Source organism: Eptesicus fuscus, chromosome 7 (assembly GCF_027574615.1).
Source record: "Eptesicus fuscus isolate TK198812 chromosome 7, DD_ASM_mEF_20220401, whole genome shotgun sequence".
In the NCBI taxonomy this organism is placed as follows: Eukaryota; Metazoa; Chordata; class Mammalia; order Chiroptera; family Vespertilionidae; genus Eptesicus; species Eptesicus fuscus.
Window position 1 is genome coordinate 107688104 of NC_072479.1, and position 63730 is coordinate 107751833.

At 58.6% G+C, this 63730-nt stretch overlaps 4 protein-coding genes and 1 long non-coding RNA gene across 5 annotated transcripts; 4 read left to right on the top strand and 1 right to left on the bottom strand.

The window, feature by feature from the left end:
- The first annotated feature begins 1305 nt into the window (after positions 1–1305).
- On the top strand, positions 1306–14568 carry LOC114227746 (uncharacterized). Its single transcript, XR_008556687.1, has 4 exons — positions 1306–1441; positions 4395–4474; positions 8074–8219; positions 14206–14568. It is a non-coding gene; the product is annotated as an uncharacterized LOC114227746 (long non-coding RNA).
- On the top strand, positions 8236–13204 carry LOC129149876 (zinc finger BED domain-containing protein 4-like). The gene has a single exon (XM_054719657.1). It carries the CDS (start codon positions 8403–8405, stop codon positions 11931–11933), a length of 3531 nt encoding a protein of 1176 aa, XP_054575632.1. The 5' UTR covers positions 8236–8402; the 3' UTR covers positions 11934–13204.
- A 5559-nt stretch (positions 14569–20127) lies between the features above and the next one.
- Positions 20128–29991, top strand: LOC103298696 (zinc finger BED domain-containing protein 4). Its single transcript, XM_054719658.1, has 2 exons — positions 20128–20298; positions 24331–29991. The coding sequence occupies exon 2, from the start codon at positions 24660–24662 to the stop codon at positions 28188–28190; it is 3531 nt and encodes a 1176-aa protein (XP_054575633.1). The 5' UTR covers positions 20128–20298; positions 24331–24659; the 3' UTR covers positions 28191–29991.
- A 4789-nt stretch (positions 29992–34780) lies between these two features.
- On the bottom strand, positions 34781–42201 carry ALG12 (ALG12 alpha-1,6-mannosyltransferase). The gene is made up of 9 exons (XM_008155420.3): positions 41585–42201; positions 41382–41514; positions 40390–40563; positions 38870–39064; positions 38388–38491; positions 37550–37773; positions 36198–36367; positions 36038–36113; positions 34781–35946 (listed from the first exon to the last, which is right to left on the bottom strand). Exons 1-9 carry the CDS (start codon positions 41750–41752, stop codon positions 35715–35717), a joined length of 1476 nt encoding a protein of 491 aa, XP_008153642.1. The 5' UTR covers positions 41753–42201; the 3' UTR covers positions 34781–35714.
- Positions 42202–42414: 213 nt separating this feature from the next.
- On the top strand, positions 42415–49210 carry CRELD2 (cysteine rich with EGF like domains 2). The gene is made up of 10 exons (XM_054718585.1): positions 42415–42657; positions 42899–42981; positions 43485–43595; positions 43859–43950; positions 44568–44744; positions 45410–45505; positions 46500–46583; positions 47328–47423; positions 48167–48316; positions 48931–49210. Exons 1-10 carry the CDS (start codon positions 42532–42534, stop codon positions 48978–48980), a joined length of 1065 nt encoding a protein of 354 aa, XP_054574560.1. The 5' UTR covers positions 42415–42531; the 3' UTR covers positions 48981–49210.
- The last annotated feature ends 14520 nt before the right edge of the window (positions 49211–63730 follow it).

Consider the following 63730-nt stretch of genomic DNA (forward strand, 5'->3'; position numbering starts at 1 on the left):
GGGCAGGAATTATTTCTGAGGAAATAAACAGAAGGATCTGCAAAGGCCTAAGAATAGTCACGCTTCTCTGAGAACTGCCTATGATGGGTGGAGAGCTGGACCCAGCGGCGCCTCTCCCAGAGCTGTGTCCACCTGTGCTGTGCAGAGCAGGGCCGCCCACAGAGCCAGACTGGGCAGCCATGACTGGCCCGGAAAACAGGCAGGTAGGTGTTTTAAGGGAAAACGGCAGATTAGAACAGATTACACGCACTAACATCTTTTCTGTAATCCACCGGCTTGTCTATGAAACCTGGGAAAGGTTCTATGGAAACATCTAACGTGTCCCGGTGATCCTCACCGCTGAGGCACGCCGACTTGGCGAGTGAACGAACGACTTGTAACCTGAACCCCATTTCCTACAACGTAAGCTGCAGTCCAAACAGGGAGGCCAAAACCGGGTCTCTGACCCAAGGTCCGTCCGCAGAACGTCTCTGGCCGCACAGACGTGTGCACTAGGGATGGCACATCCCGCATCCAGACTTCTGACCCGCACTGACGGCTGGAGTCCCGGCGGCCAGCACCTGCCGCCCCGCCGCTGGGCTCTCCCCGAGGGCTGCTCGGGAGCCAGCCCGCCGCCCCGAGGCCTCGCTGGCGCCGGCCACCGCCGCGCGGGGGTCTCTGCATCCCAGTCCCAGGGACCGAGGCCGCGCGTGGGAGCACCTTGTCGCCTTCGATGGAAAGGCTCAAGTGCACCCAGCACGTGGCTGCCAGGCCCTCGGGGCTCCGGTGCCAGAAGCAGGAACTGGGCGCCCTTCCCAGGTGAGCGGCCTCCGGGCGCTGCGTCACCCGGCGGAGGGCACGCGGGGCAGGTCTCCCGCGGGTGGGCGTCGCGTCCTCGAGGCTCAGGCGCTCCAAGGCCCGCCGGCTGGGTGCGGGCCGGCATCCGGGAACACGCCAAAGGGCCGCGGCGGGCGCACCTGCGCGCACCTGCCGAGCCTAGAGCGCACCTGCCCCGCCAGGGCTCGGTCCTCACAGTTGCAGGGACATTGCAGACTGCGCCTGCGCGGTCGGTCTTGCCGGAGGGACGGGGCCGGAGCGCAGACCTGCCCCCGCGTAGCCCGGCCGGACGCCAGCAGGGGCGGGGCTGGAGCGCGGGATCTGCGCCTGCGCAGTCCGCCCTGGGCCCTCCTGTCAGCGGCACCAGGAGCTTGTCGCCGGGCAGGTCCCCCGTGCGCACTGCGCCTGCGCGTTACGGCCCCGCCCCCGGCCCCGCCCCGCGCCGCGCGGGGCCCTGGGAGGGGAGCAGCGTCCGGCGGCGTCGCGGGCGCGCGGGTGGCGGGCAGCGGCGGCGGCGGGAGGGCCGCGGGGGCAGACAAAGCCGCGGCTAATGAATGGGAGCGCGTCCGCCTGCGCGTCCGTGGTCCGCAGACCGCGGGACCCGCCGCCGAGCCCTGCGCCCGCGGTGAGTGCGCGGACGGAGCCGGCTCCGCCTCAGCCGCGAGCTCGCGCCCGGCACGGCCGTCGTGGCGCCGTCGGGGCCGGGCCGGGGGTCGGGGCGGGGGTCGTGGCCGGGGTTGCGGGGCGGGGGTCGTGGCCGGAGTTGGGGGCCAGGCCGGCGCCGCGCCGAAGCGATTCTGTGTGCGCCGGGCAGGGACCGGGCTGGGGCCGGGGGACGCGGCCTCTCGGGGCCTGGACCCCGCCCGGGCCGCCGACTGGGCCGCGGTCCTGCAGCCCCGCCCGCCCCCGGCCGGCCCCGGCTGACAGCGGGCGGGCGGGCGGGCGCGGAGACCCGGCCGCCGACGGCCGCCCCGAGGCGCGGGTCCCGGGCAGCGGGCTGTGTGGACGGAACCCCTGAGGTGGTCAAAGTTGGGGGCGCGGAGAGGCGCCTTGGCATGTGGGTGCCGGTGACGGGTGACCCCGCGCGGGTCTGCGCGGACGGAGTGTCGTTTCTGCAGGTCCGGCCGGGGCCGGGGCCACAGGGGACGGAAGTCACCCGAGAAGAGGGGCGCGCGGGTGGTGGGTGTCCCCGGCCGGGCGGCTGGGGCGTCGCCTCCCGCGGGAGACAGGTGCGATCCGTGTCTTCCAAGGCACCTTGCCCTCTGTCACCACTGCCAGTTGCCTGGCAAATTGAGTTTTGGGGACTTTTCTGCAGATAATATTTCACTTTCACTGGCATTTCCAGGAAGAGCAACCAGGGGCCTTGATTGAATATGTCTTAGGACTGTGGTGGGCAAACCGCGGCTCGCGAGCCACATGCGGCTCTTTGGCCCCTTGAGTGTGGCTCTTCCACAAAATACCACGGCCTGGGCGAGTCTATGTTGAAGAAGTGGCGTTAGAAGAAGTTTTTAAGTTTAAAAAATTTGGCTCTCAAAAGAAATTTCAATCGTTGTACTGCTGATATTTGGCTCTGTTGACTCATGAGTTTGCCGACCACTGTAGGGACCACTGTAGGAAGCAGATGAGAGGAGTTCATTGCGGGGACATGCGTTTGAAGCTTTCCAGTGTCCTGTGTGTTTCTAGGTACGACCATTCACATTAGTTAATAAAAACAGGAATCAGCGCTGGCTGGTGTGGCTCAGGCACCAAAGGGTCGCAGGTTTGATTCCCCGGTTGATCCCCAGCTCTGATCAGGGGTCAGGGAGATCTCGGGGCGCAGGCGGGAGGCAACCAATCCAGGAGCCTCTCACATGGATGTTCCTCTCCCTCTCTCTCTCTCTCTCTCTCTCTCTCTCTCTCTCTCTCTCTCCACTTCATTCCCCCTCTCTCCCTCCCTTCCAGTCTCTCTAAAAAAATCAATGGAAAAAAGTATCCTCTGGTGAGGATTAAACAACAGAATTATGCATCTATGTAAACCAAATCGCTAAGCATTTCAAATGCTTTTCCTGTTGCTGCTGTGTGACCAGGCCTGAATCAACTCAGTCATTTGTGGGCCCCCTTTCCTCCTCCTCTGTGACCACACCACCTCCATTGCCAAGCCCCACGGCTCCCCTGTGCTGTCTTCGCCTTCTGGGTGACACGGGCATCTCTGGAAACAAGCGCTCACTTCACCGAGCCTTCCGGAGAAGCTGCTCTTTAGTGCCTTCTCCTGCTCGTAAAAAAGGGAAGTTATTTGTTTTGAAGTTGGCTGATCAGGTCCAGTGCATAGTTTTCAATAATCCACTTTAGACCTTAATGAGGCCAGTTTGCTAAATAAAGCAAGGACATCCTTGTGACTTTTACTATAGAAATACTAATTTTTGATGTTTTCTCAGTAACAGTGATAAAAGTAGGGCTTGGTAGGACTTTCTTTTTAGTGTCATGAATGAGCCAGATTTCAATTACACATTAATTTTGGTTACGAAACAAAGTTGTCTTGAGAGAGGAATCTGCTTAGGAGTTTGGCTGCAGACTCGGAGGGTTCCCACTGGGATGTCCACGAGGAATGTGCCAACTGTAATCCTTAGGTTCTGTCTGCTTGTCATGATGGACATTTTCTCGGGAAAAGCTCTAGGACGAGTGAGAGACAGTCTATGTAGCTTCAAATAGTTTCAAAGGACACAGTTCATCTCCGTTGGAAGAAAGCTCAGACTTGTAGCCCTCTTGACACTTGTTCCAGTTAAATCCTGATGTTGGCTGTGAACACTGCTCTGTTCTTTAATGCACATGAGGAGGTTCGAAAGCAACTCAAGCTGTGCAAAGAATATTCTTAACACCTTGGAGAAAGATTTTTTAGTAAATTATTAGGGTTGACTGAACGCTATGCAAAGCAGTTGCTCTGCAGTATTTGCTTCGTGAAGGAAGTATGTTGGCCCTCTATGTGGGGATTCACATCTGCTGACCGGTGGAGAAAACACTAGGAAAAAGTCACGTTCCTGCCGATGTGTACTCTGTACTTGGGCCTGTGATGCCGCTGTTGTGCCTGTACCGAACATGCACAGTCCTTTTTACATGCACAGACCTTTTCCTTGTCACCGCCCCCTAAACAATGCAGTGTAGCTACTGTTCACATCGTATTAGGTGTAGTGAGGAACCTAGAGATGCTTACAGGTGGATTCTTGAACAACAGGGCTTTCGACTGTGAAGGTTCACTTATATGTGGATTTTTTCCCCAGTAAATACTATAAATGGACTTTCTCATAATTTTTCTTAACATTTTCTCTATTGTAAGAAAACAATGTGTAAGTACATGGATAAACTCCGTGTTAGTGGACTATTTCTGTTACTGGTAAGGCTTCCAGTCAACAGTAGGATACTAACAGTTAACTTGGCGGAGTCAAAAGTCATGTGATTTTTGACTGCTGGGGTGGGGAGGGGGGTCAACGGTACTATGCCCTTACTGTAAGGGACATGAGCATGCTTGGATTTTGGTACCCGAGGTGGGTCCTGGCACCCATCCCCCGTGGGCACCAAGGGGTGACTGTGTGTATCTGTTTCAGGTCCCTGCCCCTCGGAGCTGTCGGAGAGGGACCGCCCAGATGGGGAAGTGAGCTGTGGGCGGTGAAGAGCAGTGATCATGGTCAGTGTGGTCCTTCTCTCTACTTCGTACTCGCTGGGCTGCAGCCCTTCAGTCTGATCTCCTCTGGGTGAGGGTTGCCTGGTCGGGGGCCAGAGTGGATGAGTGACAGGGGCCCCAAGGTGGGTAGGCGCTCGTTCACTCTCTTTGCCTGCACTGGGTTTCCTTATGAGTTTCTCTGCCGGAAACATGTAGTTTCAGAGTCAGCAACTGTCAATATTCTAATTGCTCTTGGATTTTTAAGGCCCTTCTTACATTTCAGGAGTTGGCTTGAGCCATTGGAATCTATTGTTCCTATTTGTTTTGCGTTCTTTCTGAATCTGGCTGCCCCCTGAATATGCCCGAAAGGCGGCACGTTTCCACATGGTGATGCTGAGTGCTCCCCACGGCCCTCAGCGGCCGTCCTCTGCGCTGATGCCAACTTTCTAATGCTGTTCTGTTTCGTCCGTTCCTCATTCGTTATGTCCTTAAAAGACAGGACATGTGGTGAATTCTCTCCCTTTATGACCACTTTTCAGGGGAAGCAATTGGCTGGAATATTCAGCTCCATGTTTTTATTCTTCCTTTTTCTTCTTTGAATATTAGTGCAAGCTAAGGGATATTTATTTATTCATTATATTATAATCTATTAAAGTCTGTTTTTCATTTTGATTATAACTGTGATGAGTTGAGATCACCTTCCCACTCAGCACCCTCTGGGAGCACTTCCTTCTGGACCTTGCCCTTCCTTTCCCACACCTGCGGAGCCATTTCTCCCAGGAGCGTTGGCTCCTTTCAGTGCAGAAAGGTGCTCAGAGACCAAGCTCTGGTGTCAGATGTGTTCACCATGTTCATCTGTTGTTACTGCTGTGAGCTCCTCTCTGGTGGACAGAGCTAGGAAACATATTTTAAACATGAGTTCATACTGATATTTTTAGTACACATTTAAAATCAGTTTTACTTAAATTCTTTGATTTTTTGTTTGTTTGTTTTAATCCTCACCCGAGGATATTTTTTCCATTGCTTCTTAGAGAGACTGAAAGGGAGGGAAGAATGAAGGGAGAGAGAGAGAAATATCGTTGTGAGAGAGACACATTGATTTGTTGCTTTCCCACCCGCCCCCACTGGGACCAGAGATCAAACCTGCAACCGAGGTACATGACCTTGACGGGGAATTGAACCCAAGACCCTTTGGTACAAGGGTTGACGTTCTAACCACTGACCAACACCAGCAAGAACAATTTCTTGAATTTGTAAAATTTGTACCATTTTTCTATCCTGAAAATCTTGATTCTTCATGCCATTGACATAATTACTTGTTTTATGCTAAAATGTACATAAAATAAAATGGCTAATTTACAATACTATGTTACTACTACTAATGAAACTACTTAGGAAAGTTTTAAGTGTTTTTGTTTTTAAGTTTTTTTTTGTCCTTAATATACACAGTTGACCGTGAGTAATATAGGGGTTGGGAGCAATGACCCCATGCAGTTGAAAATCCACGGATAACATTGGATTCCCCCAAAACTTAGTTGGCCCTTGGTATCCATAGGAAGTCTGTTCCAGATCACACACACACTGTGATGCTCTCAGGTTCCCTGTGTAAAATGGTGTTGATCAACACATACAGTGGCCCTTTGTATTCATGGATTCCCAACTACAGATCAGAAATAGTACTACAGGTATTTATTGAAAAAATCCACTTCTAAGTGGACCCGTGCAGTTCAAATCTGTGTTTAGAGTCACCTGTGTCCTCCTGAGGATGAATAAAGTACCGTGTTTAAAAGCTCTTCATGGCCCTAACCGGTTTGGCTCAGTGGATACAGCATCAGCCTGTGGACTGAAGGGTCCCAGGTTTGATTCCGGTCAAGGGCATGTACCTTGGTTGCGGGCACATCCCCAGTAGGGGGTGTGCAGGAGGCAGCTGATTGATGTTTCTCTCTCATCAATGTTTCTGACTCTCTATCCTTCTCCCTTCCTCTCTGTAAAAAATCAATAAAATAGATTTTTTTAAAAAGCCCTTCATGAATATTCTTTTGTTGTTGTTGTTCATCTTCACCAGAGGATAGTTTTTACATTGCTTTTCAGAGAGAGTGGGAGTGCGTGTGTGTGTGGAGGAACAAACATTGAAGTGAGAGAGATAAATCAATTGGTTGCCTCTCGAACTCGCCTTGACCAGGGGGCAAGGAGCAAATCTGAAATCCAGGTACATGCTCTTGACCTGGAATCAAACCTACTAACCTTTGGTACATGGGCCAATGCTCTAACCACTGAACCACTGGCCAGGGTGATGAATACTCTTTTTTGTCTGTGGTTTCTCTCTCTGCCTTCCCCTCTCTCTCAAATCAATAGCATATCCTCAGGATAAAATAAAAAATATTTTGCTGGCTCCCCAGAATTCTGCAATGTGTCCTGTCTGTCACATCTCCCTCCCTCCTTCCTGACAAAAGTAACTGCTGACCTCACTTTTATGGCAGTTACCCTTTTTTCTTCAGAGTCTCATGGGTGAATTGTGCACCTCCACATAGTAAAGTGTTGCCTGGTTATATGACACTTAAGCCTCTTATCATCTCTTTCACCTCTATGGACATAATTTGTGGAGGAGGCCCTGTGGTTGGACCCATGTTCCTCAGTCTAGATTTTGCTGATCGTGGACCTCGGGTGAGTGTGATGTGTTACTGTGTCCTTGGTTCCCTGCAAATCTGTAGTTGCTCTAGAAGCTTAACCATATTCAGGCGTGATCGCTGGTGAGTCTCCTTCACGGGGGTGTGATGTGGTTCCATGTGGAGGCTCTGAGGGAGGCATCTCTTGGATGTTGGCAGGCAGTGAAGCACATGCCTGTGTGCACTCCGCCATGAGGAGGTGTGAAACGAGATGCTGTGGCTCAGTCCCTGAGGGCTGCCTGGTTTAGGAGCTGGATTCCAGGAAGAGAAGCCTCTCCTTCCCTGCTGTCTGGTTATCTGATGTCAGTGCTCATGTCTCAAACTGAGGATCAGTGCTTAATCCGGTCTCTATCAATTTTCAAAATAATGAATCATTTTTCTATCATCCTCCAAAGGTGACCAGTTGACTTTATTTTGGTATTATAAACTCATAGATTTAAACATATTGGATGAGATTTAAGCAGGGACCTCCTTGTCTGTATGATATTCAGTGTTTAGTCTGTGAATTGGTCGTTTCAGAGATTAGCTGCAGGCTTCTTAGCTCCTAATTGATGTATCCTTTCTGAGAGCAAAAGGGAATGAAATTGATTTCAGGGAGTTCAGCTTTGCTGATTATAGGAGCAGCAGGTGCCTCTAATACATGGTTGGCGGATAAAGGCATCAATTCTAGCCCAACCAACCTCTGTATGGCATGGAGGGTTTTTTCTGTGTTGCCCCAATCCTTTATTAATAGATTGTTTGATTTTAAATTCCTGCCGTTTCATTTTTCCTTTATTTTCTAGTTATAGAGCATTTTGAAAAATAGGCTTTTAAAAATTAAAAGACCGAGCTTTTCTATTTTAATTTACCATTATAGAATTTTTTTACTATGCAAATTGAGGCTGATAGGTCCCTGGCACTACAAGGTTTGAAATGTGTAAATCAGTTCAGTGCTTGACCTGATTTCATCTTTTGTAGGTAATGCAGGACCATCAAGATGGCGGCGATCCTGTTTCCAAGGCAACAAGCAGGTCTGCACAGCATGAATTTGCACCTGCACCAAGAAGTACTTTATACAACTCCTGGAAAGCGTGGTCTGCGCCCTGAGATGATGTGCTCCTGAGGTACATCTTCTGTTTTCCGGTAAAATGTATGATTAGCCATATTCATGAACATCCCGAAAGATATAATTATTTTGAAAACACTGAAGATAATGTACGTCTGGGGGCAAACTGAGAACTTGGATCATTTTCTTACCAACCTGAGATAGCAACAGGATGACACAGCCAGAATAGTTATGGTGAGTCATGGAGAATAACCAGGAAACCCATCCCCCCAAAGGGGATGGTGACTTTGTTTCTGATAAAATAAATTTTAAAATAGAAGAGGAAGGTGATGGAATTCCGAATCACAGTTTGGAAAGAGTGGACTTGAAGATTGAACAAGAGGACAGGAAAGCAGCTGGCAGTGGTGATGAACAGGCAGAGATCAGAGAAGCAAGCTACAGCTGTAAGCCCCCGGGGAAGTGTTTCCCTACCGACCACGACCACGAGGACGACTACGGGGCCCTGTTCTCACAGTACAGCAGCACGCTGTACGATGTTGCCATGGAAGCTATGACGCAGAGCCTCCTGTCTAGCCGCAGCATGAGCTCCAGGAAGAAGTCTCCGGCCTGGAAACATTTCTTCATCTCTCCTCGGGACAGCACAAAGGCAGTGTGTGTTTACTGCATGAAAGAGTTCAGCCGCGGCAAAAACGAGAAGGACCTGAGCACGAGCTGTCTCATGCGGCACGTGAGGAGGGCGCACCCCACAGCACTCATCCAGGAGGAAGGCAGTGTGTCTACCCTGGCCTCCCTCTCCTCCCCTGCACTGGTGTTCCCTCCTCAGCCCACACCCCTTGGAGACCAGGGCACCGTACTGTCACCCATCAAACTTGTCCAGAAAATAGCCTCCAAGATCCCGTCTTCTGAGCAAGTGGCAGAGGAATCTGGATCTGTCCTATCTTCTGAAGAGGTCTCCTCTGATGTGTCCACCTCTGAGAAGTACAGGCAGGAAGAAGCCCTGGTGGAGCCCCCCCAACCCCTCCCCACTGCCCATTGTGATGACTCTGCAGAGAGTGGGCCAGAAAAGAGCCTTCCACTTCCAAAGAGCACCTCTGGATCGCGAAGGTGGTCTGCGGTCTGGAAGCACTTCTACCTGTCCCCTCTGGACAGCTCCAAGGCCGTGTGCATTCACTGCATGAGTGAGTTCAGCAGAGGGAAAAACGGGAAGGACCTGGGTACCAGCTGCCTCATCCGGCACATGTGGCGGGCACACCGCGCCATCGTGCTGCAGGAGAAGAGCAGGGGAGCATCCATGCCCCCTCCCTACTCCACGCCCCCAACACTGCTGCCTGCCCTCCTGCCTCCTGAGAGAGATCCAAGCTTGGTGTCCTCATCGCCAGGCAATGAGGTACAAGAGTTCCCCTTGGCGTCCTCCTCCCCTGACCAGCTGACTGAGCACCTGCAAGCACGCCTGAAGCCTGGGGATTCGCCGATGGAAGATGCATCAGTGCTGTCATCCTCTGATGATGTGGGCGAGGCCTCGTTGGTGTCCTCCCCTGAGAAGCAGCAGGGTGATGGGTCGAGCCCTCACATGGTCGAGTCTGGTGCTGTATTCCAACAGAATCAAAAGGTGATGAAGAGACTGAAGTCGGAGGTCTGGCATCACTTTTCCCTCGCCCCCATGGACAGTCTGAAGGCGGTGTGCAGACACTGCGGCTGTGTCATCAGTCGAGGAAAGAAGGGTGACGTGGGCACCAGCTGTCTGATGAGACATCTCTACAGGCGCCACCCAGAAGTTGTTGGGAACCAAAAGGGCTTCCTGGGGGCTAGTTTGGCAAATCCTCCATACAACACCTTGGCATCCACAGAAACGTCCTCCAAATTAACTGACCTTCCCACGGTGGTTACCAAAAGCAGTCCAGTTCTGTTTCCCGTTCACAGCAAAAAGACCTCCAAGCTGTGGAATCACTTTTCTGTCTGCTCTGCAGACCCCACTAAAGTCGTGTGCTTGCACTGTGGCCGGACGATAAGCAGGGGCAAGAAGCCGACTAACCTGGGCACCAGCTGTCTTCTGAGGCATCTGCAAAGGTTCCACGGCAGCGTGCTGAAGACCGATGTGCCCAAGACCATGCTGCCGTCTTCTCCAGGCGTCAGCGTGCCCCTGAGTGCAGGATTGTCAGGAGCTTCCTCCTTTGACGACACTGATGAGAAGTTGTATGATTCTCATCCAGTTGCCAAAAAGATAACAAGTCTCATAGCTGAAATGATTGCACTTGACCTTCAGCCATATTCTTTTGTTGATAATGTTGGCTTTAACCGGCTGCTCGAATACTTGAAACCTCAGTACTCTTTGCCCTCCCCTTCCTACTTTTCCAGGACAGCTATCCCCGGAATGTATGATAATGTGAAACAGATCATCATGTCACACCTTAAGGAGGCGGAGAGTGGTGTGGTCCACTTCACGTCTGGAATATGGATGAGTAACCAGACCCGGGAGTACCTGACACTCACTGCTCACTGGGTCACCTTTGAGTCGTCGGTCCGACCTCACTGTGAGGACCACCACTGCTCAGCACTGTTAGACGTGTCACAGATTGACTGCGACTATAGCGGCAACAGCATTCAGAAGCAGCTGGAATGTTGGTGGGAGGCCTGGGTGACATCCACTGGCCTTCAGGTTGGCATTACAGTGACTGACAATCCCAGCATAGGAAAGACGCTGAATGAAGGGGAGCACTCCAGCGTGCAGTGCTTCAGTCACACGGTGAACCTCATTGTCAACGAGGCCATTAAAAGCCAGAGAATGGTGCAGAATTTACTCAGCATTGCTCGGAAGATATGTGAGCGGGTGCTGCGCTCACATGCAGCAAAAGAGAAACTGGCAGAGCTGCAGAAGGAGTATGAATTGCCGCCCCACCATCTTATTCAGGACGTCCCGTCCAAATGGAACACGTCGTTCCATATGCTCGAGCGGCTCATTGAGCAGAAGAGAGCCATTAACGAGATGTCCATCGAGTGTAACTTCAGAGAACTGATCAGTTGCGACCAGTGGGAGGTCATGAAGTCTGTGTGTCATGCGCTGAAGCCCTTTGACGCTGCGAGTCGGGAGATGAGCAGCCACATGTCTACCCTCAGCCAGGTCATCCCCATGATCCACATTCTGAACAGAAAAGTCGAGATGCTGTTTGAGGAGACCATGGGCATCGACACCATGCTGAAGTCTCTGAAGGAAGCCATGGTGAGCCGACTGTCCGCCACCCTCCACGATCCCAGGTACATCTTTGCCACACTGTTGGACCCTCGTTACAAAGCCTCCCTGTTCTCCGAGGAGGAGGCGGAGCAGTACAAGCAGGATTTAATCAGGGAACTAGAAATGCAGAATTCTACCTCAGAGGACATACCTGTCTCCAATGGGTGTGCTCCAGGCTCCCCATCGAGAGACTGCAGTGGGGACGAGAGCCTGTGGTCACTCATGGCCAAGATAAAAAAGAAAGGCCCGAGAGAGAAGATGAAGGTGCCTGAGGCCATGGTGCTGTCTTACCTGGAGGAGGAGGTGCTTGAACACAGCTGTGACCCGCTCACCTACTGGAACCTGAAGAAGTCTGCCTGGCCGGGACTCTCAGCCCTGGCCGTCAGGTTTCTGGGTTGTCCCCCGAGCATTGTCCCTTCAGAAAGGCTGTTCAGCACACCCACTGAGAACGGTAGCTTTGGCCAGTCCAGGCTCATGATGGAACATTTTGAAAAACTTATCTTTTTGAAAGTGAATCTTCCATTAATATATTTTCAGTATTGAAATCACAATGGAGCCACCAGGCTAAAGATGTTGTTGCTCTTTAGGCACCAGCTGTTTGTCACAGGCTGTTGGTTGGCACCAGTCGGTGCCAAGGAGGACATCAGACCAGGCACTCTCAGGTCCACACTGAGTTTCTCTTGCAGTCTCACCGTAATGTCTATATGTGCCTTACTCCTAGTCCTTCAAGCCAGGTACCGCAGTGTGTTTTTTTCAAAGCCACTAGAAATAGCCTGTCTTGTCAATTATGAAATATGGTGTTTAGGTTTTAATCCATAACTGTAATGGTTTTTAAAAGCTGGGGGTTAGTTAGTTGTTTTACTAGAAAGACAGAAGATGTAAACAGTTTTATTCCACAGGCTTTTTATTCAGTTACATAAGAACAACAAATCAGGTACTGTATTTTAGTTAAAAATTGCATTAATTGCAACAAAGCAGCCTTTGTGGCTGTCAGATAAAATGTGGAAATAGATGGAGTAGAAGCCATCCTGACTGAGTGGTTTTTACTTGCATCTCTAACATAATGTGAGGAGTGCAGAGAATATTGTGGAAGATACTGTTCACTACAACAGAGATGTGGCATTTGAAGACAAAACTAAACTTAAATGTATCATGGAATGTCAGTTACATAGTGGTTGTAAGAACTTCCCCATGTTCTGTTTTTGTGTTGAGGTTTCACCTGGTCAGTTACATCAGAGACATCCTGACTCTATAACGTGCTCCTTGCTGCCTGTTGTCCAACACGTTTACAGCCGTTCTGGTGATTGAACCTCCAAGCCTCTTAGTGTGTCTACTTTGAAACTATAGACTTCAAAATAGTGTTTCTATTTTGAAATGTGTGTAGTGCCCCCCAAATTGATCAAATCACGTGTAAAATTCTTTTTAGAGGAGGTGATTTATTAACAGGGAAGAAGACTGTTATAGTACAGTTGTAAGAGTAGCCTTCGGTGTTTTTTGACAATACGGAAGACTCAGTCATCACGGGTATTTTAGAATCCCAGGGACATCAGAATGAAATGCCAGTTGTCAGATTCTTTTAACAATATGTCCTCAGAGTTTTTGCTTCAACATGTAGAAAAGGATTCCTTTTCTTATTTCATACCAATTAAATATGCTGGGTGAAACAAGTCACTCATTGCCTGTGCCCTTTTAGAAAAGTTGTTTCCTCAAAATACTGTACCTGTTATTAATCTCACTTTGCATTGACTATGTTTTGGTATATTTATAAATGGGGAACTCAGTTTCTGAAATTAAACTTTTTATTTGCAATTTTCTACTGTTGGAGTAAGCTGGCTTTTTTCTTCTTAGGATGATAAAGTAGTCATATCCTTTGGGTGCCAATGTACATGAAAACCTCATTCATGCAGCCCTTGAATTTTTACCTTAGTTCTAGATAGGACACAGGAGAGTGATGAAGTGGTCCTTACAACAGCTTTTCTGAGATGATGCTGACTTGTGTTCAGAATGACTGCTGTGCCATGCATAGTTCCCAAACAGAAGAGCCCGTGGGCAGCCTCGTACTTGCCTTGGCCACGTAGCCTATCCCGAGATGCTGTGCGCAAATTCCCGAGTCCAGCCTCTGTTCCAGAAGCCCCGGGAGCACCAATTGGGGCCACATTAGTGAATCATGCTCATGTGGTTTTCCCATGACTTACATGAGAATCCCTATAAATGTGTGCTCGAGGCGATATTATGTGTAAAGACGTCACCAGTTTGAGATCCAGGCTGTCATCAGTCTTTCCTGTGCTGGGTCTAACCAGATCCAGGAAGTGAGTCCAAAAGGCCAGAGTAGATTTCCTGGAGATTCAGTGTTGGGCTCCTGGCTTTCCTGAAGGAAGAGTCCCTCAGCTTTTTATCTGGGGCTGGTAGTAGCTCTGCCTCACAAGGTGGAGGTCATGGGTGGTTCCTGGTGAACTTGATATGGGAAACGTTTCCTTGAAGGGTCTGTACATCTGGTGCCAGACTGATGGTCTCCGTCGTTCAGGTCTGTAAACTGCTCCTCTGCCTCCAGTTCACCAGTCACAAGCTAGGGCTCCCCGACCCTCAGGAGCCTATGGACCATATGATGCTGTGTACATGCTGAGCACCATTTGTTTCGGTTGCCAAGCTCATGTCAGGGATAAGCATTGATGTACTTGCCTTTTGTACTCATGCTCCAATGGTTCAACTTGGGTTTCCACTATAGGGGGGGGTTCATCATGTATGGACAGCTTCTTAATGGTTGTCACAGAGACGGGCCCACAGAGCCGGATGTTTACTGTTGGGTCCATTACAGGACAAGCTTGCTCACTCAGAGGGCAGAGAACACAGTCCAAGGGATGGACCTCGAGTGATGGGCTGGCAGCGGTTCTTCGCGCTTGTTCACGTTGACTATAGAACAGGTCCTGTGAGCAGTCAAACCCTGTGTTCCTGGGCTGCTGGCCAGGCTGCAGGAGACAGGCCCAGTGCTAACGGCTGGTGTTGCTCACAGCTGGTCCTGATACCGATGTTCCCTATAGAGGAACGCAACTGGAAACGCGGCTGCTCTTGGCCATCCCGCTGTAGCTCCTTCAGACCCGAGTGCCAACCTGTTCTCTTCCCTGCTGCAGCTGATAGCTGGGCAGGAGGCCCTTCTCTGGTCACTCCTAATAAAAAGCTCTTAGTGTAAGTCTTGGGAACTGTCTCGTTTCAGTGAATGAATGCTGTTGTATGTTAATAAAATGTTGGACTTAGTTAAGATGTCCTCCCACTTCTGACTGAGGCAGCAGCTGGCATCAGACCAGGAACTGTTCTGAGAAGAATCTTTTCGAAGATACCAAGGAGCACCTCAAGGACTTGAGGAAGCACAATTCTAGTAAGGAGATACTTGCATGAAGGCAAGTCTTCTGTTCACAACGGTCCTTCTAGGAGCACCTGCTGGTGTGCAGAGGTGGCAGGTAGAGCTGTCCGTGGTGACACTGGGCTGGGGAGACCCACGGTGACATCCACCAGGACTGCAAGGGCCAAGGTCTTGAAGAAGAGGGAGCTTCCGAAGGGGCCGTGTCCTTGCAGCCTCCCCAGAGACAGGTGTGGGCCCTGTGAGGTCCTCATGTGCAGGGAGAGAGGCTGAGAAGTGGGCACCCTGTGCAGAGACAACTGGACTGCAGTGCCTGTCAGCAGGAGGACCCCAGGTTTCCAGGGGAGACCCCTGAAGGCAACACGGGATAGACCAGTCACCACAAAGCCTGAAACAGCTGCATGACCTTGACCTTGAGCACATCACAGTGGCCTGCCCTATTCCCTATTTCTTCCCTAAGGAATAGACCCGGAGCTTCTGTTACTTTACCTACATACAGTTTGACTCTTAGTAAGAAATTATCCAAACTAGAAATAGGATCAAGGACTGTGAAAGTCAAAGAATGGACAACAGAAACTGACACACAGTTGGTCCAAATGTCCAAATTCCAGTTTTCAGACACTGACACTAACTGAATAATACACTGAAGAAATTTGATAAGGTGGAGAACGTCACCTGAGAACTTTAATCCAGAAACACCTTCTAAAACTGAAAAATAAGATGACAAAGTAAGAATTTAAAAGATGCACCTAATACCAGTCAAGTGGGGAGACTGCTGGATGGGAAGCCGGGCAGGAGAAACCTCTGACTGAAGTGCACAGAAAGGACGTGGCACGGGACAGTGGGAGGTGGCAGGTTCTGGGCGTCCTGGAGGGAAAAACATCACAGGCAGTACCTGGAGGAGACAGTGGGTGCGCGAGGCTTTCCCAAACTGACAGCGGACAAATCCATGAGTATCAGAACGTCAGGGTAAATTAAAAATGACACACACACACACACACACACACACGACACACAAAAACCTACACTAGGCACATCACAATAAAGTACTGAAAACCAAAGACAGGAAATCTGAAAAACAGAGTAAAAGAGACACTTCAGAGGAACAACTCAACTGGCAGCGTACTTTTTTTTTTTTTTTTTTTTTTTTTACAGAAACAATGAAAGTTAGCCCTGGCCAGTGTGGCTCAGAGGTAGAGTGTTGGCCCACACACCAAAGGGTCATGGGTTCGATTTCTGACCAAGAACACATATGTGGGTTGTAGGTTCTTTTCCTGGCCCCAGTTAGGGGGTGTGCAGGAGGCAACCAATTGATGTGTCTCACATCATCAATGTTTCTCTCCCTGAATCGCCCTTCACTCTCTCTTAAAAAAAAAAAAAAAGGAAAAAATATCCTAGGGTGAGGATTAACCAAAAGAAGTAGAAAATAATGAAACTTAGAACAATGGAATGGCATCTGTAATGCCAACCCAGACTCACATGCCCAGCACAGATACTTCAAAAATGAAGGTGAAATGAAGTGTCAGACAAAACAAAACAAAGGATATGTCACCAGCAGACCTTCCCTGCAGTATCTCCTGAAGGGTATGTTGCCGGCAGAAGAGGAACGAACCATTCCAGATGGACATGTGACGTTGCCAGAGGAATGAGGGACATTTCTAGGAAGGGTAAGAAATGGGGAGTCAGAATGAGTATTGGCTGTTTAAAACAGTGGTATCATTTAGGGTTTAGAGTAAAGGCAGACAAGATACACAGACAACAGCATGACAGGTGTGCCGGACAGGACGGGACGCAAAAGCCGACTGGGCCCTGTGCTGTAACGTTTGGGAGCTCTGTTGAATATTAAAGGCTCATAGCTTCCAGGGAAGACTTGGAGGGTGAATGGCAGTTAGTTTTGGTCAATTGGAGCTCTTAGCAGAGTAGCAGCTACCCACCCACCATACCCAGCCAGGCAGCTGTGTATGTGTTCCTGGAGTCGCTTGCACACGGCATGTGAGGAGCCAGGGGTGGGCAAAAGTGACCGTGCCCTCCAAATGCCAGGGATCTGTGCAAACTACTGCTTCTGATTATGGAGGTGCAGACAAGGAGATGGGCAGCCATGTCCTGCCCCTCCCCCTCCAGTGAAGTGCTTTCCAGGGGATTTAGGATGTTACACTATTACCCACACTTCAACCCCCCCACCTCTTATCTCTTTTCTCCTTTCAGGAGCCAGGTATTCAAAACTAACCGCATATATGGGGGAAAAGAGAAAATGATGAGTATGCCCAAGGAAAGACACAGAAAAGACACAAGAAGATATTAAGTTTATGCTTCAGTCGGATTCTCCACACAGAGATGGCCTATAATAACAATATAAAAATACTAACAAAAAGCAAACTCTGGGAAAGGGGGAGAATCTGATTTTCAGAGTTATCACATTATTAAATTCAAATGTCCATTTTCAACAAATATTCCCAATGCATACAAAGAAACAGGAAAATATGGCCCATTCACAGAAAAAATAAATCAACAGGAACTGTTCTCGAAAAAAGACCTGATGGCAGATCTGTTAGACAAAGACTTTAAAACAACTATCTTAAAGATGCTTAAAGAACAAAAGGAAGATATATTTTAAAAAAAAACTTTAAAAATGATGTATAAATGAAATGAAAATGTCAATAAAAACCTAAAAAGAAACAAAAAGAAATTTGGACCTGAAAAGAATAACTGAAATGGAAAATCCACTAGAGGGATTAAAAGGCAGAATCAAGTAGAAAGAAGAAATAATCAGAAACTTGAAGATAGGACAATTGAAATTACTGCATCTAAGAAACAGAAAGAAAAAAGATGAAAGGAAAGTAAATAGAGCGTAAGGGACCTGTTGGCACAAGAAGAAGCAAACCAACATATGCATTGTGGGAGTGCCAGAGAAGAAGGGAGAAAGCAAGGGGCAGAGAGAATATATGAGCAGATAATCAAAACTTCCCAAACTTGATGAAATACATTAATAAAAATATCCTAGCCCTAGCCGGTTTGGCTCAGTGGATAGAGCATCAGCCTGGGGACTGAAGGGAGGCAGGTTCGATTCCTGTCAGGGGGTGTGCAGGAGGCAGTCAATGATTCTCTCTCATCACTGATGTTTCTCTCTCTCTCCCTCTCCCTTCCTCTCTGCAATAAATATATATATATATTTTAAAAAGTGCTCAATCCCTAGCCCTGGTCAGGGGAAAAAATATCCTCGGGTGAGGATTAACAACAACAAAAAAACAACAACACATCCAGGTTCGATTCCTGTCAAGGGCAGTACCTTGACTGCAGGCTCAATCCCTAGCCCTGGTCATGGCAAGACATCCATCCTGCAGGAGCATGAGGTTCCCACAGCAAATAGCAGAGGCAGGTCTCCTCGTGTTCCCAGCAGGAGGAAGGGGAAAGGGCCTTTAAAAGGCACCAGAGCCCTAGCCGGTGTGGCTCAGTGGATAGAGCGTCGGCCTGCGGACTGAAAAGTCCCAGGTTTGATTCCGGTCAAGGGCATGTACCTTGGTTGTGGGCACATCCCCAGTAGGAGTTGTGCAGGAGGCAGCTGATCGATGTTTCTCTCTCGATGTGTCTACCTCTCTATCCCTCTCCCTTCCTCTCTGTAAAAAAAAAATCCATAAAATATATATATATATTTTTTTAAAAAAGGCACCAGAGCACTGTGATCTTCACAAGGCCTGCCTGGGGAGAAGCCACACCAGGGCACAACTGACCAGGGAGGGAAACAGCAGCTCCAGCTCCCTCCAGCCAGGGAGAGAAGAAAACGGAGAAACTGCTGAGAAGGTCCCAGCACGGAGGCACAGACTCCCTCAAGGCCGAGCATAATCCCAGGGCCCCACAACACGCCCGTCCCCACCTCGTCACACCTCACAAGACCTGTCTACAGCCGCTCCTTCCATCTGGTGCATCTGGTCTGGCTTTCAAGAAACAAGCAAGGCACAGCACAGGGCAACACACAGAGTGAAGAGACAGGAGCGACGCGGCACCACCAGAGGCTGGTGAGGAGGCAGCAGCAGGAACGCTCCCGCCCTGCTGGTGGGAACGCAGGTGGTGTGGCCGCTCTGGGACACTGTCTGCCCATTTCTTACAAAACTAACCACATTCTCTCACCTTACAGTCGGCAATCGTGCTCCTCGGGATCCATCCAAAGGAACTGGACACTTCCGTGCACACAAAAACCTGCACACAGCCACGTGGAAAAGAGAAAATTGGCCCCACTCCTTACACTGTACAAAAACAAAACCCAAAACAAGGCAGAGGTCTACACGTGAAGAAGAAACTGCAGAAGCACCGAGAGAAAATGAGGCTGAACTCCTGGAGGGGTACCTCCCAGCTATGCTGCGGGGAGGGACTCACAAACACGAAAACCTCAAGATGAGAACACCTGCAATCAAAAGACAAATGGGGAATCACGTCAACATACACTGTAATAATGGCGGACACCTACTAACTGGAGAATTTTTACAACTGCAAGAACAAAACTCTGCCGTCGGGCTATGGTAGTAAGCCAATTATCGAGGGTGTGAGGTGCTAAGCTCTTGCCTGCCTGGCTCAGTCATGGAGGGAAGGCTCCCGAGGTTGGAGGGAGGGGAATGAGTGGGCTAAGGGGGTGCAGAGGAGGGGGCTGTCCAGGCTGTGGGTGGGAGGGCGGGATGAGAGCCATGGAGGGCTCTGGGCAAAAGGGGCGCATGATCTCACTTTACAAAACTAGGCCAGTAATCGTTGAGTCAACGACCGCACCTTATCGCCTTCGATGGAAAGGCTCAAGTGCACCCAGCACGTGGCTGCCAGGCCCTCGGGGCTCCGGTGCCAGAAGCAGGAACTGGGCGCCGTTCCCAGGTGAGCGGCCTCCGGGCGCTGCGTCACCCGGCGGAGGAAACGCGGGGCAGGTCTCCCGCGGGTGGGCGTCGCGTCCTCGAGGCTCAGGCGCTCCAAGGCCCGCCGGCTGGGTGCGGGCCGGCATCCGGGAACACGCCAAAGGGCCGCGGCGGGCGCACCTGCCGGTCGAGCCTAGAGCGCACCTGCCCCGCCAGGGCTCGGGACCCAGCAGCTGAGGACTCGAACCGAGGGAGTGCGCCCGAGGGGGACCCGCGTCTCAAACTGCACTTGTCACCTCTCCCGACTCTCCCGCGGTGGGCGCCGAAGCCTGGGCACTGCGCTTGCGCGGTCGGTGCGGCCCACCCGGCGGAGCTGCGCGGGGCGGGGCGGCGCGCGAGTTTGGCGCCTGCGCAGTCCGCCCTGGGCGCTCTCGGCAGCCGCAGCCGGAGCCTCTAGTCTGCGAGTCCCGGGGATTCAGCCGACTGGTGCGCACTGCGCCTGCGCGTCCCAGTCCCGCCCCGGCCCCGCCCCTCGCCGCGCGGGGCTCTGGGAGGGGAGCGCCGTCTCGTGGCGTCGAGGGCAGCCTGGCGGTCAGCGGCGGCGGCGGCGGCGGGAGGGCCGCGGGGCTGACAAAGCCGCGGCTAGTGAATGGGAGCGCGTCCGTCCGCGCGTCCGTGGTCCGAAGACCGCGGGACCCGCCGCCCGAGCCCTCCGCCCGCGGTGAGTGCGCGGACGGAGCCGGCTCCGCCTCAGCCGCGAGTTCGCGCCCAGCGCGGCCGTCGGGGCCGAGGGTCGGGGCCGGGCCGAGGCCGGGGTCGTGGCCGGAGTTGGGGGACAGGCCGGGCCGCGCCCCGCGGTTTTGTCAGCGCCGGGCAGAGGCCGGGCTGGGGCCGGCGGACGCGGCCTCTCGGGGCCTGGACCCCGCCCGGGCCGCCGACTGGGCCGCCGTCCTGCGGCCCCTCCCGCCCCCGGCCGGCCCCGGCCCCGGCTGACAGCGGGCGGGCGCGGAGACCACCGCCGGACGACGCCCCCGGGGCGCGGGTCCCGGGCGGCGGGCTGTGTGGACGGAACCGCTGAGGCGGTCAAAGGAGACGCCGGCATCTCTGAGCCCCGGAAGCGGCTCTTCAGTGCGTCCTCGCGCCCGTGAAAAGGGGAGTTGTTTGTTCTGAAGTGACTGTGATCAGGTGAAGTGCATAGTTTTAAAAATCCACGTTAGCCCGGCGCGGGGCTCAGGGGTAGAGCGTCAGCCTGTGAACCAGGAGGTCGGGGTGAGAGTCTGGTCAGGGCACATTCGCAGGTGCGGCTGGATCCCCAGGAGGGGGCGTGCAGGAGGCAGCCGATCTCTCATCACTGATGTTTCTATCTCCCTCTCCCTTCCTCTCGGAAATCAATAAAAAACATTTAAAAAATAAAATAAAGGACATTAAAAAATTTCCACTTTAGACTTTAATGAGGCCAGTTTGCTAAATAAAGTAAGGACATCCTTGTGACTTACTATAGAAACACTAATTTTTGATGTTTTCTCAGTAACTGATAAAAGTAGGGCACTAGGAAGGACTTAGTAGGACTTCCTTTTTAGTGCCATGAATGAACCAGATTTCAATTACGCATTAATTTTGGTTACAAAACAAAATTGTCTTGAGAGAGGAATCTGCTTAGGAGTTTGGCTGCAGACTCGGAGGGTTCCCACTGGGATGTCCACGAGGAATGTGCCAACTGTAATCCTTAGATTCTGTCTGCTTGTCATGATGGACATTTTCTCGGGAAAAGCTCTAGGACGAGTGAGAGACAGTCTATGTAGCTTCAAATAGTTTCAAAGGACACAGTTCATCTCCGTTGGAAGAAAGCTCAGACTTGTAGCCCACTTGACAGGCGCTTATTTGACACTTGTTCCAGTTAAATCCTGATGTTGGCTGTGAACACTGCTCTGTTCTTTAATGCACATGAGCAACTCATGCTGTGCAAAGAATATTAACACCAACCCCCTATGCAGTTGAAAATCCACGTATGGAGTTTGATTCCCCAGAAACTTAGTTGGCCCTTGGTATTCACGGGGGATCAGTTCCAACCGCCCCCGACCCCCCTTCCTCAGGTTCCCTGTATAAAATGGCGGAGATCAACACAACTACAGATTAGAAACAGTACTACGGGTATTTATTGAAAAAATCCGGGAGAGATCAACCAAAGGACTTGTGTGCATGCATATGAGCCTAACCAATGGTTAAGGACAACAGGGAGGTGGGGGCATCCGTGGGGAGGGGTGTGGGATGGGAATGGGGGGATGAGGACAAATATGTGACACCTTAATCAATAAAGAAATTTAAAAAAAAGAAAAAATCCACTTATAAGTGGACCCAGGCAATTCAAACCTGTGTTGTTCAGAGTCACCTTTGTCCTGCTTAAGATGGATAATTAAAGTACCATGTTTTAAAGCCCTTGATGAGTATTCTTTTGTATGTGGTTATACTGCCTCTTTGATATACAATTAGGTTTCTTTGGTTTGAATTTGGAATTTTAAAAAAAATATTTTTATTTATTTCAAAGAGGAAGGTAGAGGGAGAGAGAGAAATATCAATGATGAGAGAGAATCACTGATTGGCTGTTTCCTGCATGCCCCCCACTGGAGACCGAGCCTGCAACCCAGGCATGTACCCTTGACTGGAATCGAACCCAGGACCCTTTAGTTCACAGGCCAACACTCTATCCACTGAGCCAAACCAGCTAGGGCTGGAATTTTTTAAATTTTATTTTTATGTACAAAATAATTACATGGCTCAAAATAAAAATTATACGAGATGTGATCAGAAATCTCAGGCCCATCCCGATCTCCCACACTTACAGACAGCCATTTCTATTTCTGCTTTATCCTGCATAAATAGGCATGCACACACCTATAGCTGCCCTTGCTTTCCCTCCTGTCTTTCATAACAGCTTGCAAGTACCGTTTACACTTGTGTGTCTTGCTGATTTTTTCAACGTGTCTATGAGTGCGTCAGTCTATAGTGATTGTGTTTGAACCTGTGGCTGTGGAGTGCCACGGGGATTAATCTTGGGCAGATGTTGTTTTGTACTTGGTGAGGGCCGTGGTCAGGGTCTGTTTCTAGCACTGGGATTGCTGGGTCCATAGGTAAATGCAAGGTCTTCCGCATGAGTATGCACCCCACAAGGACTCTGCACAGCCTCATGACAGAGGTTGTCAAGCTTTTGGTTCTTTGCCCGTCAGATCCAGTGAGACCTGGTATCTTGGTGTAGTTTTTATTTAGTGTGCTTCAATTTGAATGAAAAATGGAAAAATAGACTTTTCTAAATTGAATACTATATATCCCAGTGATGGCGAACCTATGACACGCGTGTCAGCACTGACACGCGTAGCCATTTCTGATGACACGCGGCCACATGCCGAGGATGAAACATTTGCTGCTCCTGAGGATGAAACATTTGCGACTAGAGTATTGGAGTTAGTTTTTTCCTCAAAGTGACACACTACCCGAGTTATGCTCAGTTTTTTGGTGAAGTTTGACACATCAAGCTCAAAAGGTTGCCCATCACTGATATATCCTATCTAATAAAGAGGGAATACGCTAATTGACTGCCCCACCCTCAAATATGGTGGCACCCACAGCCACAAGATGGCGGCGCCCAGTCCCCTCAGCCCTGCCGGGGCAGCAGGTGCGTGGCAAGGCCAGGCCAGCCACCAGGCCTGCCTCCAGAGTCCCCCAGTTCCCTCAGCTCCAGCCCCCCAGCCACCCAGGGCCAAGCCAAGGCACAGGCAAGCCTCAGATGGGGGCTGCCCAGCCACGCAGGGCTGCTCGAGCTCAGGTAACCAGGGCCAGCTGAGGCTTGCGCTGCCAGCAGTGGCAGGAGCAAGGTGTAATGGGGCATCACCTTCCCCTGATCTCTGAGTCGCCTCCTGCCCCTGAGGGCTTCCGGACTGTGAGAGGGGGCAGGCTGGGTAGAGGAACCCCCCCTCCAGTGCATGGTTTTCATGCACCGGGCCTCTAGTTTGTTATAAAAGCATTTAAGACCATTAACTGAAAGGTGCTCCTTACGTTGGTAAGTCACCAAGTCTGAGCAAGCACTGCCAGGTTGAGAATGGGAAACCCCACCCATGAGAATTCTCACTTTCATGCTCACTTCTGCATCCGTTTTCAAAATAATGAGTCATTTTTCTATCATCCTCCAAAGGTGACCAGTTGACTTTATTTTGGTATTATAAACTCATAGATTTAAACATATTGGATGAGTTTTAAGCAGGGACCTCCTTGTCTGTATGACATTCAGTGTTTAGTCTGTGAATTGGTTGTTTCAGAGATTAGCTGCAGGCTTCTTAGCTCCTAATTGATGTGTCCTTTCTGATAGCAAAGGGGAATGAAATTGATTTCAGGGAGTTCAGCTTTGCTGATTATAGGAGCAGCAGGTGCCTCCAATACATGGATGGCGGATACAGACATCAATTTTAGCCTCAACCAACCTCTGTATACCATGCAGGGTTTTTCTGGGTTGCCCCAATCCTTTAATAATAGGCGATTAGAATTTAAATTTCTATCTTTACTTTTTAACTTATTGTCCAGTTTGGGTGTATTTTCATTGCGTAAGTGAATTGTAAAAAAGTCAAAGAACGAGCTTTTCTATTTTAATTTACCATTATAGAAATTTTTTTTACTATGCAAATCGAGGCTGATAGGTCCCTGGCACTACAAGGTTGAAATGTGTAAATCAGTTAAGTGCTTGACCTGATTTCATCTTTTGTAGGTAATGCAGGACCATCAAGATGGCAGCATTCCTGTTTCCAAAGCAACAAGCAGGTCTGCACAGCATGAATTTGCACCTGCACCAAGAAGTACTTTATACAACTCCTGGAAAGCGTGGTCTGCGCCCTGAGATGATGTGCTCCTGAGTTACATCTTCTGTTTTCCACTAAAATGTACGATTAGCCATATTCATGAACATCCCGAAAGATATAATTATTTTGAAAACACTGAAGATAATGTACGTCTGGGGGCAAACTGAGAACTTGGATCATTTTCTTACCAACCTGAGATAGCAACAGGATGACACAGCCAGAATAGTTATGGTGAGTCATGGAGAATAACCAGGAAACCCATCCCCCCAAAGGGGATGGTGACTTTGTTTCTGATAAAATAAATTTTAAAATAGAAGAGGAAGGTGATGGAATTCCGAATCACAGTTTGGAAAGAGTGGACTTGAAGATTGAACAAGAGGACAGGAAAGCAGCTGGCAGTGGTGATGAACAGGCAGAGATCAGAGAAGCAAGCTACAGCTGTAAGCCCCCGGGGAAGTGTTTCCCTGCCGACCACGACCACGAGGACGACTACGGGGCCCTGTTCTCACAGTACAGCAGCACGCTGTACGATGTTGCCATGGAAGCTATGACGCAGAGCCTCCTGTCCAGCCGCAGCATGAACTCCAGGAAGAAGTCTCCGGCCTGGAAGCATTTCTTCATCTCTCCTCAGGACACAACGAAGGCATTGTGTGTTTACTGCATGAAAGAGTTCAGCCGCGGCAAAAACGAGAAGGACCTGAGCACGAGCTGTCTCATGCGGCACGTGAGGAGGGCGCACCCCACAGCACTCATCCAGGAGGAAGGCAGTGTGTCTACCCTGGCCTCCCTCTCCTGCCCTGCACCGCTGCTCCCTCCTCAGCCCACACCCCTTGGAGACCAGGGCACCGTACTGTCACCCATCAAACTTGTCCAGAAAATAGCCTCCAAGATCCCGTCTTCTGAGCAAGTGGCAGAGGAATCTGGATCTGTCCTATCTTCTGAAGAGGTCTCCTCTGATGTGTCCACCTCTGAGAAGTACAGGCAGGAAGAAGCCCTGGTGGAGCCCCCCCAACCCCTCCCCACTGCCCAGTGTGACGACTCTGCAGAGAGTGGGCCAGAAAAGAGCCTTCCACTTCCAAAGAGCACCTCTGGATCGCGAAGGTGGTCTGCGGTCTGGAAGCACTTCTACCTGTCCCCTCTGGACAGCTCCAAGGCCGTGTGCATTCACTGCATGAGTGAGTTCAGCAGAGGGAAAAACGGGAAGGACCTGGGTACCAGCTGCCTCATCCGGCACATGTGGCGGGCACACCGCGCCATCGTGCTGCAGGAGAAGAGTGGAGGTGCAGCTATTACGCCACCCTTCTCTGCACCCACCACTTTGCTGCCCACCCACCTACCTCAGGAGGGAAATCCAAGCCCTGTGTCCTCATCGCCAGGCAATGAGGTACAAGAGTTCCCCTCGGCGTCCTCCTCCCCTGACCAGCTGACTGAGCACCTGCAAGCACGTCTGAAGCCTGGGGATTCGCCGATGGAAGATGCATCAGTGCTGTCATCCTCTGATGATGTGGGCGAGGCCTCGTTGGTGTCCTCCCCTGAGAAGCAGCAGGGTGATGGGTCGAGCCCTCACATGGTCGAGTCTGGTGCTGTATTCCAACAGAATCAAAAGGTGATGAAGAGACTGAAGTCGGAGGTCTGGCATCACTTTTCCCTCGCCCCCATGGACAGTCTGAAGGCGGTGTGCAGACACTGCGGCTGTGTCATCAGTCGAGGAAAGAAGGGTGACGTGGGCACCAGCTGTCTGATGAGACATCTCTACAGGCGCCACCCAGAAGTTGTTGGGAACCAAAAGGGCTTCCTGGGGGCTAGTTTGGCAAATCCTCCATACAACACCTTGGCATCCACAGAAACGTCCTCCAAATTAACTGACCTTCCCACGGTGGTTACCAAAAGCAGTCCAGTTCTGTTTCCCGTTCACAGCAAAAAGACCTCCAAGCTGTGGAATCACTTTTCTGTCTGCTCTGCAGACCCCACTAAAGTCGTGTGCTTGCACTGTGGCCGGACGATAAGCAGGGGCAAGAAGCCGACTAACCTGGGCACCAGCTGTCTTCTGAGGCATCTGCAAAGGTTCCACGGCAGCGTGCTGAAGACCGACGTGCCCAAGACCATGCTGCCGTCTTCTCCAGGCGTCAGCGTGCCCCTGAGTGCAGGATTGTCAGGAGCTTCCTCCTTTGACGACACTGATGAGAAGTTGTATGATTCTCATCCAGTTGCCAAAAAGATAACAAGTCTCATAGCTGAAATGATTGCACTTGACCTTCAGCCATATTCTTTTGTTGATAATGTTGGCTTTAACCGGCTGCTCGAATACTTGAAACCTCAGTACTCTTTGCCCTCCCCTTCCTACTTTTCCAGGACAGCTATCCCCGGAATGTATGATAATGTGAAACAGATCATCATGTCACACCTTAAGGAGGCAGAGAGTGGTGTGGTCCACTTCACGTCTGGAATATGGATGAGTAACCAGACCCGGGAGTACCTGACACTCACTGCTCACTGGGTCACCTTTGAGTCGTCGGTCCGACCTCACTGTGAGGACCACCACTGCTCAGCACTGTTAGACGTGTCACAGATTGACTGCGACTATAGCGGCAACAGCATTCAGAAGCAGCTGGAATGTTGGTGGGAGGCCTGGGTGACATCCACTGGCCTTCAGGTTGGCATTACAGTGACTGACAATCCCAGCATAGGAAAGACGCTGAATGAAGGGGAGCACTCCAGCGTGCAGTGCTTCAGTCACACGGTGAACCTCATTGTCAACGAGGCCATTAAAAGCCAGAGAATGGTGCAGAATTTACTCAGCATTGCTCGGAAGATATGTGAGCGGGTGCTGCGCTCACATGCAGCAAAAGAGAAACTGGCAGAGCTGCAGAAGGAGTATGAATTGCCGCCCCACCATCTTATTCAGGACGTCCCGTCCAAATGGAACACGTCGTTCCATATGCTCGAGCGGCTCATTGAGCAGAAGAGAGCCATTAACGAGATGTCCATCGAGTGTAACTTCAGAGAACTGATCAGTTGCGACCAGTGGGAGGTCATGAAGTCTGTGTGTCATGCGCTGAAGCCCTTTGACGCTGCGAGTCGGGAGATGAGCAGCCACATGTCTACCCTCAGCCAGGTCATCCCCATGATCCACATTCTGAACAGAAAAGTCGAGATGCTGTTTGAGGAGACCATGGGCATCGACACCATGCTGAAGTCTCTGAAGGAAGCCATGGTGAGCCGACTGTCCGCCACCCTCCACGATCCCAGGTACATCTTTGCCACACTGTTGGACCCTCGTTACAAAGCCTCCCTGTTCTCCGAGGAGGAGGCGGAGCAGTACAAGCAGGATTTAATCAGGGAACTAGAAATGCAGAATTCTACCTCAGAGGACATACCTGTCTCCAATGGGTGTGCTCCAGGCTCCCCATCGAGAGACTGCAGTGGGGACGAGAGCCTGTGGTCACTCATGGCCAAGATAAAAAAGAAAGGCCCGAGAGAGAAGATGAAGGTGCCTGAGGCCATGGTGCTGTCTTACCTGGAGGAGGAGGTGCTTGAACACAGCTGTGACCCGCTCACCTACTGGAACCTGAAGAAGTCTGCCTGGCCGGGACTCTCAGCCCTGGCCGTCAGGTTTCTGGGTTGTCCCCCGAGCATTGTCCCTTCAGAAAGGCTGTTCAGCACACCCACTGAGAACGGTAGCTTTGGCCAGTCCAGGCTCATGATGGAACATTTTGAAAAACTTATCTTTTTGAAAGTGAATCTTCCATTAATATATTTTCAGTATTGAAATCACAATGGAGCCACCAGGCTAAAGATGTTGTTGCTCTTTAGGCACCAGCTGTTTGTCACAGGCTGTTGGTTGGCACCAGTCGGTGCCAAGGAGGACATCAGACCAGGCACTCTCAGGTCCACACTGAGTTTCTCTTGCAGTCTCACCGTAATGTCTATATGTGCCTTACTCCTAGTCCTTCAAGCCAGGTACTGCGGTGTGTTTTTCGAAGCCATTAGAAATAACCTTTCTTGTTAATTATGAAACAGGATGGTTAGATTTTAACCCATAACTATAAAGTTTTTTAAAAACTGGGAGTTGACCTTTTTCTTCTCCTGGGAGCACTCCCATGCCTTTCCCTTCTTCCTCTTCACCCCTCTCAGGTGTGCATCTCCTAAACTCTAAGGGATCCCATGAGACTTTTAAGTAGGAGAGTGGTGGGCAGCAGCCTCGAATCCAGGTTGGCACCCTGAGCCTGTCTCCAAGGCTACCACCTTTCTCTGACTTCCAGTGAGCCACCGAAGCCCCACCAAGTCTCTCTTCCTGTTGCTCCTTCTCTCCAAATCCTTCCATGTTTCCCTGTCCCCAGCTTTAATAAACTATCAAAATAAAAAGCAGGGGTTAGTAACTCATTTTACTAGAAGACAGAGTAGATGTAAACAATTTTTTTTAAAATATATTTTATTGATTTTTTTACAGAGAGGAAAGGAGAGGAAGAGGGATAGTTAGAAACATTGATGAGAAACACTGATTCAGCTGCCTCCTGCACAACTCCCCACTGGGGATGTGCCCGCAACCAAGGTACATGCCCTTGACCGGAATCAAACCTGGGACCCCTCAGTCCGCAGGCCGACGCTCTATCCACTGAGCCAAACCGGTTTCGGCGATGTAAACAATTTTATTCTGTAGCCTTTAATTATGTAAAAACAAATCAGGTACTGTATTTTAGTTAAAAATTGCTTTAGTTGCAACAAAACAGCCTTTGTGGCTGTCAATTAAAATCTGGAAATAGGTGGAGTAGAAGCCATCCTGAGTGGTTTTTACCTGCAACCCTACATGTATGTGAGGAGTGCAGAGAATATTCTGGAAGATACTGTTCGCTACAACAGAGATGTGGCATTTGAAGACAAAACTAAACAAAAGTATCATGGAATGTCAGTTACATCGGTTGGTAAGGAGAACTTCCCCATGTTCTGTGTTTGTGTTGAGGTTGCACATGGTGTTAACTCGGGGACATCCGATTATTTATAACATGGTCCTTGCTGCCTGTTGACCTGCCCGTGGACCACATGACGGGTGTACAGCAGTTCTGGTGATTGAACCTCCAAGCGTCTGACTTAGTGTCTCTACACTTTGAAGCTGTCTTTTGAAATGTGTGTAGTGCCCCCCGTTTGATCAAATCACGTGTAAAATTCTTTGTAGAAGAGGTGGTTTATTAACAGGGAAGAATGTTATGTTATAGTTGTAAGAATAGCCTTAGGTGTTTAGATTTTTCTTATAATACAGAAGATTCAGCTATCACGGGTATTTTAGAATCCCAGGGACATCAGAATGAAGTGTCAGTTGTCAGATTCTTTTAACAATAATGTCTTCAGAATTTTTGCTTCAACATCTAGAAAAGGTTCATTTTCTTATTTCACACCAAATAAATATGCTGGGTGAAATAAGTCACTCATTGCCTGTGCCATTTTAGAAAAGTTGTTTCCTCAAAATACTGTCCCTGTTATTAATCTCACTTTGCATTGACTATGTTTTTGTATATTTATGAATGGGGAACTCAGTTCCCTGAAATTAAACTTTGCCATTTTCTACTGTTGGAGCATGCTGGCTTTTTCTTAGGATGATAAAGGTTAGAATGCCAAGGTTGTAGATTTGATCCCCGTCAGAGCACATGCAGGAAGCAACCAGTGAATGAATAAATAAGTGGAACAAATCAATGTTTCGTTCTCCCTCTCTCTCCCTTCTTCTCTCCATTATCAATAAATTAAAAAAAAAAAATCTTAGGACCAGACAACATTCCCCTCCCCCCACCTCACCACCATGTCACTAAGATCTATTTACATCAGCTCCTTCCACTTGGTGTATCTTGTCTGGCTTTCAAGAAAAAACAAGGTACCACAAGGCACCAAACAGATTGAAGAGATAGGAGCGAACACTGACAGCACCAGATGCTGTGAGGACGTGGAGCAGAGGAATACTTTCACTGCTGGTGGGAATGTGACATGGTGCGTCTACTCTGCGAGACAGTTTCTTAGAAAACTAAACACATTTTCACCTTATAATCTGCAATCATGCTCCTTGGTATTTACCCAAAGGAACTGGACACTGACATGCACACAAAAACCTGCACACAGATATTTAAAGGAGTTTTATTTGTAACTGGAGGCATGGTGCATGAATCTGTGCACCAGTGGGTCCTTCAGCCTGGCCTGTGGGATCGGGCTCAAACTGGTTTTCTGACATCCCCTGAAGGGTCCCAGATTGCGAGAGGGTGCAGACCAGGCCGAGGGACCCCACCGGTGCATAGTCGGGGCCGGGGAGGGACGCAGGAGTTTGGCCAGCCAGGGAGGGAGTGTGGGAGGGCTCCAGGGCATGTCCGGCCTGTCTCACTCAGTCCTGATCTGCTAGACCCCAGTAGCAAGCTAACTTACCAGTCAGAGCATCTACTCCCTGGTGGTCAGTGCACATCATAGCGACTGGTCAACTGTCCCCTGGTGGTCGGTGCATGTCATAGCAAGCGGTTGAGCAGCCTTAGCATAACATTAGCATAGTATGTTTTGATTGGTTGAATGGACAACCAGATAATTAGCATATTAGGCTTTTATTATATAGGATTGTCAAATCTTAATGTAGTTCAGTTTCTGACTTCAAATCTTTGAAGCAAAGATGGACCTTTAGTAAGTACACACCATGTGGAAAAGATAAAATTAGCCCTACTCCTCACTGTACAAAATCAAAGTCCAAACGAGTGAGAGGTCTACAGGTGAAAAAGAATCTACAGAACCATGGAGACAAGATGAGGCTGAACTCCAGTGGGGGTACCTTCCAACTATGATGCCGGAAAAAGGACTCATAAACATGAAAACCTCAAGCTGAGAACATCTGCAGAGTCGAGACAAATGGGGAGATTACTTCAACATACACTGTAATAATGGGTGAACACCCACTAACTGAAGAATTGTAGAATGTAAAAGGAAAATGACCAAAAATCCAAAGGAGAATGGACAAGAGATGTGAACAATTTACCGAAAAAGAGAGCCCTTAAAGCTGTGAGATACCAACTCCCACCCCCAGGGAAGGAAGAGCGTATCTATTGTGAGACCACCACTCACCTCACAGACTGCAGCTTGATGAGGCTTAATCGACCCTTTCAGTCTCAGGCTGCTCCGTGAAGAGGAATTTGGCAAGACTGAGCCAAGCTAACACGCACTGACCATGATGCAGTACCTCACCTCTAGGAACTTACCTTGAAAATGCCCCGTAAACCATATGAAAGTACAAATACATCTGGGTAGTTGAAGCAGCATCATTTGAAGTTTGAAAATATTGGCAACCACCTAAATGCCCACCTAGGAGATTGAAGAAATGGGCGTCCACATACACAGGGTGATGGGGTGCCTCAATCACAAAGGCCCCCCAGGGACAGGCAGAGTGACTGCAGGTGGTCCAGGAGAGCAGTAGCAGCTGTGCATCACTGCAGATTGCCCAGGACCAAACCAGAGAGAGTCGGACCTGCATTACCACCATTTGTCCACCATCCAGAACTGTAATGTCAGTGCTGACATGTACACATAAGGAACTGTTGGACATTGTAATTGGGTCTCAAAAGAACTGTTGGCCCAGAAAGAAACTTACTACAGACTGATTCATTTCCTGTCACTATAACCATTATTGCTTGTCTCATTTTCGGTTCTTATAAGTGTATTTCTAATAGCACATGATCTCACTCATCTAGGGGAAATGATGAACAACATAGACTGATGAACAAGAACAGACCCAGAAACAAGGAGGCATGGATCAGACTGTCGGGCCTCGGGGGAGGGTAGGGAAGGGTGGGGGTAAAGGGGGAGATCAACCAAAGGACTTGTGTGCAGGCATATGAGCCCAACCAGAGGTTAAGGACAACAGGGGGTGGGGGTATGTGTGGGAAGGGGGGTGGGATGGGAATGGGGGACAAGGACAAATATGTGATACCTTAATCAATAAAGAAATTTTAAAAAAATAATAAAATAAATAAAATAAAATAAAAATAAAAAGAAAGGGAGGTTTTGCTTACCTTCTCAGAAGCCCAGGGCAGCCAAGGAAACCAGGGCATTAATGACAAGAAGTGGAGGGAGTGACATCCCTGCACAGACCTTGGCCACGGTGACTGACTGGAAAGAATGGGAAGTCAGACCCCCAAGACTAAAGCAAACGGAAAGCGTGATCCCAACGATAAATAAAATGAGAAGCACACCACCATCCAGGGGACTAACCCAAGGACAGTGTTTGACCGTGAACCCGTCACGGGCACCAGAGTGAAGGTTGCAAAGAGCGGAGCTCTGTTCCACGGGTTTGTTTCCGTAGCCGTATGGCCAAGCGATTCCAAAGCTGGTTACCCTGCGGAGCAAACGCCTGCTGTTGCGGGCGTCAGGGTCTCACGATGGGAGCCGGGACAGGTGTGGGCGGGGGAGACAAACACAAGCCCATGTACTGGGGGGATTGGAGGTGTCGGCACACACCATTTCTCGTTCACGTGTGTGCGTGTGTGTGCGCGTGTGTGTGCGTGTGGCACCCTGGCCTGCCTAGCTCCGTCCACAGAAGGACCTAGAAACAGACCTGATCGCAGTGAGCACATTTTGTACCAGATCTTGGTTTGTAAACCATTTCCTGCCAAAAGGTGCCCTCAGAGAAATGGCTGGTCCCAGGGTGTGGACAGAGGCCTAGAAGAGCGAGAGTTCACACCTTATGCCAAGGACAGTGCTCCAGAAGTTACCATGACGGGGCATGTGACAGCCTGACAGCCCGTGGAGTGAATCCTGCACAATCTGAACACAAATAGATGGGGTGACTCTCAGACCATCAGGCCCAGCAGCAACTCAGACACACATGCCAATAATTGACAAATATTTGAATGCTGAGAAATTATCCATGAGTGACAAATGCCAATCATAGATATATAACAAGTACTGATGACAAACTGATAAACGGGGGCGGGCAAGGACTCACACACACACAGTGCCCAGTGCTGACTGGCAGAGGTGGAGGCCCTGCAGCCTGCTGGCTGCATGGTCAGCGGGCGCCACGTGTGGCACAGCTGCAGGAGGCCCTGGTCTGAAGGGTCTGCAGTCTGCCAGTCAGTTGCTGTGGAGCCGACAGTGACTGAAGTGTCTTTCCTGGACACACTAGGACCGTGGTTGGCAAACTGTGGCTCGCAAGCAACATGTGGCTCTTTGGCCCCTTGAGTGTGGCTCTTCCACAAAATACCACGGCCTGGGCGAGTCTATTTTGAAGAAGTGTCGTTAGAAGAAGTTTAAGTTTAAAAAATTTGGCTCTCAAAAGAAATTTCAATCGTTGTACTGTTGATATTTGGCTCTGTTGACGAATGAGTTTGCCGACCACTGCACTAGGGTATTCGAGGGTCCAGGCTATGCGATAGGCAACTCAGTCTCGAATGCTCAGACTTTCTTTAGCTCGTCTTTATGCACTTGAGTTGCATGCGTGTGCATGTGGTATGTGTGTGCACACATGTGCAGTGACACCCCATTCTTTGTATTAACTTCGGTGTCAGACACACTTTGGCTACTTAATAAATGTGGTTCGGTAAAGTATAAATGTGCCTGATCTATATATATAAAAGGCTAATATGCTAAGTGTCTGACCGCCTGACCGGTCGCTATGACGTTCACTGAGCACCAGGGGGCAGACGCTCAACGCAGGAGCTGCTGTGATGTGCACTGGCCATTTACAGAGAAACGGCACCGCGGACTTGGCGCCAACAAAGCAACACTTGGCTTCCCCCAAGTGGGACACAGGCCTCGCCACCACCCCAGAGCAACAGCCCACCAAATCGCAGCCGACGCTGCCATGGCGCAAAATGCGGCCCCCAGCCCAGCCCAGCCCAGCAACAGTGGCCGTGAGCACTGGGTAATGATGTCACATAGCAACGCCTGGCTTCCTCTCCCTAGCGACTAGCCTCTTTGCAGTTTCTTCAGCCCAGGGACTTGCTTTACAGCCAGGTGGAAACATTTTACACTTTAACCAAATGTCTGTGAAGCATTTTCCCGTGCCTCATCTCATTTGATCCTCACAGAAGTCCTGGAGTAGGTAGATAGGAGACTCAATGGAATCCTATTTTCATTAGCCAGAAAACAGAGATTTAGAAAGCTTAGAAACTTGACTGAAAAGAAGAAATGGTGGACCTTGAAAATGACTTCAGGTTTTCTCACTGCACAGAATATAGTCAAACACTGCTGCAGTTAAATATTTACCCTTTGTTCTCCCTGAGTGATCTACAATAATAATCTGCTTCGTGTTGATATTTACTGCTGTGTTGCTAACAATTACCTAAAAGAGAAGTTGGGGTGCTTCACTGGGCTGGAAAAAGTTTAGCTACACCAGAAAGCAGGTCTAATTAAGCAAGTTTATTCTATATGTATAAAAGGCTAAGTTGACTCGTGCACGTGCGATACACATAAAGCTCTCGCTAGCGCCAATTGTAAACGTGTGTTTCGATCTGTTATTGTTGATTGTGAATTTGGTTGACACTTCTATTATAGAGAAAGGGTGAATAGCGATATTAAAATATTTCTTCTAATTAATTTCCTTTCAATGTGCAAGAATCCATGCACCACGCCACTAGTTCATCACATAAAAATAAAACCTAGCCCTAGCTGGTTTGGCTCAGTGGATAGAGCGTCAGCCTACGGACTGAAGGATCCCAGGTTCGATTCCAGTCAAGGGCACATGCCCAGGTTGCAGGCTTGATTCCCAGGAGGGGGCATGCAGGAGGCAGCCGATCAATGATTCTCTCTCATCATTGATGTTTCTATCTCCCTCTTCCTCTCCCTTCCTCTCTGAAATAAAAAATATATATATATATTAAAAATAATAAAATATAAAACCTAGGTGAAGGCACTCTCTGGAAACATCACATGTAAGATTGCTAAGATGTACAAACTTTAATTCTCATTCCACTTGAACGTGTATGTCTGAAATATCCTCGCGATGGAACTGCGTCCCTGGGACGATGGAGAAAATCTCGTCCAGCGCAGGATTCAGGTGGGGGTACTCCATCCAGCAGGTGTGGAGGCTCCGACTTCACAGCTACAGACACGTGACCTTCCCAAAGGCTGCACTTGCTAGGTGGTCAGGCCCCCGGGCAGCAGATGTGGCTGCCCCCCCAAAGCAGCTTCCCAGGGTAGCTGGCTGTGCCCAGGCTGCTCCGTGTGCGGTGCCCACGTGGGGTCCCTGCCTCAGGGGTGGTGGGTGGCTTCGGCCAGCCTTCCGGGCCCGTGTAGGAGGCACGGCGTGTGTGGCTGTGCCTGTGCGCTGGGCGTGCCCTCAGGAGGGCCTGAGCCGTCTCTCCAGAAGCACCAGCTTTGTCTGCAGGTTGACGCTGAAGGGAGGCAGGGTGGTCAGGTTCAGACTCACCCCCGTGGTGCCCACGACACTGGCCAGCACCCGGTGTGTGTCCCTGTAGAGGGCGAGGTGCCCAGGGGCCGCCTCCATGAGCAGGTGCGTGTAGGCCAGCATGCGCTCCGACCCAGGCTGCAGATCCTCCCTCTTCTCATATCTGCAAGACAGAACACGTGCACCTGGGCCACGGCCCCACGCCAGCCCCACCACGGCGTCCCCACCGGCAGTCACCCATGGCAGGAACATACCTCCAGCCGCCGTTGACCTCCAAGAACCGAGACACACCCGTCTGTGCAGCAGCCACATCGATGTGCAGGACAACGTCTGGGGAAAACCGTGTGTGTGGTTAGAACTGGGTCCGGCGCCTCTGCCCGAGTGGCAGTGGGTCCCGCACAGCCGAGCACCTACCTGTCTGGGGGGGCACCAGCTCGTGCAGCCGCTGCATGGCCACGCCGCCAGGGTAGTTGAAGTGGGACACGTACAGAGCCGTGGCCGAGTGGGCGGCGTTCAGCACGAGGTGCCCAAGCACGAGGAGGGAGCCTGCTCTGTACAGCCAGGACTTCTTACAGTTGTTCAGCCTGAGAAGAGCGGTTGTTTCGTGGAGAGTGAGTGACAGCGACGGGCGGGAAAAATGTCACACGAATGTGAACCTGCTGGTCCCCTCCGCTGAGTCCTAACGAGGTTCATCCCCAGGTAGGTATATAAGTTACTAAACTGGGTCAACTACCTTTCAGTTTTTCTCTGAAAGTCCACCCAAAATGACAATCTAAAATTGACATGATAATGTGAAACACCCCGAGTTATGACTTAGATTCGAGCACAGCCCCGAGACCAAACACTGAATGCCGTGTGGCTTGTAAGGGAGCCGGCAGACATGGCGAGGCAGAGGCCACAAGAGACCTGAGCCGTGGAGAGAATACTGTCGCCTGGGTCGTCTGAGGGTGCTGGCTTCTGTCAACTCAGGGGACCCTTGACCTGACTCTGCTCAGGCCCTGCCGAGCCCTTCTCAACCCGGCGCTGGCCGAGCGGGACTGCAGAGCCTGGGTGTGAGCGACGTCACCGCCGCCGGTCTTCACTGGGCTCCAGCCCAGCCTGGGGGGCGGGCCCCGGGCCGCTCACGGGCAGTGACTGCAGAGCTTGCGTCTGAGTCTTGTTTCTGCCTTTTGAGATGCAAACCCACCACCCAAACCTTCACCCTGGTCCCCGGGATCCATGTCCAGGAGTAACTGCTATGTCCCTGTGGGGGGAGGGAGGCCCCAGTGCACCGCTGCCTCCTGCCAGACACACAGCTCGTCCCTCTCTCCAGTCCCCCCCCACCTGCTCTGCTGCCCCCACGCCGGACTATTGGTCGGGGAGGGCGAGTTCAGTGCACGGCACCCTCCCCCCTACAGCAGGGCTTCACGGGAGGACTCCACGCTCACAAGTGGCTGGCTGGGAGTGATGAACGAGGGCCCCTTCCTCAGCCCCAAGGCGAGCCAGCCCGCCGCTCTGAGCAGCCCTTCCTCACCCTCCCACCTGGCCGCTCCCTCCTGCTGCCCCCAGTGACCGAGCCTGGAGCTTAGCACAGCCACGCGCAGACAGGCCTGGGACACGCGTCCGGGTTAACGGGACGGACGGACCACGCAGCGCCACTGGCCAGTGCGGGCCCTTCCTGACCCGGCTTGGCCCAAAGGCCGCTGCACTGGAGACAGCAGGGCCGTTTCCCTTGCAAACCGCCCCTTTGAGCCTCGGAAGCCCGTGGGCGGGGAGCCAGCACTCACAGGCAGGCACAGCCGCGGGCGGCCACGGCGTTCAGCAGGGGGAAGGTGTAGATGATGAAACGCAGCTCCTTGTGGGGGAGCAGCGAGTACAGGGCCACGAACCCCAGTGCCGGCAGGAGCAAGGCCACGGCCCTTCTGTCCACAAGGCCCAGGGGCACGAACAGCAGGCTGCTGCCCAGGCCCCGCGGCAGGGCCGAGTAGAAGTACCACAGCAGGGGCGAGGTCTGCGTGGGAGGGTCAAGGAGGCCACGTGTCAGCGATGGTCATGCATCCCGTCAGTCGGGTTCAGGCCAGGAGCACAGGGAAGACACAGCCCTGACAGGTGTCTCTGTCCGCGGTGCCCCGGGCCCCTGGGCCTCAGGTCACCACGTGGTCCCCTTCACTCGGGGACAGAGGCCAGGACCTGGGCCTGGGCAGCAGCACCGCGTCCAGGGAACGGTCACCAGGCTGTGCAGGGCTTTTCCCTCCCCGTCCTTTTTCTCCGTGGAAACCACTGTCCTGGGTGATGGGTGCGATGGGGACTCGGCCCACTGATCTTTCTTCGGGTTTAAATCCCACAACGAAGCACCAGAAAGCAGAGCCACGGGACTGAGGGGGAAGCTGGGGCTCCGAACGCAGGCGGTTTCCACAGGGGGGCAGGACCGGAGCAGACCCCAGCCCCGCGCTGCGGGGTCTCCTGGGTGGACAGGGTGAAGGTGCCGGTCCTGGTGCGATAGCCGCTGCCTCACCCCCCTCAGGTGCCCCGTCGGGTGAGACGGCTCCTCGCCTGGCCTGAGCGAGGCCCTGGCCGCCGGCACCCTGCCCCGCGGGACGTCCCACAGCGACAGGTAAAGGATACGCCCCAGTTGGAGCTTTTGTTCTGGACGGTGTTATACCAGAGCACAGTTCCTTCCGGCCACACAAGGTAGCGCCAAAAACAGGAGTCCACAGCCACCGTCAGTCCTGGCAAAGCAACGGGCTCCTCAGGAGAGGACAGCACCTGGGCTCAGCCTGCGACCAGGCTGCTGGGGGGGAGGGCAGCCCGTGTCCCGTGTCCCAGGTCCTAGGCCCACGTCCCCACGAGCCATCAGCTTCACAGGAAGGAACTGGCGTGTGGGGCCTCGGTCCCCCAGGGCATCTTCCTGTGGTCACATGACCTGGGCGTAGCGGGGGGAGGGGAGTGCCTTTGGGGATGCTCAGGCAGCATGGCAAGGACTTTCTGATGCTGCTTAGATTTCAAAGGAATTTTGTTTAGTGACGAAACCCAACCCTCCCACCTCTTCCTCATTTCTGAAACGAGAGCAAGTACTACCTCCGGGCGGAGGCGGCACTCCGACTCACCGAGGCAGAGCAGGCCGGCGGGCACGGCGCAGCGCAGGGCCCTGGCCACGGACAGCCGCCGGGTGCACAGCAGCAGCAGCAGCACGAGGCCCAGGAGCAGGCTCAGCTCGGCACGGAAGACCAGGATGGCCAGCGCCGAGAGCCGGATGAAACGGGCCCACCGCTGCTGCAGCCAGGCCGCCAGGGCCAGCAGCACTGTGAACGCAAGGCGCACCTTTACCCCTCGTGGGAGAGCCACGCAGAGCCACAGAGGCAGCAAACACCGCTCAGGACCAGGCCCCCCACGCAGGCCGGGCCCCCCAGGACCATCCCGCCCCTGCCCCTGCCCCGCATCCTGCACGTCACACAGCCCGGACCCCGGGGTATCTCCAGAGCCCGGGGCTCCGTGTGCAGTGCCCACCGCGGCCCTCCTCCCGTCCTCCACTCCAGTCCTGCTACGCTCAGCACGTCCTGCTGGCTCCGCCCACAGTTCACGGGGAATGGCGCCCTGCTCACCACCTCCCCCGCCGTGTCCAGCAGAGGACCCCTCCCCAGGGCCAGGCCACGCCCTACCGGGTCAGCACAGACCCCCAAACCCACGCCATCCATGGCCTCCTTTGGCCCCCCAATCTGCCTGGGGCGCCGCCAGAACACCCAGAGCGAGCCGTCACCTGCCCCGAGTCCCTGCACAGGAGGCCGTCACCTGCCCCAAGTCCCTGCACAGGGAGCCGCCACCTGCCCCAGTCCCTGCACAGGGAGCCGTCACCTGCCCCAGTCCCTGCACAGGGAGCCGTCACCTGCCCCAAGTCCCTGCACAGGGAGCCGTCACCTGCCCCGAGTCCCTGCACAGGGAGCCGTCACCTGCCCCAGTCCCTGCACAGGGAGCCGCCATCTGCCCCAGTCCCTGCACAGGGAGCCGTCACCTGCCCCAGTCCCTGCACAGGGAGCCGTCACCTGCCCCAGTCCCTGCACAGGGAGCCGTCACCTGCCCCAGTCCCTGCACAGGGAGCCGTCACCTGCCCCAGTCCCTGCACAGGGGGCCATCACCTGCCCCAGTCCCTGCACAAGGAGCCGTCACCTGCCCCGAGTCCCTGCACAGGGGGCCGTCACCTGCCCCAGTCCCTGCACAAGGAGCCGTCACCTGCCCCGAGTCCCTGCACAGGGGGCCGTCACCTGCCCCAGTCCCTGCACAGGGAGCCGTCACCTGCCCCAGTCCCTGCACAGGGGGCCGCCATCTGCCCCAGTCCCTGCACAGGGAGCCGTCACCTGCTCCAGTCCCTGCACAGGGAGCCGTCACCTGCCCCAGTCCCTGCACAGGGGGCTGTCCCAGGTGCGCCCTCTCCTGGAAGTCACCTCCACCCAGCTGAGAGCAGACGTCCCCGGCTGTCCTGTCATGGGCGTTTCTACGACGCCCCACAGGGAGCAGCGATCGCCTGGCAGGCGCTCCTCAACGACACTCACCCATCACTTGGCAGGGGTGCCCCAAACCCGGCGAGAGGCATGGGAGCCACCGCGGGGCCTGGTGGGCGTCACCTACGTACCCACGGGCAGTGCCAGCACGTTGGGGAGCGTCCGCGTGCAGTAGAACATCAGGTGGAACTGCGTGGCCGTCATCCAGCAGAACATGGTGGCCGCCGTGGCCCCGAAATGCCGTCGCACTTCCTTTTGCAGAGTCCAGAGTCCAAAGATCACCCCGAGTCCAAGGACGGCTCTGACTAAACACAGAGCGACAGGTGTGTGACCGGCCACGCGGTCTTTGGTGCCAACTTGCAGTGGTCGGTCGGTGACCCGCTGACAGGACAACAACCCCGAGGGGAGGGTCTTGGGTGTTAGACACGACTGCGTGTGGGGAACGGAAGGCCCGGCCCCAACACTTCACTGCGACTGTGAGACGTGGGCAGGGCAGGCAGGGTCTGCACCAGGGTGCCGCGCCCGAAACTGGCACCAGAAGCCCTCACCTGGCCGGGACACCTCCAGCGCCCCAGCTCAGACAGGTCCCCACCCTCCCGCCTGGGGCTCCCCGGCGCCCCCGCGACCAGCTGCATGTCCAGCTGCCGGAGTGACTGCAGACTGCGGCCTCCTAGGCTGCCTTCGGGAGCCCAGCGGCTGCTCCTCGGGACCTGGCTGGGTCACAGCTCGCCGTCAGGCCAGACAAATGCGCAGAGAGGACATGCTGGCGTCCGTGGGAGAATGTGAACGCGGTCTGGGTTTGGATGCAACAAAAACACACTGAACTGGAACGACGGCGCTCCTGGCTGGAAACGGAGGCTGCAGAGCTCGGGGCAGAGAAAAACCCAGAAGGCTCTGCACCGGCAGCCTCCTGCGGGCGGGAAGGTGCAGGCACCCTCGTTTCACAGTCGCGAGGGGCGCTCGGCTGGGTTCCCTGTCCCGGGTCGCACCCCAGAAAGGGCTGACGTCCGACCTCGACCGGTGTCCGAAGCGCCTGCTGAGTGGCCGAGGCAGCCAGGCCCCCGGTGGACACGGAGCGGGGCGGCCCCGGCTGGCGGTCACCAGATCCCGCCGCAGCCCTTACCTGTCAGCTGGGAGTAGAACTTGGACGTGCCCAGCAGAGAGAGCGCGCAGACCACGGGGCTGGACAGCGCCGCGAGGACCAGCGGCCCGAGGAACGTCCTGGGGACCACGCCCGGGAACTCCAGGTGGTCGTACTGCGGGGGAGGCCAGGTCAGCGCGGGCGGGGCGCCGGGCGGCGGCCGCGGGGCGCCGGCGCGTCCTCACCTGCTCCACGTCCAGCCGGTGGTAGAGCAGGTCGTGCGCGGCCTGCAGGCTGAAGCTCTCCTCCACCTTCGTGTAGGGGCAGGCGGCCAGGTGCACGGCGGCCACGGCGACCAGCAGCCCCAGCAGCCGGCGCTGCCGGCCCGAGCCCCGCGGCCTCTTCCCCGCCATCCTGGGCGGCAGCTCCCGCGCGCCCTCGGGGACCCTCCGCGCGGCGGCTCCGGGGCGGCTCCCAGCGAGAATGGGGGCGCCCCCTGCAGGGCGTGGGCTCCGGGCGGCCACACCGGGAGGGCCCACGAGGCCGGGGGCGCCGGGCGCAGCGTCCGTCGGCCTCACAACACGTCACAGCAAAGACCTGACCGAAGCCGGCCGGCCGCGCTCGGGGCGCCGGGGGGACGCGGGTTCCGGGGCCCGGCGAGGAGGCGAGGAGGCCGGCGGCGGCCCACGCGGACACGCGCGCAAAGGCCGCGGGAGCTTCGGCTCGGGACCCCCGCCGCCCGCCCGAGGCCCCGCCCGCGGCGGCGCACGCTGACCTCGCCCGTCCGCGGCGGCGCGTCTCGGAGCGCGGCCGTCTCGGCTCCCGCGGCGGAACTGGGGCGGCGGAAGCCGGGGAGCGGGGCGCGGGGAGCCCTTGCCCGACTCTAACATGGCCGCCAGGGCCCGGCCGGCGCCGCGGGCGCCCCGATCGCCCGGAGTAAAGATGGCGCCGGGGGCGGCCCCCGCGGACGCTGACCCGGGGCCTCCCTATTGGCCACCTCGTGGCGAGCCCTGATTGGGCCACATGGGGACGGGGAGGATTCTCCCGGCCAATGGCGTCGCGAGGGCTGGCGGGGGGCGGGGCCCAGCCCGGCGCCGTCAAGTAGCCCCGGGAACCGCGGGCGCGGAGCCGGTGGGCGGCGGAGGCCGGAGTGCGCGCCGTTCCCCGACTCGGCCGGTGCCGCTCGGCCGCCATGCGCCCCCCGGCCCGGGCCGCGCTGGGGCTGCTGCTGGGGCTGCTGCTGGGGCTGCCCCGCGAGGCCTCCCCGAAGCCGACGCCCTGCAAGCGCTGCCGGGAGCTGGTGGACAAGTTCAACCAGGTGGGCCGCCCGCGGGACCGGACCAGGCCACCCCGAGGGGTCGGGCCACCCGTCAGGGGCCGGGGACACCCCGTATGGACCGGGACACCCCTTCATGGGCCGGGGACACCCCATATGGGCCCAGGTGACCCCCGAGATGGCCCCGGGCCACTCCCGAGGTGGCCCTAGTTACCCCGAGGTGTACGTGGTCACCCCCGCCAGGGACGGGGAGCCTGAGCCCATGCCCCCCGCCCGCCCGCAGGGAATGGCGGACACGGCGAAGAAGAACTTCGGCGGCGGGAACACGGCCTGGGAGGAGAAGTCGCTGTCCAAGTATGAGTCCAGGTGGGTGCCCGCTCCGAGCACCGCTGTCCTGGGGCCCGGCCCCCACCCGGGGCCACCCAGGGGTCCCTGCAGCGTGGCCACCTGTGCTCTGGCCTGGAGCGGACCCGCTGGCCGTAGCTGGCCCTTTGGCTCCCCGTCCCCACAACAGACACGCTGGCCTCTCCCAGGGGGACAGAGTCCATCCCACGAGCTGTCAGCCGCTGGCTTCCCCTCTGTCCAGAGCTCCACCCACCAGCTTCAGGGTTTCCCCTGGGGGCCCCCTGACTCTGCCCATCACCCTGAAGATAGAGAGGCCTCCCTGACACCCACCCCCTCCATCCAGTTCAGTCCTCTGCATGGCACCACGCATGGACGCATGGCCCCTGGTGGGGACTCAGCACCTCCCTGTAGCAGGGCTGACGGGTGCTGGGCTGACCGGGTGCCGGGCTGACCGGGTGCCGGGCTGACTGGGTGCTGGGGCTGACCGGGTGCCGGGCTGACGGGTGCTGGCCACTTCCTTGCAGCGAGGTCCGCCTGATGGAGATCGTGGAGGGCCTGTGTGGGAGCAGCGACTTCGAGTGCAACCGCCTGGTGGAGGAGCACGAGGAGCAGCTGGAGGCCTGGTGGCTGCGGCTGTGAGTGTCCGCCGCTCCGGTCACGGAGCCGCCACAGATGCTTTCAGGCGTGACTTTGAAGTAACGTCACCCTCGGGAAAGTGACAGGAGCCGGTCAGAGGGCGTCCGCACACCGGCTTCTTCCCACCCCCGGCCGTCTGCGGGGTGACCCAGCGAGGACGGGGGAGGGGTTGCAAGAGGCTGGGAGCGTGTACGGCGGTGACCTGCGGTTTTGCTCTAAGACACGCGTGTGCGAGGTTTAACGAACACTTTTAACTCCCTAGGAAGAAGGAGCATCCTGACTTATTTGAGTGGTTTTGTGTGAAAACGCTGAAAGTTTGCTGTTCTCCGGGAACCTATGGCCCCGACTGCCTCGGTACGTTTCCTGGCGAGACCCCGAGTTACCCGCGTCGATTCCCCAGGGGCAGGACCTGGGGCGCTGCCTCCTCCGAGCCCACCTGAGGGTTCCTGCTAACGCCCTGCCCGGTGCCGGCCCGCGTGTGGGAGGCGGCTCCGTGGCCCTGGCCACCTCTCCTCTCAGCAAAGGCCCATCTGTGGGGCCGCGGCCAGTGGGCAGCTGTGCCTCGGGGTGGGTCAGGGCTAAGCCCCCTGCGGTTGGGCATCACCCAAGTCACTCCCGTGGCCGCCGGACAGCGTGGCGCGGTTTTCACGGTCAGGCCCTCTCACTGACCGGAGCCGCCTCCTGCCTGCCTTTCCCGCTTTCTGGTGGCGTGTGGCCACCTCCGGACGGTCTTGCTGTCCATCAGCTCCACGCCCCCCGGTGTGAGCATCCTCTGTCTCAGCCTCATGTGAGGCTGTCCCGACGCCCTCTCCGCGTTCAGGCCCGCGGTCCTCGGGTGGCGTGCCGGCTCCAGGGGTAAAGCCGGGATTGGGTTTTGGCAGAAGGCTGCACCGAGTGAGCGACATGGCGCTGGCTCTGTGAGGACGGGCCTGGCAGCCTCCTGCGTGCACCTGACGGCTCTGTCCCCACAGCGTGCCAGGGCGGGTCCGAGAGGCCCTGCAGCGGGAACGGGCGCTGTAGCGGAGACGGCAGCAGGGAGGGCGACGGGTCCTGCCAGTGCCACCCGGGCTACCGCGGGGCCCTGTGCACCGACTGCGTGGACGGCTACTTCAGCGCGCTGCGGAACGAGACGCACAGCGTCTGCACAGGTACCGCGGCCCGCCCAGGCGTGCAGGGGCAGGGGAGGGACAAGACCAAGGCGCCGGGTGGTCGCACTTCCTGTCCCTAAACAACCCCCGGGAGGAGTGTCCCTTTCCTCCTGGCCCCTAGGGGACAGCTCGGGTGGCAGTTCTGTGACACCCACGGGGTCTTTTCTCGTGTTCTAGTGCAGGGCCTGCCCCCCTGCGCCCTCCTGCAGGACTGCCAGCCCTGGGTCCCTGCTGAGTGTCCCAGGTGCATGTGGCGTGGGGTGCAGAGGCCCGGGTGCCTGCTGTCACTCAGGCCGAGCCCCGCCCATCACTGAGGAGACGGGGCGGGAGGGTGTGGGGGCCGCACGGAGGACCTCCTGGTCCTAGGCCCTCCGCGAGGACACGCCATCCTGCTCACCTGGTGTTGGAGGTGGGCCTTCCTACCTGGTCTTCGGGGCGTCACCTGGCTCCCCCTCAGTGACTTTACAGGCAGACACCCTCTCCGCGTGACCGGCCCCCTGACCACTCGGTGCCGGGGGCGGGCGCCCTCCACGCTGACTGGCTGCTGGGGGAGGGCTGTAAGTCCGCGGCTGGCGGCTCGTCAGCGCGTGTTCTCCTCGGAGGGAGACCCGACGTGCAGGAAGCCACGCTGGTCCCCTACTGACGGCGCCCCCTCTGCCTTCCAGCCTGCGACGAGTCCTGCAAGCTGTGCACGGGCCCGACCAGCAGGGACTGCACCCAGTGCCAAGTGGGCTGGGCCCCGGAGGACGGCGCCTGCGTGGGTGAGGCTGCTGGCCCGCCGGCTCCTCCTCCCCACCCTGCCCTCCCACCGCCCGGGGTCTGCCCTCCCACCGCCCGGGGTCTGCCCTCCCACCGCCCGGGGTCTGCCCTCCCACCGCCCGGGGGCTGCCCTCCCACCGCCCGAGGTCTGCCCTCCCACCGCCCGGGGGCTGCCCTCCCACCGCCCGGGGTCTGCCCTCCCACCACCCGGGGGCTGCCCTCCCACCGCCCCTGGTCTGTCCTCCCACCGCCCGGGGGCTGCCCTCCCACCGCCCAGGTCTGTCCTCCCACCGCCCGGGGGCTGCCCTCACACTGCCCAGGTCTGTCCTCCCACCGCCCGGGGGCTGCCCTCCCACCGCCCGGGGTCTGCCCTCCCACCGCCCGGGGGCTGCCCTCCCACCGCCCGGGGGCTGCCCTCCCACTCTCCGGGGTCTGCCCTCCCACCGCCCGGGGTCTGCCCTCCCACCGCCCGGGGGCTGCCCTCCCACCGCCCGGGATCTGCCCTCCCACCGCCCGGGCTCTGCTTGCCGCCGGCATGTCCCCCGCTGCCCCACCGCCCAGCCTGTGGCCACCCTTTCCTTTGGCTCCAGCTCACCCGAGCACAGGCTCCGCCCCCCCAAGCCCTGCAGGCTCCCCCCCCACCTGCAAGTTCCCCCCCTTTCAGGTCCCCCCCCCTGCAGGCTCCCACCAGTATCACGGGCGTTCCCGCCCCAGCCCTCAGAGCCGTGTGGCCTTAAGCCAGCCAGGCCGTGTGCCCACGTCCAGTGCAGGGTAGGGGCGCGTGTGATCCCCTCTCCGAGCCCGGCCTGGCTGCAGGGCTTGTGCGAGGCCGTGAGGAAGGTGCTCACCCGGCACCGGTCCCTCAGAGTGACCCTGCCTGGTGGCACGTGGTCCCTGTCCCCGCCCAGCGGCCACTCGCTTCCCCGGGCTGGCCCTGGGCGTCCAGCTCTGGGTTCCGCGGGGCAGGCCGCTGGCTCACAGGGATGTTGGTTGCAGATGTGGACGAGTGCACGGCGGAGACGCCCCCCTGCAGCGCGCAGCAGTTCTGCCAGAACGTCGGCGGCTCCTTCCAGTGCGAAGGTGTGGCCCGGCCCCTCCCTCTAAACGCTCCTCTGAGCTTTGGCTTCTCAGCGACCCTGTGCTCTTCCTCCTCTACAAGCCCCGGGGGGGGGGGGGGGCAGTCCAGGTCGCAGGCATTTCCTGCAGAAAACCCAGAACGTGCGAATGGGCCCTCAGGAAGGTTCTAGAAGGCCTTCCACGAGGGGGAGCCTTGCGTGTCTACGCGGTCCCCGCGGCCTCCTGTCGGGCACGGGCTGCGGTGGTGACTCTCCGTGTCACCCCTGCCTCGGCCGCGATGTGGCCCCGTCGGTAGTTCTCACGCGCTTCCCTGCCGTGGGGTCACTTTCCAAATTGCTCGGTCAGGGCCGTGGCTTTAGGGCCTCGGGGCCGTGGCTGTGCCAGCGGGAGTGTGCCCCTCCCTGTCTGGACAGCACGAGCCCTTCCTGTCTGACGGGACTGGCCCGGCCCTGGCTGCCCGGGCGGGGCTCCCAGCAGGCGCGTCGAGAGGGTCCCGAGCTCGAGGGTGTGCGGAGAAAACTGCCCCCCCAGGTCCCCGCGTTCCCGTCCTTTGGGCCTTAGCTCCAGGCACATCGCGGCGTAGATCCCTCGTCCGTCCTTTGCCGGGAGACAGGTGGGGTGTGCGGAGCGCCCTGTCAGCCCCCGCGCGACGGATGCGGGCACCTGTTCTCGGGCTCGGGGGTCTCAGACCCCAGCTGCCCCCGGGGGCCGGGCGGCTGCCGTCACGGTCTCTCCTCTTGTTTCTAGAATGTGACCCCACCTGTGCGGGCTGCACGGGGAAGGGCCCGGGACAGTGCAAGGAGTGCATCGCCGGCTACACGAAGGAGAGCGGCCAGTGTGCAGGTCAGCGCGCTGTCCGCGGGCGAGGGAGCCCGCCGAGGGACCCGCAGGAACGGCTCCCTGCAGCCCCCGGGTCTCCGGAGAGGCAGAGGCGGGGGGGCGGGGACGCCAGGGCTGCCCAGGTGCCCACACGGCTGGTGACCGGCTGCGGCCCTGCCCTCGTGCTCTGTCCAGCCTTGCGCCCACGTTGGCTCTCAGCTCCCGGGGGGCATCCCCGAGGCTGGACTGCGGGGCCTTGGGTTCTGGGCTCCTGCCTGCGGCTCCCCTGGGCGCTCGCCTCTGCTTTCCTCCCGGAGAGCCCCATCCTGGAGCTGCGTGTTACTTCTCTCCCCGCCGCTCCCTCTGGCTGGCTTTCTGAGTCTTGGGCTTGTGTGTGTGTGTGTGTGTGTGTGTGTGTGAACGTGAACCTCATCATCTGCAGTGTGTTCACGTGTGAGTGAACCGCCTTGCATAAGTGTGTATGCGCGCGCACGTCCGTGTGTGTGTGTGTGTGTGTGTGTGACAAACCCATCACCTGCGGTGCGTCCATGTGTGTGTGACGAACCCCCGTCACCTGCGGTGCGTCCATGCGTGTGCATGCGTGTGTGACGAACCCCGTCACCTGTGGTGCGTCCATGCGTGTGCATGCGTGTGTGACGAACCCTGTCACCTGCGGTGCGTCCATGCGTGTGCATGCGTGTGTGACGAACCCCGTCACCTGTGGTGCGTCCGCCCAGTGCATGGCTTATGCAGGGACTTGCTTTCAGATGTGGACGAGTGCTCACTGCCAGAGAAGCCCTGTCTGAGGAAACACGAGAACTGCTACAACACGCCTGGCAGCTACGTGTGCGTGTGCCCTGAAGGCTTCGAGGAGACGGAAGACGCTTGTGTGCAGGCACCGCAGCCAGAGGGGGAGGGTGAGTGTGGGGAGGGGAGGGCATGAGGAGGGGAGGGGGTCTGGGAGGAGGGGCGGGGTCTGGGGAGGAGGGGAGGGGCCTGGAGGAGGGGGGGGCGGGGGGGCCTGGGGATGAGGATGGGAGGGGCCTGGGGGAGGAGCGGGGCCTGGGAGGAGGGGAGGGGCCTGGGGAGGAGGGGAGGGGCCTGGGGAGGAGGGGCGGGGTCTGGGATGAGGGGAGGGGCCTGAGGATGAGGGGCGGGGCCTGGAGGAGGGGATGAGCAGGTCTGCAGACTCCCCAGGGCTCCTGGGTGGCAGTCCTGGAGGCTGGAAGTCAGACCCGGGCTCTGCTCCCTCCAAAACCCTGGTCCTCGGCTGCAGCTGTGTGTGGGGGGGGCAGGCGGGCGGGGGGGTTTGGACGGCACCATCTTTTGGGGGCACAGTTCCTCCCGGGACGTCTATGAAGCCCTAGAAGCAGATGGGGGTGAAGAAGCAGTGTCCACAGGGACGCTGGTGGGGTGTCCAGCCTGAATCGCTGTGACGGACTCTGCCCGAGTCCCAGGCAGCGCGGCACGGGGGCCCAGCCACCCGCCCCCCCGTTGATGGTTTTACCCGGAACCTGTTTGTTCCTGACAGCGGTCACAGAGGAGACCCCCACACAGCCCCCCTCCCGCGAAGACCTGTGAGGAGCCCGCGGAAGCCAGACCCCCTTAAGTTATTTAGGCCGACGTCCCGGGCGCACGCCGTGCCCGCCCTGAGCCTCGCCCCGTCTCCAGGCCCCGGGAGAAGCTGCCTTCAAAACGGTTGATGCTCACTGGCCCTTTAAAAAGCTGCATTTTTGGTTCTTCTTAAACAGATTTGTCTATTTTGATACCGTTCTTTATAATAAAATTAACCACTGAGGGTAGGCCTAGAACACGTGTGGGTTTGTCTCATTGGGAAGTGGCGCTTGGCTGGCGTTGGCCGTGCGGCTGCACCTGTCCTGCGGGGCACGGGCGGGAGCAGCCCTGCAGCCTCGGGGTCCCGTGCCCCCTCCCCGGGCACCCACCTCACCCTCACGTTCAACCAAAATCTTCATCGGGTGCTGTCAGGGCCCAACCTGTGGCCCCTAGAGTGAGTGGTTGGATCCAGAGAGTAGGGGCCCTCGGGCGGGGCAGCCAGCATTGGGGTTCTCAGAACCCCTGAGGAAGGGCAGGCTGTGGGATGGGGAGGCTGGCTTGGGCGACCCCCCGTCCCCGTGTTCTCAGGTCAGTGGGGCAGGCGGACCGCGGCCTCGGGCAGCTTGCCTCTGGCTCCCCATCTCCGCCTCTCAGCTCCGTGCCCTGCGTGTCTGTCTGTCTGTGGGGGACGCGGAGCTGCCAGCCCCAGGCTGGGGACCCTGAGCTCCTAGAGGGACCTGGAGTCTGGTGGGCTCGGCAGGGGACTGACTGGGAGCCCACACAGGCATTCACCGCCGACACCATGGTGCCAGCCGAGGGGCGTGGCTGGGTCGGCCCACAGGGCAGAGCGGGTGGTGGGAGAGGTCGCCCCAGAGGAGTGATGGCCAAGGGTGTGGAGGGGAGCGGGGGTCCGGCTGTGGGTCCCTGACGACCCTGGAGGGGGTGGAAGCCTGTGGGTGGGGTGGGGCTGGAGGAGGGAGAGCCAGGTGAGCGCTGGGGCAGGCAAGGGTGCGGGGGTGGGTGGGGGGGTGGACACGGAGGCCGAGTGCCCTGGGGAGGAGGGTGGGGCAGGCGACTCCCTGGAGGGGGACAGGCGGGAGGGGGCAGGCGGCGGCCCAGGCCAGCTCCCAGGGAGGGCCAGGCCATGCTGGACAGTCTGGTCAGCCAACCCCCTCGCGGCCCAGGGAGCAGAACTGACCCCGCGCCCCCCCCCCCCCCCCCCCCCCCCCCCCCCCGCCCATTCCAGCCGGAACCCAGGGAATCGCAGGCCTTGGGGGAGCCACAGGCTGGACCTGTGGCCACTGGGTGGCGCTGACTGCCCATGCATGGCCCAGTCACCCAGAGAGCCGCCCCACCCCCCAGGCCTGTGGGCACAGGTGTCCCCTCCCCGCACGAGTGCCATGGGGTGTCCTGAGGAACGGGGCAGCGCCGGGCAGTGGAGAGGGGGCCTGTGTCCCTGCAGCTGGCGCCCCCTCCTGGCCCCGTGTCTGGGCCCCTATGGGCGGCAGCCCTGGCCTCCTGTGGGACCTGTGGGGCCTGGGGAGGCACAGGGCCAGGCTGGCCCTTACTGGCTCTGCTCTGGGTCCCCCACCCAGGGCCCCCTGGCCCCTCCCCTCCTCCTTCCCTCCTTCCCTCCCTCCCCTGGGCTCTGCTCAGCTGCCCCCTCAGAGCACTGCCCTGGCCCCTCTCCAAGTCACATCCTCTGAGGCCCCACCTGTCCGTCCTCAGAGGGGACGCGGCTCCTTGGAGAGACCCCAGCCTCCGGCTTGTCCTCTGGATGCGGAGGGAGGGACACCTGGCCTATGGTGGGGGTGGGGGTGGACCTGACCCCAGCAGGACCTCGCCAGGCTAGGCCAGGGGTGAGGGTTGAGGGTCCGTGGGCTGTGTTGCAGGGACGTGGGTTCTGGGGGCCGGGATGTTGGGGCCCTCGTGTGGGGTCTGGCCCTGCCTGGGGGTGATGCAGGGGAATCCCCCCCTCTGGCAGTGACCCCAGCTGGCCTTGCAGCCTCCCCTCCAGCCCTGGGGTCTGGGGGGCAGTGGGGACCACAGCAGGGACCACACCACCTGACTCTCCAGGCTCCTGGGCCAGAGGGCGATGTGGCCAGCAGGTGGCGCTGCGGAATCACGCGGGCAGCCCCTCCGCCGGAACTGCGAGCCGGGGCCCAGGTCCCGCAGGAGTAAGTGGGAGGGGAGGGTGCTGCCCAGATTCAGGGGGACCCCAACCCTTGGGGGGGCCGGGCCGGGGAGGGCTGCTGAGGCTGGGCCTGAAACCTGCTTCAGGCCTGGACACCGGGGAGGGGCCTCCTGGTGCAGCGGGGCCTCCGGCGGCCTCCCCAGGACCACCGGACCGCCAGCCCCTCGCCCACGCCGTCCACGCCGCGGGCTGCTGTGACGTCCCCCTCCTTCAGCTTCTAGGCCCTGGCGCTGTGACCTCAGCAACGGCTCCCCCACCTGCCCTGCCCTGCGGCTGCGTCCTGAGGCCCCTTTGGGGCACAGTCCCCCTGCCCTGGGCCAGCAGGTCCCTCCAGGAGGGAGATGGGGGTCCTGAAGGTGAGGCGCTGTTGTCTTCAGGGGGGAGGACCGCTGTGGGGCCCCACGCCCGGGTTAGTCACCCCTTCGGCCCCTTCCCTCCAGCCAGTGCCCGGGCTGGGGCTCCACCTTCTCGGGAGCTGGCTCCTCTGATGACCAGCCCTCCCGGCCTCTCCCCAAACCCAGAGCAGCTGCCCCCCTCCTGCCCCGTGGCATCCTCATCCTGCACCCCGGACCCTGCTCAGCTAGGGCGCCCTCTCCAGCCCCCCCCCCCCCCCCCCAGTGCCGCACCGGGCAGTGCGGCCCCTCTGTCTCCGCCTTTGCCACCGCCCTGGCCCGGCCTGTTGGGTCGGCTCCCAGACGGGCAGTGGGTCCTCAGCTGACCCCCCGGGTTCACCCAGAAATGTCCGCACGGAGACGAGGGGCCGGACCCCTGCAGAGGCTGCAGGTGAGGTCCCAGCGGCGGGAGGCGGGTCCTGCCCCGCCCACAGGCCCTAGTCCACCCCACCCACCCCTCTCCTTCCCCGCCGAGAGCAGAGCCCACCCTGGCCTGGCCACACAGCTGGGTGCTCCCTCGCCACCCCACTCCTGCCCCCTGCAGCCCTCAACCAAAGCCTGGCCTCCCCCACCCCACCCCAGCGGCTCCCAGGCCCAGGGCCACCCTCTGTGGGTGACCCCTCCCTGGCCCCTCACTCCCCTCCCCCCTGCCCAGCTCCTGGGCCCTCCTCAGCCCACGCACGCACCCCAGCCTTCCTGACCCCCACAGGTCGGCCCTCGTGCCCTCCTACACTGCCCCCCCCTCCTGCTCCCTGCCGCCCCGTGGGGTCAGGGCCCTGAGGCCGGCTGGCCTGGGGCGCACCCGGGGTCAGGGCCTGGCCTGCTGGCGATCTTCATTCCACAGCCGGCGAGTGCGCCCGCCCGGGGGGACCTGGGCTGGGGCCGGCAGGGCTGGGCGGGTGGCACCGAGTCCCGGGTCCTGTGGGCAGCGTCGGGGCAGAAGGCTCGCACTGTGGTTGGGTGGGACCGCCGGGGCCTCTGCCCGGACAGGCTGCCATTCAGGCCACCTGCCCCCCCACGGGGGCCCCTCAAAGCCCTCATTGTGGCCGGGATCATCCCAGACGCCAGGCTGGCTGGCTCCACACCCGTGTGGGGCGAGGGCCAGCCTGTCCTGGGGGCGCTGCGTGCAGGGTGGGGTGCCCACCTTTCAGAGACCCCCCTTCCAATTCCGGGGGGGCTGCTGCTGGAGAGGTTTCCAGGTGACGTCACTGGCTGCCCCCCGCCCCCCCGCGGGGCTCCCTCTGCCCCGCCCCCAGGGCCAGGGTCTCTGTGCCCCCCCCCCCGCGGGGCTGAGGGCCGGAAGGGCATCTGCCCACGTTCCTCTCCAGCAAGAAGGCGGGCGCCCCAGGGTCTGGACAGCGCCCCAGCCCGGGCTGCAGAGCGCCCGCCCCCGTAGGGGTCGCCCGTGGGCCTCGTGTCCTCGCTCCGGACCTGGGAGCGTGCATCCCCCCCAAGTGAGGGTGGGGAGCGGGCAACCTGCACCCTGACCCCCCTTAGCTCCTCGGGGGCTCAGCGACGCGGAGGGTGCGGACGGGGAGCCCCTGCCCTCTGACACCCCAGCCCCCACCCTCCACTGGGTCCCCTCCTCTCGCCCGGCCCGCGCACCCGCCCCCCCCAACCCTCCCCCGGGCGCCCCTGCCCAGGCCCACGCCCCCGCGGCGGAGGGAGGGTTGACACCGCCCCCCTTCTCCGCCCTCGCCCCGCAAGCTCGGCGGCCGCGCGGGGAGGGGGCCCGGCCCGCGGGCGGGAAGCGAGGCGCAGCCCTGCCGGGAAGGGGCGGCGCCGGAGGCCTCGGCCCGGGGTTCCTCGGGGAGCGGCCGCGGGGGGAGGGGCCGCGGGGGGAGGGGCGGCCTGTGGTCTGCAGGGTCCCGTCCTGGGTCGGGGTCCGCCCGCCCCCGCTGCCCCCACCCTCCCCGCCCGCACCCTCCCGCAGCCCGGGCGTCGGGGCGCTGGGAACCCCCTCCCCGGAGCAGGAGTAACGCGGCGGTGACGCTGACGGTAAAGCCGGTTCCGACGCGGGCGCGGGGCCCGGACCGCGTGGCGGACCTTCCTGGAAAGCGGGCGGCAGGTGCGGGCGGTGCCTGCGCACTCGTGACGTCACGGGAGCTGGCGCGTGTCCCGAAGGCGCGGCCCGCGGAGGCGGCGCGAACGAGATGCCGATTGAGGGGCTGGGAGCTCTGGGGGCCCCCAGATGCCGCCCCGCGGGCTCAGCCGGGAGGGAGGGAGGGTCTGGCTGTAGGGGGCCCCTTCCCTGCTGGCTGGAGGGGAGTGGGGCCCCGGATTCCTGCCTCATGTGCGATGGGTGCCCCCACATTCTCCACGGGGCCCCCACATTCTCCACGGGCCCCCAACATTCTCCACGGGCTCCCACGTTCTCCCACATTCTCCACGGCCCCCCAACATTCTCCACGGGCTCCCACATTCTCCACGGGGCCCTCACATTCTCCCACATTCTCCATGGGCCCCCACATTCTCCACAGGGACCCACATTCTCCACGGGGCCCCCACATTCTCCACGGGCCCCCACATCCTCCCTGGGGCCCCACATCCTCCCTGGGGCCCCCACATTCTCCACAGGGCCCCCACATCCTCCCTGGGGCCTGGGTGAAGGTATCCAGCACCTCCCTGCCCAGCCTGGCGCGCTGAGGCTCACTGCCCCTCCCTGCCCCGCCCCCACGGGGGACCTCAGGCCCTGCCTCTGGGGGTCTGGGGGGGGGGGGGGGGCGGGGGGAGCAGCGTTAGGGCTGGTCTCCGCCAGGCTGGGCCGCAGCCTCCTTCCTAGGGAGGCAGCCCTGCTGGGTGGGTCTGCGACTCAGCCCCTCCCCAAGGCACCAGATGGGACCTCGCAGGCTTAGGGCAGGCGGGGAGCACCCCCTCCCGGTGGATCTGGGGAGCAGGAAGGAGTGAAGACCTGGAGGGTGTCCCCATCTCACCTGCACCCTGGGGTGGTGCTGGTTTGAGTACCCCCAGCTGGGTACCCCCAGGGATTGAAGGGCAGTCAGCGGGGACGGCCTACCCACACCCTCCACACCATTCTGGGGGCGGCCCAGCTGAGCCCCATTTACTGCTGGGTCACCCCGCTGTCCTCGCTGCCAGGACCCTCAGTCAGTGCACTTCTGATCTCAGACTAGAAATGGGGTGCTCGGAGCACACGGTTGGGGTGAGGACTGGAGGTCCCCACGCCCCCACCCTGGGCCGCCACCTGAGAACCAGGGGTGGGCGGCTGACCGTGACGCCCTGCCTCCTGGGCCCACCTGCCAGCCTGCCTTAGGGTAAAGAGTGGCTGGGAGAGTTGGGGGCACCCGCTTGAGACCCCCAGCCTGCTGCCCTAGGTGAACCCCAAACCCTGCCTCCGCTGCCGACCAGAGAACAGTGGCCCTTGTCCGGCTGCCGGGGTGAGGGCTGGGTACCAGCCTCGGGCGTCTCGGCGAGAACGCCCCCCCTCCCCCCATTAAGAGACGTTTGTCCATTCACCCTGCACCCTCACTATTAATAGCTCCCGTGTCAGGGAGCCGCTATAAATAGCCCCCAGCCCCTCGCACAGGCTGCAGGCGCCTGCTGCCGGGCACACAATCACCCACACACGCCCGCACACTGGCCCACTCAGCTGCGCACGCCGGGCACCGGGCCCAACCCTGCTCGCTCCTCGCCAGGCACGGAGGGCGGCGCACACAGCCCAGCTGCCCTCGGCGGAGCCCGGCCGCACCCTCACGGGCCCCCCCGAGGGCCAGGGCTCAGAGGGGCCGCTGCTCCATCCCCATGCTGGTCCCTCATGGCCTCAGGCCTGTGCCCCTCACTTCCTCCTCTGCGGTCCGGCCTGGCCGCCGCCCTCCCCGGGGTTCAGGCACACTTGTCTACGCCCTGGGGTCCCTGCAGTGGGGGGTCACCTGGGGGCCAGTCCCTCCTGCCGGGTCTCTGGCACCCCGGAGATCCCCTCTGTGTCTGATTGAACACCAGGGGACCCTCCGGCCATCCTGGCGGGAGAGCCACCCGAGGGAGGCCCTGACCCCTCTGCCCACTCCCGGGAGACGGCCTCTGAGGGACTCCGTCCTGGCCCTGCCCTGGGCGCTGCGGGTCAGGCCTGAGGGTCACGGGGCCCGGCCAAGCCCCGAGGGGCACCGCTCAGCACAGCCTGCCCACTCTGGCTCTGGGGACCCCAGGGCTGGGCTGGCGGCCCCTGGGCAGGCAGCCCTGAGGTCCTGCCCCCCGCTTGCCCTCGGGACCGCCAGGCTGTGGTGCCGGGCCGGGCTGGGGGCGTGGAGAGGCTGTTCTGGTGCCAAGAGCAGAAGAGGAAAACAGCCCTGTTTATGGAGAAGGCGGAAAGGCGAGTCCGCGCGGCTGGCCAGTGGCCTTCCTGGGGGGACAGAGGCCTTTTGTTGGGAAAACAGGAAGCGAGGATTTCCAGGACCCACGGGGCCGCCCGCCCGCCCGCTTCCGCCCATTCTCAGCAGCTTCTGCCGCCAGCCGCCTGTGTCCATCCATTGGTCTGTGTGTCCCTCTGACCACGGGCCCGGGCTTCCAGCTTTGGGGCAAAGCCACGGTCCGTGCTGAACCCCTGCCACGGGGTCCCCTGGAGGCCGGCCCGCGGACCCCTGGTCACACGGGACGAACACCTGCACGCACCTGCAGGCCCCGCCTCCTGCCGACCTGGCCAGGCCTGGAGCCCGGAAATCCACGGACAGACCAGCCCCCACCCCCGCTGCGGGCCGGCCACGGCCAGGAAACACGTGGGTGGGGGCTCCGTCAGTCACAGCCAGGCCTGGGACCCGAGACGCAGGGAGCACAGAGAGGGCAGTGCCAGGCGGGTGTGGGGCAAGGGGCGGTGAGGGGCAGAGCGGGCTCAGCGGGGAGGCACAGACAGCCTACGGCCTCTCCCACCCCCACGCCCTCCCCTCCGCGCCCCTTCCTGCCTGAGGGCCAGGGAGGGTCTCGCACCTGTGGTCATGTCACTGCTACCAGGCCAGCGTCCAGCCTGTGGCCCACACACTGCTCGCTAGCTAACCCGCCACCGTGTAGCCAAGTGTGCACGTGTGTGTGCTCACACGCATACACACACACGCATGCTCGCATGTACACACGTGTGCAGTCACACACACACAACCCCCAAGCGGACACACGGGCTCCAATGGTCAGCAGTCGCCCCGGCCCTGTGTGTGGGGTAAGAGCCCCCCCCCGCCCCACATCTGCTGCGGGCCGTGGAGGAGGCTCCCTTCGCTCACCCGCCACCCAGTTTTGGGCCCTGGCCCCGAGCTGGCTGCGGGGCCACCCTGCCTGGGCCGCGGGGTGCCTGGCACGGATGCAGCTGGCCGCAGGGGGGCGGGTGGCACTTCCCTCCCCTGCCCAGGGTTCCTCTGACTCTGAGTGGCCGCCTCCTGCCGGTGCCCTGTGTGGCTCCCTGGACCAGAGTCGGTTCCCCTGTGACCTCGGTCCTTCGGGGGGGGGGGGGGGTGCGGGGCGGGCACAGGATGGCCTAGGATGGGGTCAGGAGGGTCAGCGGGCCCTGGATCCTGGTCCCTGACAGGTCACTCTGACCTGCGTGTCATTCAGCCGCCGCCCGTCTGCTCACCTGTCCACACCTGTCCACCAGCTGGGCTGCTGGGGGTGGGGAAGATGTGATGGTGTCCGGGGAGGGGGCTCTGTCCAGGCCTGGACAGCGGACGCCTGCTCCCCACATCCCGGGACCACGCCTCCCTCAGGCGGGTGGTGGCCAGCAGACCCCTCCCCGCTGTCCTGGGCTTTCTACTCTGCTGTCTGAGGTCAGCCAGCAGGAGAAGGGCCGAGCTGGCTCAGGCCAGGGCTGGGGCTGAGGCCTGGAGAGTGACCCTCCAGGCTCAATGGCAGCTGGACACCGGTGACGTCCATGGCCCGACACCCGGGTCTGCACCATCAGGACGGGCCCTGGGACAGGGAAGACAGGGGGCCTCAAGGGGCGGAGGGTTCCCCCAGGAGACGCCTGGCCCTCACCTGCCTGCCCTCTGCTGCCCGCCTTGGTCTCTGGGGAGTGAGGGAGGGGCCCCGTAGTACAGGGCGCTGGGCAGAGGCAGGAGGCTGGCCACTCTAAGACCCCGCGGCACTGGCCTGCGTGTGGGAGGTCAGGGTCTCAGGGCGTGGGGAGGAGCCCTCCGAGGGTGGGTGAGGCCTGTGGGTGGGCGTGGCTTCTCCTGTGGGTGGGAGCCGGTGGGCTCTGCGTGGAGGGTGCGAATCTCCGAGGCTGAGGGATCCCTCGGCTGAGCAGTGAGCGTGGGGCGGGCGGGAAGACCCGCCTCGGAGGGAGCGAGGGGCGTGAGTGGCGAGGAGGGTGAGCGGTGGTGCAGTTCGAGGTGCATTTGAACGTGTGTTTGCAGAGGGACTGGGTGGGGTGGCTCCACGGATTGGGTGGGACGGCGGGTTCGGGGCGGGGCCTCCGTTGGGACTCGTTGCCGTGGTGTGGATCCAGGCCTCCGCGTGCTGCCCTGGGCACGTCCCCGGGGGCAAGGGGACAGCGCAGCCCGCTGAGGTGCCGCTGGAGGTGCCACCTGGCCAGCAGGATGTGTCCGAGCCAGGAAGCTGGCACCCAGGGCCTGGGTGGGGTGACTGCTTAAGGGATGCCTCAGCCCGAACCCCAAACCAGGCGTCCACGGGCCCTGTGTCCACCCACCCGTCAGTCCAGCCGTTCGGGGCGCTGCGGACCCATCACTCCGGAGGAAGGCGTCCACTGTCCAGTGGTGAGTAAACGAATAAGCCCGCCTGTCTGTCTGTCTGTCCAGCCGCCGTGGGCCCTCCCTCCCCGGACCCGGGCCGTGGGCCTGGCCCCGAGTGGGCGGGCTCTCAAGAAAGAACTGATCAGATGACGGGTGACCCAGTGAAGGAAGGATGAGCGAGTGAAGCAACAGGGAATGAATGGCCCTGGCTGGTGTGGCTCAGTGGCTAGAGCAACCACCTGCAACTGAAGGGGCCCGGGTTCAATTCCCGGTCAAGGGCACAAACCAGGGTTGCGGGCTCCATCCCCAGTAGGGGGCGTGCAGGAGGCAGCTGAGCAATGATTCTCTCTCATCATTGATATTGCTCTCTCTCCCTCTCCCTTCCTCTCTGAAATCAATACAAACATATATTTTTTAAAAATCCCACAAAACAGCCCTGGCCAGTTTGGCTCAGTGGATAGAGCATCAGCCTGCGGACAGAAGGGTCCCAGGTTTGATTCTGGTCAAGGGCAGGTACCTCAGTTGCAGGCTCCTCCCTGGACTGGGCCCTGGTCAGGGCGTGTGCAGGAGGCAACCAATCGGTGTGTTTCTCTCACATCGATGTTTCTCTCTGTCTCTCCCTCTCTCTTCCACGCTCCCTAAAAATCAATGGAAACATATCCTCAGGTGAGGATTAAAAAAAAAAAATCTAACCAAACCGTCTAAAACAAAACAAACAAAAAACAAGTGAGTGGATGAAGGAGCAAGCGGAGAACTGGGAGAATCGGGCGCCCGCCGCCCCTCAGCTGGCTGCTGACCCTGCGCCTGGAGCCCACCTCACCCTCCCCAGCGATCAGGCACCCATGGGGGAGAGGCAGGGAGCTCCCGGCAGCCACAGGCAGCCGGTGGGTCTGGGCGGCACGGCCGCTGAGGACAGAGCTGCGCTGTCCCTGCCAGGGGCCTCTGAGTCCTGCCCAGAGCGGCCGGGTGCCGAGGGGCAGCCCCTGGGCCTCTGCCCTGGACCACGCGGCAGGCAGTGCACAGGCCTCGCCCACGGGAACCCCAGACCCAGACTCAGCCCGGCCCAGGCCTGGGCTGGCTGCGCAGCGGGAGGGGAGGGAGGAGAGGGGAGGGGAGAGGAGGCAGCCCCCGTGTGGGGTCCCAGCTCCTGCTGCCACCCAGGTGCAGGCCAAGAGGGGGCGCAGGGAGGCCAGGAGGCCAGGCCCAGGTGCCTGGAGGGGTGCAGGGTGGGGGGAGGGGAGCCCTTCACACAACCTCAGGAGCTTTGAACAATTTGCCTGGAAATCACTTTCCCAAAACCCAGCCTCAGGTGCTCAGCCCCAAGCCCCCACCCCAGAGCAGAACCCCCGAAACAGCCACCACGGGGGGGTGGGGGGGACGGGAGCGTGGGGCTGTGGCTGGAGGGGCCCGGGGCCTCGGCCACCTCACTCTCCAGGGCGTCCCCGCCTGTGACCCTCAGGCCCTGGCCCAGGTCTTGGGGAAGGACCTACAGGCAAGTCAAGAAGGAAGGCCCTGCCCTCGGTGCCCGGCCCGGGGACCCGTCCCTGACCCAAACCCTGGGGGTCTGGCCTTAACGGTCCCGTCGACTCCTGGCCTCGCTGGGGCCTGGGCGAGCGCAGCCCCACTTCCCGCGGGTCAGGGCTGGCCACTCTGCTGACCGTTGCGCTTGCGCAGCTCGGCTGAGCGCCTTGCTGTGTCCCCAGGAGAGAGGGGCCTCCGCGGGACCCCGGCCTGCAGAACCAGCCTCCCCCCCCCCCCCCGCCCCGGTCCCTGGGAGCCACCCCTCCTCTCCCACCCGGCGCTGTGCACGGCGCCGCCCGGTCCCCCTGCGGGGGGCAGGAGAGCCAGTGAGAACGGTCCCACCGACGCAGTGTATGGCCTGCAGGTTGAAATGATCTTATTGTGGAGATTTCAGTTAGATACGACCAGTCATTAACAGGCATTTCACCTGCTTTTTGCTGCTGTCAATTTCCCGTGCCGCCTACATTGGGGTGTGCTGGTCTGAGGGCCCCCCCAGCGAGAACCACAGTCACGTCCCTTCTGGCAGGGCGCTGCCCTCGTGCCAAGCCCTCCTCCCAGAACTCAGCGAGGCCTCCACCTCCCACAGGTCTTCCCCCTCCTTCTCCCCCCCATCCTGCCCTTCTGACCACGCCCCTGCAGCCAGACCCCTCCCAGTGACATCCCATCCAGCTCACCGTCTCCCTCCCCTGCACCCGCAGCCAAGCCGAGTCCCCCATCCCCCGCTTTGTCTTCCGGGTCCTGCCTGCCCCCGCCCTTTCCAGCGAGGCCGGGTCTGCCGCCTCCCCCATCCCAGAAGCTGGGGACTGAGCATCCGGGGGTCTCAGAATCCCCCTGACCTGCCCGCAGCCGCGCAGGCCCAGGATGGGCAGTGGCCCTGAGGGCAGGCCTGGCCAGTCGCTGACCAACAGAACCACCTCCAGGGCGCGAGGACCTGGGGGCGCTGGGCAGGGACCGCTCTGGCTGGGTGAGGTCTCACTAACAGACCAGGAAACTCTCTGAGGCCCGGAAGGCATAGGGCCTCCCTGCAGCTGAGGGGCCCAGGTGTGGGGGGCCAGGTGTGGGGGCCAGCCTGCGGATGGCCTCGCATGGGGTGGCTGCACAGCCTGGTGCAGGTGGGTGTGTGTGCCCTGCAGGGCAGGGTCAGGCCCGCGTGCCCACAGACACGCACGTGCACACCCTGGCACCCACACGCAGGCTTGGAGGTCACCGCCTTCCAGGGAACCCATTTGTTATGCAAATGGCCCCTTCGGGGTCCCACGCCTCCAGAGTAGGTGCTGGAGCTGCTACTGTCCAAGGCTGGGCTGGGCATGTGCCCTTGACCTGGAGTCGAACCCCAACGGGTCATGCAGCCCCTCCCCCGCAGCGGGTGGCAGCTGAGAGAGCCCCTTCCGGCAGAGGCGCCCAGCTGCAGAGCCCACTGACCTGGGCCTGGACCCTGGCTGCCACCTCAAGGCCAGGCTCCCCCTCCCCCACCCTCCGAGGCCCTTCAGCCTCGGTCCCTCGGGGCTCCTGCACCTCCCTGGGTGGGGGTGGGGTGGGCCGGGCCTCTCTCCCGCTGCCTCCAAGGCCTGGAGCCCTGTGCCTACCCCACCCCCAGGGCCAGTCTGTCCACCGGACCCTGCCGGTCCAGGGCACGGCCTGGGTGTCCAGCTGAGCCCCTGCTGCCTGAGCAGGCCCCCGGCTGGGGTGTTCGGCCTCCGTGTCTGGTCGCCTTGTGGGCCGGATGGCCAGGCCCCCGGACACGGCCGCGTGGTGGAGCCCATGGCTGTCCTGAGAAAGGCTCCCGCCAGGGCCACAGGCCTCGGGACACCTGGCCGGCGGAGCGGCCACGGCGGGCGGGAGCCCAGCCGGGCACACAAGGTGGACCCGTAGCCCCAGGCAGGGCCTGCTCCGCCCTGGCCCAGAGCCCGACCTGCCAGGCCCAGGACACGCTGTGCAGCCGTGCAGGGCGTGTGTTTGCTCAGGGCGCCTGGCAGCCGGACAAGGGCCCATTGTGTCCCCAGGTGACCCTGCCCCCGACTTGGGCCCACCCCACCCCACCCCACCCAGGGACCCTCATCCATAGCCCCCACCATGATGCCACGCCTCACACCCCCTCCACACCCCCAACCCATTCACGCCCCTGCTCTCCCACCATCTTGCCCCTTGCCTCGCCCCTCACCTGTGCCACCCACTGCCCCTCCCCTCCTCCACACCCCCACGCCCGGGTCTCCCCAGCCCGCCGCGTCCTGGCCCCTGCCGCCCCTGCCACCCGTGCCCCTGCCGCCCTCGGGCCTGGTCCCTTCCCAGCGCTGCAGGGTCAGGGTTTCTCCACGCCCCACCTGGGCCTTCCTGCTCCATTGGCCAGAGCAGGTGTCCCTCCAGGTAGGGCAGGAGGGGTCTGGAGAGAAGAGGCCCCTGGGGCCGCAGGGGGCAGGCCTCCCATCGGAGGGGGACTGGCAGGGTGTTCCGCGCCCCGAATAGCTTGAGGGGTCGAGCGTCCTGGGGGCAGGTGCAGGCCCTGGGCACGGGCACTGCTCACGGGGCGGCTCCGCTGTCCAGTGGTGGGGGCCCAGCCACACTGGCCGGGGGCCAGGCCTGTGGGGAGGTCGGTCCCCGGCCACAAGAGAGCAGCTGTCTGGTGTCCTGGCTACTGGACCTCCCAGCAGAGAGCCGGGCGCGGGCCGGCCACACGCACCGTGCTGGGAGACGGCGCTCAGGCCTGCTGGTCAAGCAGGACGCAGGCCGCTGGCCAAGGTCCACGGCTCTGCATGGGCCTCCCAGTCATGACTCAGCACCCCTGTGGCCCACACGATCCTCACTCACCATCCTCACACGGGCACCTGTGGGCACACCCCCAGCCTGTGTCACACAATGGCTGCCCACAGAGACGCACACACACCAGCTCCCACACAGAGGCCCTCAGCGTCCAGCCTGGAGCCCCAGCCCCAGCCCCAGCCCCAGCACACCCCCACTTCCAGCACACCCCCACCCCCATCCTCTGTACCCTCTTCTAGAGTCTGGAGCAGCTCTGAACACCCCCTGCTCAGAGCTCGCCCGGTGCCCGGGGACGGGCGGGTGTCACCATCAGCCACAGGGACGCGGGGAGCAGGGCGAAACGCGGGCGCTGGGCTGGGCTGGGTGGTTGATGGGTGAGTCATCTGACCAGCTAAGTAACCGAGGCGTCGGTTTCCGCCGGCACCTGGCGGCGGGCACCTGGCGGCGGGGTCTTCGGCAGCCCCTTCGGGGACCTCTGGGCTGAGGGACGAGGACAAGGGCCCACGTGCAGGGGGGGAGGCGGCCGCTGCATTGGAGGGTCCCTAGGCCTCCTCCTGCTCCTCCCTCCCCCGGCTCTGAGGCTCCTCCTGGGCCCAGCCCCGAAAGGGCCTCAGGTGGGGAAACTGAGGCTGGGCCCGGGGGAGGGGCCCTACACAGGCCTGAAGCCTGCTGAGCAGAACCGGTCTGACCAGGTTCGTGTGTGTGTGTGTGTGTGTGTGTGTGTGTGTGTGTGTGTGTACGTGTGCCTGAGGCCTGGGACCTCGCCAGGAGGCAGGCGCGCAGAGGTCACAGCCTGCGTCATGGACAGCACCCTGGGGCGCCAGCCCAGCGGGGCTGGCAGAGCAGGGACCGTGGCCGAGCCCGGGAGGCTGGGTGACGGGGTGGGGCTGGCAGACCTGCGGGCCTCACGGGCCTCTCCTCAGGCCGAGGCCCAGCCCCGAGGCCCCGCCCGGCTCTGCCCGCCTACCCTCACCCAGGCAGGCTGGCCGGGCCGGCCCGCTGCTCCCACCTCCCGGCCACACACACTCAGAGGCTCCGCGCCAGGCAGACAGCTGTCACCTCTGCGGGGAGCCCCTCGCCCTGTGCAGCCCCCCCCCCCCCCCGCCTGCCCCCCGAGAGGGCTCCTTCCTGCCCACTCGGTGCCGCCCCAGCAGGCCCACCTCTGCCGAGACCGCCTTCTCCAGGCACCCTGGCCTGGCCTTGGTCCCTCTACCCCAGCCTCCACTCCCCACT

What these genes read in the sequence shown, in the direction of transcription:
- LOC129149876 (XM_054719657.1), top strand. Translation starts at nt 8,403, where the DNA reads ATGGAGAATAACCAGGAAACCCATCCCCCCAAAGGGGATGGTGACTTT.
- ALG12 (XM_008155420.3), bottom strand. Translation starts at nt 41,752, where the DNA reads ATGGCGGGGAAGAGGCCGCGGGGCTCGGGCCGGCAGCGCCGGCTGCTG. An exon ending in CGTGCTGGCACTGCCCGTGG is followed by an intron (nt 39,065 to 40,389) that starts GTACGTAGGTGA and finishes TTGCGTTCACAG; the next exon opens with TGCTGCTGGCCCTGGCGGCC. An exon ending in ACAAAAGCTCCAACTGGGGC is followed by an intron (nt 37,774 to 38,387) that starts GTATCCTTTACC and finishes CCTCCCACGCAG; the next exon opens with ACCTCGCCCCTGCTGTGGTA.
- LOC103298696 (XM_054719658.1), top strand. Translation starts at nt 24,660, where the DNA reads ATGGAGAATAACCAGGAAACCCATCCCCCCAAAGGGGATGGTGACTTT.
- CRELD2 (XM_054718585.1), top strand. Translation starts at nt 42,532, where the DNA reads ATGCGCCCCCCGGCCCGGGCCGCGCTGGGGCTGCTGCTGGGGCTGCTG. An exon ending in CTATGGCCCCGACTGCCTCG is followed by an intron (nt 43,951 to 44,567) that starts GTACGTTTCCTG and finishes CTGTCCCCACAG; the next exon opens with CGTGCCAGGGCGGGTCCGAG. An exon ending in GGAGGACGGCGCCTGCGTGG is followed by an intron (nt 45,506 to 46,499) that starts GTGAGGCTGCTG and finishes TGTTGGTTGCAG; the next exon opens with ATGTGGACGAGTGCACGGCG.